Raw genomic sequence first — 71,936 nt, 5'->3', positions numbered from 1 at the left:
ATCATACTAGACTATTGACAGACATTAGAACAAGCATTGCTAACCTCGTCACGTGAGTCAACGACCTTGAGTTGCGACAGCCACCACAGGATGATGACCATTCACATGATGATGATGATGATACTAATAATGGTGACCAAGAAGATGGTGAGGTTTTTGTTGGGCAAGATGCGCGTGCTGAGCAACGCCCTCGTGCTGAACAATTACGTCGTGACCAACAACAACGTCGTCAAGGTAATGGAGGTAATAATGTTAATCGCAACGGTCGCGATGATCCTTATTCTAAGATTAAGTTTACAATGCCTCCTTTTGATGGTGCATATGATGCTGATGCTTATTTGAATTGGGAAATGACGGTTGATCAAAAGTATAGTTCTCATATGGTTCCTGAAATGCATAGAGTTAGACTAGCTATTTGTGAGTTCACGAATTATGCTATTATTTGGTGGAATGGTTTAGTTTCTAGTGGCTTAGAACCTGAATCATGGCCTAGACTAAAGCATGCCATGCGTAATAGATTTATTCCTCCTGATTATACACGTGAATTGAAAAAGAAATTACAGCGTTTAAATCAAGGTTCTAAATCTGTGCATGATTACTATCAAGAGCTTCAAATTGCTATGCTTCATTGTAGTATACAAGAGGATGATGAGGATACCATGATTCATTTTTACTCTGGGTTGAGACGTGAAATTCAGGACCTTGTTGATTATAAAGATTATAATACTACCAATAGGTTGTTCCATTTTGCTATCTTGGTAGAAAAAGAACTGCAGGGTCGACAACAGGTGCAGAAATTGCGGAACAATTTTGGGAGTACATCTACTTCACGAGTACCACCAGGACAAGCAACAACATTCCCTTCTACATCTACACGATCTGCTGCCCCCTTCTCCAACACTCGGACGCGTTCAGCAGGAGCACCACAACCATCACGTGAGGTGAGTAAATCTACTATTTCGCAGGATCCAATGCCACGCTCTTCTTCAGGTGCAACTACCACGGGTCGTACAACGGGCATTGTGTGCCGTCGCTGCCAAGGTATTGGCCACATCATGAAGGATTGCCCAAGCCAGCGAGCATACTCCGCAACAGCAGATGGTGGATATGTTAGTCATAGTGATGTCGAGGAAGAATATGCATTTGAAGCTAATCTTGCAGCCGATCATGACATGGATAGTGAGGGGGAGGAGATTAGTGGTACCGCTGCCACGGAGAGTTATGCAGCACGCACCTTCATTGTGAAGCGAGTTTTGAGTTCTCAAATGGGGCAAGCAGAGCGCTACAACGCCATAATCTATTCCAGACATTCCTCATTGTCAAAGATGCACGTGTTCATACCATAATTGATGGCGAGAGTTGCAACAACCTTTTGAGCTCCGATCTTGTGAAGAATCTTTCCTTGCCAACACATGCACATCCTCATCCATACTACATTCAGTGGTTCAGTAACAACGGTAAGGTTAAGGTAACACAATCTGCGAGAGTACATTTTTCTATTGGTTCCTACCATGATTATGCTGATTTTGATGTAGTGCCTATGCAAGCATATTCACTTTTGTTAGGCCGTCCTTGGGAATTTGATACCGATGCTACACACCATGGTAGAAGTAATAAATACTCTCTCATGCACAAGGGAAAGAAAATCTCTTTGCTTCCTTTGACACCTGCTGAAATTGTGCAATGTGATAAAGCTTTAGCTGAAAAAGAAAAGAAAGAACGTGTTTTGGAATCTGAAAATCAGCAAGTAGCTCAATCTGTTTTTCCACCTAAGAAAGAGAAGAACACACCTAGGTCCGATAGCATTAAGTTAAAGGGTGATGTTATGCTTGCTACTAAATCTGACCTTGCTGAAATTCAAGATAATGATACTTTGTGCTATGCTTTAGTATGCAAAGAGGTTTTATTTTCAATTGATGATATACCTAGCTCTTTGGCTGCTGCTGTCACTAACCTTTTGCAGGAGTATAAGGATGTCTTTCTAGCTGAGATACCCCCGGGGCTACCACCATTGAGAGGGATAGAGCACCAAATAGATTTGATCCCGGGAGCAACTTTGCTAAACCGCGCTGCATATAGGACCAATCCGGAGGAGACTAAGGAAATTCAGCGACAAGTCCAAGACCTTTTGGACCGTGGGTACGTACGAGAGAGCCTTAGTCCTTATGTTGTTCCTGTTCTTTTGGTTCCTAAGAAAGATGGTACATAGCGCATGTGTGTTGATTGTAGAGCCATTAATAATATCACAATAAGGTATCGTCACCCTATTCCTAGGCTAGATGACATGCTTGATGAGTTGAGTGGTTCTATTATTTTCACGAAGATTGACTTGCGTAGTGGTTACCACCAAATAAGAATGAAATTGGGAGATGAATGGAAAACTACGTTCAAAACTAAGTTCGGTCTATATGAGTGGTTAGTGATGCATTTTGGTTTAACTAATGCACCTAGCACTTTCATGAGATTGATGAATGAGGTTTTACGTGCTTTCATAGGAAGATTTGTGGTGGTGTACTTTGATAATATTTTGATCTATAGCAAGTCACATGAAGAACACATTGATCATCTACGTGCTATTTTTACTGCTTTGAGAGAGACACGTTTGTTTGCTAACCTTGACAAGTGCACTTTTTGCACGAATAGAGTTGCTTTTCTTGGCTATGTTGTTACTCCACAGGAAATTGAAGTGGATGAAGCTAAAATTGAAGCCATCAAGAGCTGGCCGACCCCTGTGACTATCACACAGGTTAGAAGCTTTCATGGCCTTACATGATTCTATTGGCGTTTTGTGAGAGATTTCAGCACCATTGCTGCCCCACTCAATGAGTTGACAAAGAAGGGCGTTCCGTTCCAATGGGGGCCAGTACAAGAACAAGCTTTTAATACGCTGAAAGATAAGCTTACGCATGCACCTCTACTCCAACTTCCGGACTTTGGTAAGACTTTTGAGTTAGAATGTGATGCTAGCGGCATTGGAATTAGAGGAGTGCTACTACAAGGAGGTAAACCCGTTGCTTATTTTAGTGAGAAATTGAATGGACCATCTTTTAATTATTCGACTTATGATAAGGAGTTGTATGCTTTAGTACGAGTTTTAGAAACATGGCAACATTATCTTTGGCCCAAGGAGTTTATTATTCATTCTGATCATGAAGCTTTGAAACATATTAGAAGCCAAGCCAAACTGAACAAACGTCATGCTAAATGTGTTGAATTTATAGAGTCTTTTCCTTATATCATTAAACACAAGAAAGGTAAAGACAATGTCATTGCAGATGCGTTATCTAGACGTTATACCATGTTGTCCCAACTCGATCATAAGATTTTTGGTTTAGAAATAATTAAAGGATTATATGCTACTGATTTAGACTTTAAAGATATTTTTGAACATTGTAAAGAAGGAAGAACTTGGAATAAATATGTGCTGAATGATGGATTACTATACTGTGCTAACAGACTATGCATCCCAGCTAGCTCTATTCGCCTATTGTTCTTGCAGGAAGCGCACGGAGGTGGTTTGAAGGGACATTTTGGAGTGAAGAAGACCGAGGATGTACTGGCTACTCACTTCTTTTGGCCTAAGATGAGGCGCAACGTCGAGTGCTACGTGGCACGCTGCACTACTTGCAATAAAGCTAAGTCTCGCTTGAACCCACATGGACTTTATATGCCTCTTCCTGTTCCTAGTGTGCCTTGGGATGATATTTCTATGGATTTTGTTTTAGGATTACCTAGAACCAAGAGGGGGAGGAATAGTATATTTATCGTTGTGGATCGTTTTTCAAAAATGGCACATTTTATACCTTGTCACAAGAACGATGATGCTACAAACATAGCTGATTTGTTTTTCAGGGAAATCATTCGCTTGCATGGAGTGCCTAACACCATTGTTTCGGATCGTGATGCAAAATTTTTGAGCCACTTTTGGAGGACACTTTGGAATAAACTTGGGACAAAGCTGCTATTTTTGATGACATGTTACCCTCAAACCAACGGACAAACGGAGGTTGTGAACCGCACATTATCCACCATGTTGCGGGCTGTTTTGAAGAAAAATTTGAGGATGTGGGAAGAGTGTCTACCCCATATTGAGTTCGCTTACAACAGATCAGTTCACTCCACCACCAAGGTAAGTCCGTTTCAGGTAGTGTATGGTTTTAACCCCCGTGCCTCTATTGATTTACTTCCTTTACCAACATCCGAGAAATTGAATTTTGATGCTAAGACACATGTTGAATTGATTCTGAAAATGCATGAGTTGACTAAGGAAAATATTGAAAAGATGAATGAGAAGTATAGAACTTATGGTAGCCAAGGTCGGAAACATATTACTTTTGAAATTGATGATCTTGTGTGGTTACATTTTCGCAAAGATAGGTTTCCTGATTTGAGAAAGTCTAAATTGCTGCCTGGAGTTGATGGTCCTTTTAAAATTATGAAAAAGATCAATGATAATGCATATAAGCTTGAGTTGCCTGCAGATTATGGGGTTAGTCCCACATTTAACATTTCATATTTAAAACCTTACTTGGAAGAAGAAGATGACATTGCGTCGAGGACGACTCCAATTCAAGAGGGGGAGGATGATGAGGACATCACTCTTTCGGATACACACACATCGAGTATTCCTCCAACAATAGGTCCATTGACACGAGCTCGTGCACGTCAACTAAATCATGAGGTGAGCTCGTTCCTTAGTGTTCCTTTATATTTTGATAAGGATGGGATGCTACTGAATAATTGTGATGTATTATTACTTAGGAACACGGGAGAAGAACAGCAAGGCGTCCAAGCCAAGGTGGAGGTCCAATCAAGTTCGAGTCCGTTTTGGAGTTCAGGAACAGCCCGCACTAAAATCGTCGCCCAGGACGCATACGGACTCCGTTTTCGACGTTCTACACATGGTTGGAAAGCTAAGGAGATAAGCTCTCCAACGGGACTGGTCCCATGTCCAAATTCTTTCTGAGTCAACGGAAATCGTCGAAACAAGTGGACGTCCAGAATCTGTCAGAGTGCTGCGCCACCATCTTTTGGGCCGTTGGGCCGTGTAACGTGTTGGAGTCCATTATGGACGCGTCCAGGGGTCCTTGGCCGACTCTAGTTTTTTATATACAGTAGCCTCCGCCCTAATTAGGGTTGGGTTTTGCTTAGATATTGATCTACACACAGTTGTGAGATTTTCGCTCTTGTTCCGGACCGACTAGGCTGCCGCAAGTGTTTGTGGAACCCCGACTTCGAGTGCTTGAATTCGATTCGTAATATTTCAGATTGCATCTTCTACGTTCTTGCTTGTGTTCTCGGTACACTTGCAGGGATTGTGCCTTCTTGGCGAGGTTAACCGCGCGACACGGTTGATAACCAACGGAGCTGTGGTGTAGTGATTGCAAGGGAGACGATCTGTTCGGGTCGAAGCCTTTGGATCATCAACGTCGAGTTCTTTACCCACCGACTTATCGCTACCTATCGGAAGATCAGGCCAATATTACTCATCATATAGGCCCTTACAAAAGAGTCTACATGACAGCAGCATCTAGCGGGTAAGCTCCATACCTGTAGGAAACTTTGGTGCGTACGAAGCCTTAATCTTCTATTCTTCATTTCCAACATCAGCATAGTTATTCTCTAGTTTTTCATCTGAATTTTAATAAAGCAAATACGAGTAGATAAGGTACTCAACAAGTCCTATCTAAAAGGATAAATATATACATAAGGGGTAGACAAGGATGAGGTTATAAATCTTTAATTTTTTGCGAAAAGCTAGTTTTGATGTAGGAGTTCAATTTCAAAGTGTAACTCAAGCTTTTGAGAAAAGTAGTGTTAAGTTAAGATTATGAGGTTATCAATCATAGGGTAGATTCATCTATATTGTTAGTTCCTAAGTTTTATAGTCAGTGAACACCCAACCCTCTCCAACTCAAGGCACACATCACGTACTTCCAAATCACGCGCACACAACCCACACACACATCAAGGAGGTACACACACCATCAAGCTAGTCAATATAACCGAAACATATCATGTCCTTGTTCGTGGACACACTACTCGGATAGGTTTTCACTCTGCAGATGTTACACACTTTACCCACAAGATATGCACAGACTCATCACAACTGTTGTGGTTGAAGCTAGCATAACGAGACACCACACCCTCCCAACCTCGCCATAATATCCACCCACAAGACATAACTAGGGGCTATGTAAACATGTCTCACTTAGAGTCACTCAGCTAGAACACAGGACCTCACACAAAATGTTCAGGTCTTCCTTTGGCTCCCATTGCCACTACAGCATACGAGTGCGTACTGAGCTAAGCTAAAGGGATTGGGTCAAGTCTTACCACATGCTAGACATGTGGTTGTATGAATGACACTAGTTAGGATGTCACAACGAACCGATCCTTATACTACTAAGGAAAATGTCTCCCAGTAAAAACACCATACATACGAACATTGCTCCTAAAATAGTCCCACCCCGGGGTACCTTATTCACCCCCGTCAAATCAAGCTTTAGGGTTTCATTATCATCACCATTCTTAACTACTCATACCATCAAGCATACACAACATTTCACACTTTTTACAATACATAATTAACACAAGTATTTATCATGATTCGTCATTCAAACGAGGCATTCCTAATCATGCTATAAATTAAGAAATCATCCAAATAATCAATATAGTTGATGTTGGGGACGTTTTTGGGTTTCAACAAAAAACTGATAAACAATAAAAAGGCATGGCATATACAAGTTGGGTCATAACTATCTTAGCATTTGAATTTATTATAGTTCAAACTTGGCTCTACTAGTTGTGTTTGAAAAACACAGGTGGAATATGATCAAAAGTGTAGGACTTGCCTTCGCATAAGTCTTCTTCTACTCCTTCCTCATAGTCCGGGTCTTCAGGTTCCTCTTTGAATGCTTCTTCCTCTAACATACGAAATTAACATCGAATTAAGTGTCAACTTGAAGTATGAAGACTAAATTTGGTTATCTGGCGAAAAACAGCTCAAGTTATTATTCTACACTATTATGTGAACTTGAAGTATAAATACTAGGTGTGGTTATCCCATGAAAACCAGATAAAGTTATTATTCTAAACTATTAGATAAGTTTGATAGAAAGCTTGATCAAATCATTATAACTAGATTAATGTGATTCTACATATTAACTCATTGTGGATCGCCTACTAGGGTTTCCTATGAGTACAAGTGTGTATGTGTGTCATTTTTCCTAGTTTATGGTTGTCTGACATTTTTACCTAATCACCAATCATTTAGTTATGAGCTACATTAATTATGCCACCATTTGTTACTATTGAAATTGCATTCCTTTTATTATATACACAAATTAAACTATTATAATGTGTACTATAATTTCCCATATAGCCTAAAACATGGTTATTTACAATACGTAAAAAACGAACAAAGCAAACACGAAATGAGTGATGAATCATAATATGACCCGTCATTTATGATAAAAATGACGGATCATTCTAAGTCAGTCATAGATGACGGTCGTAGTTGTGACCCGTCACCTATTACGGCTCATAAGTGACGGGTCATCCTAACTAGTCATTTGTGACAGGTCACAACTCGACCCGTCACCAATGACTAACTTATCAGTGATGAGTCATCCTAGCCAGTCATTAGTAATGGATCAAATTTTGACCCGTCACCTGTGACTTGATCAATACATAAAGCTATCATTTCATGTATTGTGTATATATATACCTCTATGTATTCATATACTTAAGTTTATGTAGATATATACACAACATTTATAGTTGTTTTTATAGATATACATGATCGATATATAGAGCTATCATTTCATATGGTGCAAAAGTGCAGGTACTCCTGATTTATGTCATGTGTGTGTATATATGTATAGTAGTACAAACATATACTCATATATATGTGTATTCTATGTTATTTTTCTTTATTCATCAGGTATGTGTGTGTATATATATGTATATATATATATATGTATATATATATATGTATATATATATATGTATATATGTATATATGTATATATAATATACAGCCTTGTGAATATATATATATGTGTGTGTATGTATGTATTTATGTATATGATGCTAAAATTTTTTATTTTTCTCTTATTTTTTCTCACCTCAGCATCACTAGAATAGGAATTATTGTTCAATTTTTCTCAAGTTTGATGTAAGGGGTGGCAGCTATAGATACAAACGTGCGTTCCGATAACGGTGCAAATACTTTCGGGGGCGAGAACTCAATTTTTTAAGCCATTTTTTATCTCAAAAAATTCTCCAAACCTAATAAAATCGGGAAGAAACATATGTAACTTTTTCTGTAAATATCCTTAGAGTCAAAAAACATCGAAATAGGAATCCGTATGCAAAAGTTATACCCTTTTTACTAAAACACTCCGAGTCAATATTTTGAGAAAAACATCATCGATGACGGGTCATAACTATAACCCCGTCACCTATGACTTGCATAAGTGACGGGTCACAGTTTATGACCAACACCTGTGACCTTAAACAACGAAGGTTAAAAGGATAACATAACCGGTTTCTATCGCAATCACGTGATAGCTAAGGTGGTAAGAGAGTCGCGCGCAGGGCTCTAGGTGCGGGTTCGAGTCACACGAAGTGCAAAAGCCAAAATATGTTTGAAAATGATTTGGATTGGGCATATGATGGGCCCTATATTAGGGTGACTCTTGGGTGAAAAAAATATTTTTTTGACTTTTTTCGTGTCTAAAAACGCGAAACATATTCATCAGTCATAAGTGATCGATTACTGTTACAACTTGTCATTTATATTCAGTTATAGGTGATGTGTCACTGTTACGATCCGTCACATATGATATTCATTGGTGATGGGTCATATTATGACCCGTCACCTATAACCACATTAGTGACGAGTCTATACCTATCACCTATAACGACTAATCAGTGACGTGTTTGGGGCGAGACCCGTTACCCATGTCCCTTTTTCACATAGTGTTATATGTATATACAATTAAAACTACTCCAAAATTAGCAAAAAGACGGTTCCTAGCCACAACAAAAATACAATCAAAGAAAATAAATTTAGAATAAAATCTAAAAAATACAAAAAATATTAAATTTTTTGGTTCGATAGATCTCGAATTTAGATAAATATTGGTGAAAGAGTTATCAAAATTAGAGTTGAAACAGAGGAGATATGAGCTTCGAAAGATTCATCAAAAAATTAATTTTAGAAAAAAATAGGAGAATATTCCTAGAATATTATTTGAAAATGGGTTTTCCAATAATTTTTTTTGGAAAAACAGAAATGACATTGTGTGTGGACTGGGTTCATAGGGCTATGAAACAGGAGCGATTTTGGTGTATGGTCCATGGATCGGGTCCATGAACTAGTGCTAACATGGCTCGGCTTGGTTGATTTGGCGGCTCGGCGAAGGCTCGATCTGGTGTAGCAGCTTGGCTTGGCTTGATGGCTTATCGGCTCGGCTCGATTTGACTAGGCTCACTTGTCAAACAACGAGAGTGAGGATATGGGAGAGGGCGATGGGATGATGCGAGAGAGGGGGGCGGTGAGAAGATGGGGGTGACAGCGAGGGGGTAGGTGATGATGGCAGGGAAGGCAGGGAGTGGCATCGGTGACGGCTTTGCGATATGGGAGAGAGAGGAGAGAGTGTTTTTTTTATGGTATAAATACGGGTGTTACGAATATACTTGTGCTCACATTATTCACGAAACAACCCAGTTTCCCTTTACATTCTTTTTTTTGGACGAAAGGTCAAGGTTTAAGCAGAAGACGACAGACGACTCTGTTCAAGCAGCGTGTGCCTCGAGGGAATCTCTCAAGCTGGCCCCCCTTTTGCTCTTTTTCCTCCCGTTTAGTGTCATCAGCTCCCACTCACGGTCTCCCCTCCCGTACGCACGCACGCGCTCGCTTTCTTTTTCTTTCGTGGGTGTGGACGGCCAAAACCGAGTGAGCGGATCGGTCGAGCCGAGCGGGCGGGAGGGCGGGCGAGCGAGCGCGTGGTGGCCACAGTGGCGCGCCGGAGTCACAGCCCGTTTTGCGCTGTTGAGTGTTGAAAGCTGCGGCGCGCGCGAGGTGGGGTTAGGCGCGCGGCACCCCGTGTTGACGACGAGGCGACCCGACCGGCCGTAGCGGGACGAGATCAGGTGTGAGCCAGCGCTCACGCGCGGTGGGCTCGCGGGGCACGATGTGGCGTCCGCCGGGAAGCCAATTATGAGCTCACACACTCCTGTCTATATGACATGTATCTTCTATCATACCTACACACATGAGCAGTTGAATTTGAAGTGTATAGTACAAATAAAGATTTTAGAGGAGTCTTTCTCCGCGCCAAGCGGGTGCAGGGGGACGATGTGGCGCGATCAAAGGATCGATCGGATTAGCGATGGTCTCGCCTTTCTGCTAACCGCGTCGCAGGTTTGTTCCGCCTTGAAGCGATCGGGATGCGCGCAACGGCGGCCAGGTGTTTAACGAGTTAGGCTAGCCCCGCGATCGCCGTCAGAGTAAGGATTATTTTAGCCGATCGACCTCTTTGGTGCGTTTTTTCAAGTCTCCGATTGAGCAGTGAAATTACCATTGAGGCCCGGATTCGCCGGTGCCTCCGCCTTAATTACCAGCTTGGAGAGGATTTGCAATGAAATAAACTCTGCATTTCGGTACTCAAATTCATTTACGGAGTGGTACTTCCTTGTTTTTATTGAAACGTAAGCTCGTGTGAATTGGCTCCTTTGGACAAGTGGTTATGAGCTGAGTAGTTCGGTAGCGATGGAGCCGTCTGATGTGAATGCACCCATTTTCCAATTCTGATGTGGAATAGCAACTAGCAAATGTGGGGGGCGTGCACATGAACAGCGACAAGACTGATGCCTACTAGACTTGAGCGACATGAGTAACGAAACCTTGACCAACACGAACGTGTATGGGCAGGCCATGCGCAAGTTGGGAGCCCAAGTCAACTGTGAGCGCATGAGGGGGATACTGTACCAACCAAAACAAGGCGCGCAGGTCAACTGTGCTGGGTCCGAGCCCAGCACAGTGAGCACCTGAGCTGGGTCCAAGGCTCCAAGCTTGTTTGGCCTTTGGCTTCATATGTGCTTTTTTATAACATGTAATTCACGTATTTCATTAAGAGAAAACGAACGATTACAACATAATCCGTTGATACTCTGCGCTAATAGAGGTTTCATGTATGATGCAGTTGTTTAGATGGATCCTTGAGGAAAAAAAGTTTCTACTTAAGCATGGTGTAGGAACTGGAAAGCGAATGCCAAACAAGGAAGAGCTACCACAACGAGCGATGGCAACTGGGCCATTTCCCGAGCGGGGAGGTATGCACTCAACCCTACCTGGAGGAAAATATTATGTTACTATCCATTCCCATAGGCTCAAATTTCCCCATTTTCGTACCCATGCGGGAATGGATACGCAATATATTCTCCATCCCATTTATAGGTAGCACAACGACAATAGTGCAATATGATTTTATCATCATGATAGAGCGTTAACATAATAAAATCGACATCGATCGTGACACATTAAAATTGGATCAAATGTGGTTCAATATATCATATAATATTTTCTTGACCACACATGAAATAGTCCATCGTCTCTTTTGTATGATATATATGTAGACCAACATATCATGATTTCACAGTCCCAGCATTTTCATCCCTATATTTTTTTGGGGGGGGGGGGTGATATCTCCCGTTTCTAGGAAGAAATAGGTAGTAACCCTATCCCGTCTTCATATTTCTAATAGAGAAATTATCTATCGGGGAATAGAGTCTATTACCATCCCTGATCATAGCCGTGTCATCTATTTGTTACGTGGTTGTGTGCCACAACATGGTGGTTTCGAAAGCAGATGAGTGGAGACTCGGATCCTCTGTAGCGGTGAAGGCTATGCTGAGGACTGTAGCAGCACGACAATGATATGTTAGGAGTGAACAATGATCCACAGTAACACTGCAGAACAGCATTGTAGGAACAATAATTCATTTACTGTGGCACCTCTTTTCTATTGTTCATAGATTACTATATCACCTTGTCTGATCCATTGGCTTTCAATCCGATGGTTGGAAATGGATCCTAATGCAAATCACTATTAATCCTCTGCGGTGATAACTTCGCATCAGATGATCTCTTTTAGATGGGTGGGGGACCATCTGGCGAGCAAATGTATATTTCAATATCTCGTCATTTTAGCTGCTCGGCAACGTTGTTGATGTGTTGGTCGTGATGGTGGCAGGCATTCGTCATGAATCATACATGTTGCATCACAAGCTATGGTATCATAATTTAAGAATCGTAGCACGTGGAACAGTAAGTGGGAATTTTGTGCAAAACATGCCCTAACACACTCAAGTCAGTTTTGGACGTGTAAGCAATCTGAAGGATTTTCTGCAAGAAATGTACAGATTCCTGTAAAGTTCCCGAGGGATTGTCTCACTGGAATGGCATCGTGTTAAACATAAATTTATGTTCTACTGTTTAACATCTCGATCACCAGTAACTGGAAACGACATACCACCCCAAAGCTCGATTGTATTTCACTTCATGCGATTAACAACTCCATCGATTGCAAGCTAGCAAGGATTGCCGGTTGCTGCACCAGACGGTAGGAGTCTAGGAGACATGGTTTGTCCTTGTCGTGGCTATTCCACGCAACGTCAGAAACGCAATTGCTAAGCTATAGGCGGCGAGGCCACGCTTTCGGCAGGAAATCCTAAGGCAAGTCGGTAATCCATCATCATATCCATCGAGAAAAAGAGAAGAAAAGACTACCAAAATTACCCGCGACACTGATCGCCGGGGGGCATTTCCGGCAACCCCCAGCTCCTCAGAACGTAGTGGCAGTGGGATGCCCCTGATAGTGGCATGGCCTGGTGACCCGGGCCATAAGAGCCCGTGCTAATATATATGCGGCAATAGCTCACTCGGTTGCTCCATCACCTCACTCACTATCTGGGGAGACAGCCCAGGAGGAATTAAAGATTATGATTAGCTCATTACATACGCCCAAGATTACAGTGAAGAGAAAGATTAACTAGTTCTCTCAAGGTAGCAAGCTAGAGAAGAAGAGATTGGAATGGAAGGGCAGTTTGGTTGGGGGAGAGAGGAGGTAGGGTGGAAGAAAGGGCCATGGACAGCGCAGGAAGACAAGCTGCTGGTCGAGTGTGTGAGCCAGCATGGGGAAGGGAGGTGGAATTCTGTTGCCAAGCTGACTGGTACTGATCAATTGCTGTTAATTCTCGTTTGTTTTGTCATTTCTATCGTTCTTTTTCCTTAATTTTCGTCAGCAACAGCTTAACCAACCTGAAGCTGCAAGTTGCATTTTGTTAAGTTGCAAGTTGATGTAGTCAAACCTGCAAGTAAATATAAGTTTAGGTTGATATACTGCACATAATTGCCACTTGCAAGTCAACTAAGCTGCATGGCAAAGCTCTCTTGTACGTCAAGTGGTTTTATCTAGTATCTTACACTGGCTGGCCTGGCTTGATGCAGGTCTGAAGAGAAGCGGCAAAAGTTGCAGGCTTCGGTGGGTGAACTACCTGAGGCCTGACCTCAAGAGAGGCAAGATCACACCACAGGAGGAGAGCGTCATACTTGAGCTGCACGCCCTCTGGGGAAACAGGTAATCTTCTGGAACTTCACGGCAGCTCACCTTTGTTTCTTTGTAGAAGGAAGTGTAGCCACTAGCCAGGAAGCGAACTGATCGATGATGGCAAAACGGATCCGTTCTGTTCTGCTATGCAGGTGGTCGACGATCGCGCGCAGCCTGCCGGGGAGGACGGACAACGAGATCAAGAACTACTGGCGGACGCACTTCAAGAAGGGCAAGCCGTCCAAGAATATCGAGCGCGCGAGGGCGCGGTTCCTCAAGCAGCGCCGCGAGATGCAGAGCCAGCTGCTGCAGGGACAGGAGCAACAGCAGAAGCAACCCGATCACGACGACGCTATCAGAGAGGCAGCGCCGGCAGCTGCACCGGCGCAGCACGAGGAATTGCAGATGATGCAGTGTTTGCAGCAGGGCGACATCGACGACCTGCTGTACCAGTTCTGCCCCATGTCCTCCTTCTCCTCCTCTTACCTCCTCCACGGCGGCAGCGCCACCACCGTCAGCGCGTCGGCCAGCGAGGGGTCTAGCGAGGATCAGCTTGACGGAGGCGCTAAGTGGGGGTGGGGCAGCCTGTGGAACCTCGACGACGTGGTGGATGACTTCGATGGCGGCGCTTGCGGCTGGGATAGCCGTATGATCGAAAATGATGACCAGAAGGAGGTGGCGCTTTAGCAACTTTTTACGAAATAAATGACTTTCTCATATTTTGAATCACTCAACTTACCTCAAACTTTAAACTTACCTCAAACTTTAAACGAAAGTAAAATACTTTGAGAGACAAGTAAGATGAAAAATTTCAAAATAATATGACTTCACGAATAAAATAAGGTGAGTTTCATTTAAAATTCGTAACTATTATATGTGTCTTTATGTTTAAAAATTCGCAACTTTGAAGATAAATGAAACAAAAACTCTATCATAGATGATGCCTTAGAGGCAAGAAAATTCAAGACCTCATTATATATGCATGTGTACGTGAATTCTATGCATCTAGCATTAAGAAAAATAACTTCCCAATTTGTTAAAATTTTAGCTAAAAAACAAAAATCAACAACAAAACACCAAGAAATTACAAACTTACAAGCAAACCAATAGAAGAGAACTAGAAGGAAGAGAATTCAAGCATATGCAAAAACTTAAACTTCATTACTCAAAGAGGTCAGCTCTATTTTATACGAATTGACAAGATTTATCTCTCAAAACTCTCGCCTACTACATAGGCTAAGCATTCATCTCTCTCTCCTCTAACACCCTAACACAAAGCTCTCATGTAGATGGCTCAAGGGGTGGGCTTACCAACCAGCCCAAACCTTCTATTTATAGCTTAGGAAACTTGACCCATAAGTTTTCTTAATTGTTCCCAAAATACTCATATCTTGTAGTACATTCCTACCTACTATCGGGGTATTTTGGTCCATATTTTTCTCCATCCATCGGACGACCGTGGCACCTTCATGACTTAGCTTCGTCTTGACGTAAGCTTCGCGATGATGTCACGTGCACTCCATCCGTCCACGGTTTTGTGGTCAAACTGAGAAACCGACTCGCACGCTTCTTAAGGCGCGACTCACGGCTGCTTGCTTTGATCTCAAGCAAGTCTTCCGATGTTGACGCATTTCCTCCATCTTGCAATCTTGACCGTCGGCAAGTCTCTTCCGCTCCCGATCCCTCGGGTCGTCTTATCACTTGTACCGGTATCCCCTTCGCTTGACTTTGTCAACACACCGCCTTCATCAATCTTCATCTCTTGCCTTGTTTGACCTCCACGTGTACCGCTAGGATCATCTTTGACTCCGCTCGGCCTCCTTGATCGTCCAGCACCATGCACCCCTCTTAGCCCCGATCACCCGCTGTCGATCGTCAAGTTACATCCATCACTTGTACACCATGAGACCGGCAAACATGCATCTCTAGAACCATATAACATCATCACATATTAGTCTAAATCGAAATCAAATTGAAAAAGATCAGACATAACAAAAATGTGAACACCGGATGGTCCGACATTCACACCAGTGCAACACCGGGCCATCTGGTGAGTACAACTTCACTGGAACCCAGTTTACATTTCTCTTTGGAAAAATTAGTCCGGTAATCAAAAAATCCCAACACCAGACAATCCGGTGAACACCTCAACATTTGCCTTAGAACTGAAAGGCTCCGGCGATACTCTCCGGTGTTCACACGTCCATCACCGGACCATCCGGTGAGTACATCATCACTGGTACTTAGTTTTTTAACCTCTCCAAAAATCTTTGTCCGATGAAGCCTCCGGTGATCACCCGTGCATACACCAGACCATCCGGTGAGGCTACCACACAAGACTTTTACATTTGCACCATTTTTTGAAAAAATTAGTCTGGTGAATGGATTTTTCTCTGCCTCTACACTGAAAAGCTCCGGTGCTCACATCTACCACACACCGGACTATCCGGTGAGACCAAAAACCCTCATACCGAACTATCCGGTAAGTGTAATCTTCGTACACCGAGACAACGATACAAAATCCAATTCTTTTCAACTTTGGTTAGACAAAATCAATATTGCAGTATATAACTATGCATATGCTAACCAACAAAAACCACACAAACATCCATCACTTATCATATAAGATAAACTAAAACGTGTCTCAACTTGGTTTCTCAATAGCAACTTCCTTCACTGCAGGATCAAGGGCTCGCTTTCTACTAGCTACCCTACAATTTTATAGTCCTACTACAACTAGATGTTCTTTTGATCTGTTTCATCTTGGTGTTTTGGAATTGTCCTTCTACATGGAGGGTACACGGCAACACGTACGTAGTAAGTATTAACCAGAGGGGTGAGAGCAAAAGGCCACTGTGTACATCTGGTGTTGGTGGATAAGATGCAACACCAAATAAAGCCCACTACGATCGAGTAGCCTGTCTCCATGACATGTTTGCTTCATTTTAGAGCGCTTTTTTATGGGAGGGGATGAGTGTTCTTTTACTCTTGAAAAAGGAGATATGAGAGGTCCAAAGAAATGAAAGTGTTAAAAGTGCATCTTATGGTATGTTTGTTTTAGCTATGGATTGCATTGATTTTGCATCTACTCAAGTTCAACATGTATTTCGATGCATGGTTCCATTATCCTGAAATTTTTAACTTACATGCTATTTTTTTTTGTTTATTCCATCAAAGCACTTTCATAAATAAAATATGAATAAATTTCACAGCAATAGAGTTATTATAGCAATCCTATTAGAAAAGTGCACCTGTTAGCACAAATTCTACTATCTCACACACTTCTTCGTTTGTATGTCATTTCATAGAAGCACACTTGCATCACACCAACTTGGCCTAACAAGTTGTGTCAACTTATCTCAAGATTGAAATTTGGTATACATGCTCGAGACATGAAGACCGGCAAGAACTACATCAGAATAAATTTTGACTACTACACTACTTGGAAAGTGCTACCTGCCTAACGCCCCCTCAGTCATCATCCTACATTGCCAGCATGTCTCCGCAACTCTTGACGTTGTTCTAGGGTCCTCTGTCATGTGCCGCGCCTTACTCCGTTGTATGCACCGTCGCCGTAACCCCTCGCAACCAAATTGTGCCACATTTATCATTGTTCCCAGGGGTCGATCCAGGGGCTGCCCCCCCCCCACCCCCATTTTTTGCCATGGATAAGGAAGAGGAAAAAGAAAAGAGTGATGAAGAAAAGGAGGAAGAGGATGAAGAGGGAGAGAGATGGATGAGCCTCTTTCTGACTCCTCTGCATCCGTCACTAATTATACCATCCACCGCACTTCTTCAAAACCATGACAGTGCTACTGTCACTACCACTGGTCGCCGCCTCCTATTCTTTCCATTATACCCTAGGGCCTAGTCAACTCTCTCTATGGGAAACCATCCGAATAGTATTCTAATTAATCATTGAGTCGATCATTTACATAATCACAACCGTAATGATTAATCAGAATACCATATCGGTAGTCCCGACATATATTTTATGTCCAAGATTGAAACACATGTCTTTCCAACATATGTCATCACAACAAAGCTTAATATGAAATTATATTACAAGTCTTTAGAGAATTATCATTTACAACAATTTACAATGCACAAACACTAGGAGGATAAAAGAATAATCTCACCTCCTAGCCACTAAGAGATACTACTCAGTGGAAAACAAAATTTATGAACAACAAAAGATGGGTGGAGTCATTTACCCTGAGGCACCACCCCAAAACCTTGTCACTCGAGTAGTTTCCACTGCTCCTGCCTATCACCTACATCGGCGGGCGTGAAGTAACCAAACACTAGTTTCTCCTCGCATGTAGCACATGTAAAAGCAGCGTGAATACGAAGGTACACGTAAGACTTAATCTATAATATGTACATATAATAATCCGACTCCAAGGATTATGTATTTGGATGAGTTAGCAAGGAATCGACCACAAGGTTAAGTAGATTCATATGCAAAAGCAATTTTTAACACAAAAGTGTGAGTATCTACACTTAACCACATATACCCTTCTATCATGAAATCCATAACACAAAAATATCTGTAACAGAACCATGTTATCTCATCAATAGCCATCACCAACTATTTCCCAACATACCGTACCATCATCCTACATCGGTACTCTACGATTACTGCAAATAGACAAAAGCATGCTCATGATCGAGAGCGAGGCAATTCAAATAGTTCTTACACCCTGCAGGGGTACATCTTTATCCACACGACTCAAGGACCATTCGGCTTGCATGACCACACAGGACCACACAAGGGGTTCTTGTGTCAATCTTTTCCAAGTAAGCCTCAATCGTTTGAATAGATGCTGCTAGATGCGAGGGGCATCTAGAACTGCTCTTAGTAGCAAACTAGATACCCCTACAAGCCTATTACGCCCATGACTCCTAAGATAGGCAAGCCAAAGGGTCACATCTACATGAGTTATTTGGCTCATCCTTCCCATAATTAGATATGTGGTTAGTACGAAAAGTGCTAGAGCCAACTGCAATAATGGTCAGTGCTTAAACGATGCAAGCGGTCTATAGCATCCAGGTTCCTCTCCCAGCCTACCCCTAGCACCACCCATATCTCGCATCATCCTCACAATTCATACTTCCCAATATCATCATTATCCTTGTGAACAATAAATAAACCCTAAGCTCACGAACAATTGTTGAATCATCACTCGACTTCTATCGAGGATGTATACATTGCTAAGTATTTTGGTCAACCTTTTCAGTTACACATCAACAATATTCTACCCAGCCTATAAGGATAAGAATCATCAATAATTCAAGGTAGAGATAATGCATCGACATAGGTACTACCCATATAATCCAATACAAATTCGCTAATATGCACAGCATACATATATCATAATTTATAATTTAGACTTGAGATGATCCAAAATATAAGGTGGAATATGCTTAGATGCTTGCCTTGCTGCTTCGACGCCTGCTTGACACTTCCTGCGCACCACTCACAAAACTCCGATGGTTTGGTGCCGCTTTCGACCGCTTGAATAGTCGGTGTGCCACTCTCTAAATAAATCGAGAATGCATCGCATAAACGATTAAACGACGGAAAAGTGTGCATATGATGCATGCTTGAATAACCATAAAGCCTCGTGTTTCGAAAACACTTGCAAAAGATTGATAAATGACTCGGGTGGGAAAAGGTTTAAACCTCGGATAAAACATCCTAAGTTCATAAGGCTTTGAGCAGCTGGCGGTTAGATCGGCGGTATGACGACGGTCAGACCGTGGACGTGTAGAGAGTTTTGTGGTCTGGCGGTCAAACCAGACCCTTGGACGGTCATACCGCGGGGTTTGGCGGTCATACCGACCCTAGCGGCGGTTTGACTTTTGACTACAGAGTTTGACTGAGGTTTTGACCTACAACCGGTGGTCAGACCGGCCTAAGAGGCGGTCAGACCACGAGTCCCTGCTATCAGCACCTTGGCTAGGTCTCCGGCAATGCCTTTGACTACGAAGGGTACCAAATCCCTCTATGAGACTAGTGGAGTGCTTCTAGGGTGGTTTGGACAACATTTACCAAACCAAACTTGGAAAGCTCCATGAATGGGATCTAGGCTAGGGTGGAGCTCGAATCCAAATGGATTGGGGACCGATTAGGGCTCTAGAACGATAGGAAAATGGTAGGAGATACATCACCTTATAGTGTGAAAGTTTTTTGTTGGAGGAGATCACTCTAGGGAAGCTTTGATTCAGAGATTGGGCTCTGGGGTGGCGTATGGGCTAGGGGTGGATGAACATTGTGAGGAACGGTGACATCCTAAGGGGGGTGAATTAGGAAATTTAGAAATTAATGGCTACAAAAACTTCACAAGATAAATCTATCTCAATTTCTATCTAAATGTGCTCTAGATTTATCTAGTATATCTACTCTACCGCTTAAGAGGATTGCAACCTACTCTAGCAAGGTAAATTGCAAGAATGTAAATACGGAAACGTAAATAAGAGAGAGAGAGAGAGAGAGAGAGAGAGAGAGAGAGAGACAAACTTGGTAAAAGAGATTTTTATCCCATGGTGTAACACCCTGACTTTCAGAATTTACAAATTTTTAAAATTTTCCAAGATTATTGAATAGCTTCTCCAGTAGAATAGGTTTAAAACCTATTTTCTTAATCAATCAATCAAAATAGGTTATTATTTTATGTGCATTATATACTGAGTTTTGTTAGGAGCTAGGTAAATGCATTAGAGTTCTTTTTATTTTCTTTCTCTTTGGTGTTTTGAGTGAAAAAGATTTTGAAAAGGATTTCACAAAACTCTGTAGTAAACTAGTTAAAGATCTTAATGGTTGGAATTCAAAATCTTTGAATTCATCATCTATTTAATCATTGATTATACCTGATCTTTCTCTAGTTCAATTCAAATCTTATCCAAATCCTTGTTTAAAGTCAATATTTTCTTTTCCTCAAATCCTATCCAAATCTAAATTTAAATTCAAAATCTATTTAAATTTCTCTGCAAAAGTTTCTTTTCTAAACCCTAGATATACCTAATATGTCTTTAGGCTCAATCTTGCTCAAGTCCAAACTCTTAGCCAAGTCTTCTAAAAGTTTCAACAAAAAGGATCCACCAAATCTACAAATTTTCGCGAAGTCCTGGTCAGCCTCATCTTCTCATAAAGTTTCAGAGTTCAAAACGGCCACAAATGCAAATCTTTACAATACCAAAGTTGTAGGTCTCATCGAGAGCTTCGAGTTGAACCTATTGAAGTCCAGTTTTGGATAACGGATCTAGGAGTTATGGCCCCCGAAATCTGTGCTGCGCAGATAAGTCTGAGTTCAAACAGTTTATCTTGTAGTGCATTTTTGAAAATCTAGAGGATATTTTTTTAGAAGTTCTAATGAATACAAAAGTTGTAGATTTGTTCGAGTACTACAATTTATAGTCTAGAAACGTCCAATTTGGAGTCCGAACGATGGAGATATCATCCTCGAAATAGAGAGCTACGAAAAAGAAAATCCTAACTGACTCAAACTCCACCTCAACCAGCCACCCCTAACCCTATAAATAGGAGTTACACGCCCTCTCCTATCCTTATTCCATGTCCCCAAGCCCTAGACGCCGCTGCTGCCCTGTCTGTGTGCCGTTGTTCGCCAGAGCCGCCGTCGTCGCCCGTGATGCGCTACATCGTCATCTCCACGAATCCTTCTTCCTCGACCATCGAAGCAAGGTGAGGACCCCCTTCTTCTCCTCCCGTAGTATTGTTTTACCATCATACTAATTCACTAGCCAAGCCTTAGCCCCGGCCAAAGCTCATTCTACGCCGCAACAGTTGTCGCCGTCGCGGACAGCCGAGCCATCACCGATTGGCATCGACGTTCCCGGCTGACCAGAGGTCAAATCGCCATGTCCTTTCACTAGTGCATGACCCATGATGTTACCCACACCCTCAGAAACTAGGTCGTCCATTAGATCAGCCAAACCGCCGGGATCAAGGTCGACATGCCTGTTGTTCAGTTTCTGGACGCGTTCTGCGCTCACACCAGATTTGCTCATGTTCCTCGTCAATCCAAAAGCCGTATCAATACACCAACCACGTCATGGCATGTTCCATCGAGTCATCTACGTGAACCTAGGAACCCATCCCCGTTTGTGCAGCAATACGACCGAAACGCGATTGTCAACCATAGTATGTCACAACCATCACGCATCTCATCTCCGCTGATCGTTCTTCCTCTCAGGGGATGATACACCAAAACCCATGCTGTAGAATTTTGTTCCCAGGAAATATGAACGTCTCTGTTCAGATGGTTTCTCAAATTTCATTGCCAATCTCCTGAAACGCGAGTATCTTCGTTGCTGCGTCTGTTCGCAGTTACCACCAAACCTAGAAGCAGCCATCGTTGTTTTGCCGCTATCTCGGATGACCCCTTCCAAAACCAACCATACCACTGAGTTAATTTTTCCGCATTCTACGCCATGCTTCCCTCGTTTCACTGAAACACCATCGAAGCTCGACATCGATGTCAGTGGCTACGTGTCTGATTGCCATCTTCGACGAAACCCGAACCACCGCAGACTTACCGGTAGTATCCTTAACCTAGAAGCATAACACCAGCCATTTTATCATGGGTGGTTGAGACTGGATCTCAGTGTACCTCTTCTTTAATCGAAGAAGGTGCTTGCATAGCATGCCAAGTCAGCTCCACATCATTCTCCTTAGCCTAGTCAACAAAGTCTGGTCTGCCCTACACTTCTTGAATCTTGTGCAATGATACTGTCAAGCCTGATGCAATGATCGTGCAATAAAGATTTTCCCATAGAAAGATAGTTCCGGTAAATCATCATTTCCTTTTCAGTCTAATCTATCTCCTGAAAGTTGTTCTCTTTTCATTTTAACTCTGAATTAGACGATTCTTGCGTCTAAATATTTCTAAAATCATACCTATCCAACCATAGTATTTTTAAATTTTTTTGATGATGTTTGGTATGTTGTTCTTAGTGTTTTCTTTTGTGTTATTTGTCGGTAGTTCTCGCGATTAGTTGATAACGTTCCGAAGCAGTTCGAGGGACTTCAAGACCAAGGTTTCGTCAACACTGAGCAGCATTGGGTAAAAAGCAAATGTTCTTGATCATCTTGAGCCTATGATTTAAACTATTTTATTTTAAATAATTGCATTCAGTGTCTGTCAATATGATAGGTAGTCACCTATGTTAGGGTTTTCCCTAGATTTTTTCTTATCATCCCTTGGAACCTAGATGGTTATGGTTAGGTATCTCTGATGGGTATATTGCTTAGCCATGTTTTTGGGATACTAGGAAGTGTCATAATCTTAACTAATGAACATATGCAACAATGGTGGTTAACTTGTTAATAGTTTAGCAACATGGAACCTTAGGTCTTGAGTATAGGGATGTTGTTGATAGTGATCATGGTTATATGGTTGGTTTAGTGTTTGCTCAAGTGACCTAATTAAGGACCGGTTCGTGGAGCGATAACTCAAGAAGTAACATACCAACCACGAGGCTGATATGGGTAAGGCATGACATACTAGTTAGAGTCTATCCAGTGTGTGTTGTGTCAGCACAAAAGTGGGCTTCTGGGTAGGAGTTATACTCGCATAAACCCTGGCGGTGAAACCTAGTGGGTAGATGCATACTGGATTAGACTTTGGTTAGTGGAAAATGTCATTAAGTGATTTCTTGGCGGCATACTATCGGTGATATGGGATCCGGGGGTTCCCGAGTCCCGAGGCCAGGACAGCGCGGTACCACATGGCGCCTTCCGTCGGGGACCACCTCCCCAAGGACCCGAGGGAAGCACAGTCCGGGAGAGGGTGCTCGGGGTCAAGAACAGTTGGTCCCTGAGCACCCAGAGAGCCCGGAGCACCCGGCAAGCCCCATGCCGATGGACCCCGCAGGGACTCCACAATGAGGTGTTGGTCGGTGGGAGGCCCGATGCCGCATTTAATGGGGAGCGTGGACGGTCACATCCAACCACTCTCCCCCACGCCTACCGTTCTGAATACATCAGTCCCTGCCGTCGCCTGGCAGAAAGCCGTGGGCACAATTAATACGGCAGGTCCCATCGTATGTCCCCTCGCGGGGCCCATGAAGAAAGACGGCTTGAAGATATCTTTGATGGGCTCGAGGCTTATCGCCCTGTTACATCAGATTACGTCAGATCTACTCTGACCAAATGGGCATGAGAGAGTGCTCAGAAGCTAGCCGGTGGGCGCCCCTGCGCCTGCTAAAGCTGGAACGCGAAGACCGATGGACCCGTCCGAGGGATGTATTTTCAATCCTCTGTAACATCAATTGTAGACCAATGATGGTCACTTTCCATTTATTGTTTACGGAAACTTATGCCCTCATTCTGGGCACTCCCTGAAGGCCCCCCACCCCGGTAGATAAAGGGGGGGAGCACTTTGTAAAAAAAAAGGAAAAAAGAGAGAGACGAAAGGAGAGGAGCATTGACAACATACTGAACACACAGGAGTAGGGTATTACGCCTCCGCGCGGCCTGAACCTGTTTAAATTTTTGGTGTATTCATTTGTACTAGCTGACGATCCATCCTGCCTAAGTTCCACTCGCATTAATCTCGCGTACGAGGTAGTTCCAGGACCAGCCCCCCGGCCAAATCTCAAAGGGGGTCCCAAAGTATCCCTGCTCGCGGTGTTCATCCACCGACCACTGGAGTGTGTTAAGTGTTTCGTGAACACGGTAACATAGAATTCACTGACTCGTGGGAAAAGCTGGACAACCTTTGCTGAGTGTAAAACTATTATAACAGTCGTGCCCACGGTTATAGGAGACTTGGATCCTCACTTGATTAGTGGGTTGTGGTTATGAGTTTGGTTGTGGCTATGGGTTTGGTTGTGGTTTTCGTTATAGTACAGGGAGTACTAGACGGTTATAGTATGCAAGGTGGGGAGCCTTGTATGCTGTGTGTTGGAGTGTGTGAGTTACATTCACTTAATAATTTTTTAACCTTTTTTTAGTCCAAATATCTTTTCATTACTCATATTTACGCAAATATACCATGTGTTAGCCTATTCTTGTTATAAGCCTACATATCATTATCTTTCCTACACTTGCTACTTTCTCTATGTCATGCGACATGTGTGGTGCTGCTCAGTGAATGAAGATGTTGAAGATTATCAAGACAAGGTTGCGACGTTCTAGGCGCGTGTCTCCCGGTCGATTGTCTGTGGTGTTGTTGGGCGCCAGTACTTCTATTCCGCTGCAGATATCTACATAGAAGACAATATATGTCAATTGTTGTAAGAGTTTAACGTTTATTCTATAAAAGTATTGCTTTTGTTACTTCACCTGTGACGTCTTTATGTGTGTTGAACATCCTGAGCAAACATAAGACGCATCTGGTTTTGTTCGTTAAAACCGGGTGTGACACATGGTATCGATGGCACACAAGCCACCCCTAGTCCACGTTGTAGCTCCACAAAGGATATGCTGCCCGTCGCTAAGACTCTTCCGGTCACGGCTCTTGAGATACCAAGTCACCAGGACAAGGCCTTAAGCACGATGAGCCATCAAGGCAAGGTCTCACCACTAACCTCTCTTGCGATCACTTGTGCGTCATCTTCACTTTTGAGCTTTAGTTACAAAGACAAGGACATATGTGTCCTCATATAATCTTCTTGTCGTCGCTCCACACCAAGTAGGAGGGTCAACAAGTTACCGGCGACTCACTAAGACTCTAAGGCGTCAGCGTACCTCTCGGTATATGGTTGGAACACTCCTTGATCCACTCTCTAGGTGGCAGCATCTAGTAACTCTTCTCTCTAGGCCTATAAGCACTAATCACTCTCTAATCTTATGCTTTAATCACCTTGGATGAACACTTTAAGAACTTTGATGGCTTGAATGTCTTCTCAAATGTGTATGAGGTTCTCTGGACTCGAACACCTTCAAATGACTGAGTGCAGGGGTATTTATAGCCTCAACCCTGCAGACTAGCAGTTACCCCAACAGCTCAAATTCACTATGAACACCGGATGGTCCGGTGTAGACAGTGGTACAAGCACCGAAACATCCAGTGTGTACAACATCATAAACTAGCTGTTAGAACCTCATTCAAACCTCTGTGAATACCGGACATTCTGATGTACCTTCATCTACAACGCTAGACCATCCAGTCTGTACACTTCTTCTGCCACCCGAGCCACTTCATCATCTCTGTACAAAATACTCTAGCGTTGCCTTGCTTCATCGCCGAACCATCCAATGTATTGTTTGATTTCTTCTTTTGTGCAAAAACACTCCGGCGTGATGATCTTCAGTACACCGGACCATTCGGTCTGTTGATCTTCATTTTTCCACAGCTGCAATCCCTCTTTGCAAGAATTGCTTTGATGTACTGTCTGGCGTGTTCATCTTAGAGCGCCGGACTATCCGGTCTATTGCAATGCAGAACATCTTCCTTTGGAAATATTCCGGTGTGCAGATGTTCATATCGCTGAACTATTCAACTTGTACAGGTGTCGTGAACTGAAATGCTCCGGCATGTACAAAGCCCTCTGTGCCGGACCATCCAGCATAATCGTGTTTCCTGGGACTTCTCCAATTCAATCAAACTTTGTTTTGGCTGCGGTGGCTTCTACATGTATTGTATTCATGAGACCTTCTAACTTATATTCTTGATAAACATGTTAATCTCAATGATTATGTTGTCATTAATCATCAAAATCACAATCATAACCTAATAGGATCATTTTTGCTATAATCTTTCTATTTTTGGTGATTGATGACAACACAATAAAAGTAAATGGCAAATAATAAATGATACAATTATGGAGAGCACAGAGCTTTACCACATTATTTGGATGCATTTTCTTACCACTTAATCCATATTTTGTTGTGAATCCCCTTTTCTCCATTATCACTATCTTGCTTGATCAACCCATGCAAAAGCTTCTCCATTGCATGCTTTTGATATCAAATATAGATGAGTTATCATTTGTCAACCTTGGTATCTTGTTTGTTCTCCACTAGGCATGCCTCTTGCTTTAGTCGTTAAATTTCTCCCCCTTTGTCAACAATCTCAAAAAAGGCTACAAACACATAACGAACTTGAGGAAGAGCGTTAGAGTATATGGTAGAGAGCTTCATAAATTATGATCCAATGAAATGATACCAATTGAAGGGATACAACTTGTAGGGATACAATTTCAAAAATATAGTACTAATTTAAATGAAAGCACACGGATCACAATTCATAAAACTCATATAATATGATTTAAACTCCTATATATGTGTGCATATATATAATAAGAGAGAGAAATATGCACAACTAGACAATAAGTAAAGGTAGAAAGTTTAAACCATATTATGCATGAAGATAGCTTAAATGAACAAATGAATTGACAATGATATCAAGAAACCTTTAAGTATTGTATACCTCCGGAGACTTGTTGATCACTCTAGGAGACTACAAAAGATATTACTTAAAACACATGTTAGTCTCAAAATAAAAAACCATAAGACATACTCTTCCTAAATGTGTGCATACAAATGTTGAATATTTGTAAAATATGTGCATTTGTTATTAATAACAATGAGAAGGATACCCTATAGATTAGTTTATAACACATAAAGGATACAAAATTTTAAACTAGTGACATGTAAGGAACCTACTACTAATAAACCGTGTAGATTGTTCATAAAAAAACCGAAACATAAGTAACCTATCATATGAAAACAACATACACTAGGCATTGCAATAAATTGAATTAAGATAATGCAATTCTAGATAAGGCAAGTGAATTCATCATTTTAGAGGATTTAATATCTAGTACTTTGATAGCTTTGATGTCTTCTTAAGTGTGTATGAGCTCTCTAGACTCCAGCACCTTCAAATGACTGAGTGAAGGGATATTTATAGTTTTAACCCCGCGGACTAGCCATTGCCCAAATGTCTCAAATTCACTGTGAACACCGGATGGTTCGGTGTAGACAGTGGTACAAACATTGGAACATCTAGTGTGTACAACCTCAAAAACTAGCCGTTAGAACCCCATTCAAACCTCTGTGAACACTGGACATTCTAGTATACCTTTATCTCCAATGCTAGACCATCCGGCGTGTACACTTCTTCTGCCACCCGAGCCACTTCATCTTCTCTGTACAAAATACTCTGGTGTTGCCTTGGTTCATCATCGGACCATCCGGTGTGTTGTTAGATTCCTTCTTCTATGCAGAAACACTCCGACGTGATGATCTTCAGTACGCTAGACCATCCGGTGTGTTGATCTTCATTTTTTCACAGCTGCGATCCCTCTCTACAAGAATTTCTCCAGTGTACTGTCTGGCGTGTTCATCCCAGAGCGTTGGACTCTCCAGTCTATTGCATTGCAGAACATCTTCCTTTGGAAATACTCTGGCGTGCACATCTTCGTATCGCCGGACTATTCGGCATGTACAAGTGCCATGAACTGAAATGCTCCGGCATGTACAAAGCCCTCTGCGTCGGACCATCCAGTATAGTCATTTTTCCTAGGACTTCTCCAATTCAATCAAACATTGTCCTGGTTACGGTGGCTTCTTCATATATTGCATCCATGAGACCTACTAACATATATTCTTGACAAATATGTTAGTCTCAATGATTATACTGTCATTAATCACTAAAATCACAAACATAGCCTAATATGGCCATTTTCGCTACAAACGCATGTAGAAACTCCTCTGGCGAAGGGGAGGAAGGGGATGAGCTCGGGGAAGTCCTCGAGGAGCTTGGGAAAGTTCTCCCTGTCGATCTCCGGTCATCGGGGCTGTCCTCTCCCTTCTCACCCTCGGTTCATGCGAAGAGAGTGATTGAGAGTGAGAAGGAAGTGAGAGAGAGACCAGTCAATGGCTTAAGTGGAAAGTCATTACATGCTGGTGGTCAGACCGCGGGCTCAGGCGGTCATACCGTCTCGGGACAAAGGCTAAAATGGCTATGCACGCCTCTGGCGGTCAGACTGGTGGCGGTGCGGTTGGACCGCCAGAGGAGGATCTTTTTCCAATTTGTTCCTAAGGGTCTAGAGTCTTCCTAACCATCTCCAAACTATTTCTACTCAAAATAAAAAGTGGAAACACGCTTAGACTCAAGACATATATTTTTAAAACGTTTTTAAATATTTAAAACATGATTTTAAGATGCCATGATGATTTTAAATATTTAATTACGTAATTAACATCTTAGTATGTGACACTCTCCCCGACCCAAAGGGACCGAGATTCTCTGCAGTGCTGAAGCAAATGCAAATCACTGTATCAGTCACTACCATGATTTGTGAGAGAGTGAGCAGTGTCTTGCATTACCACTGTAGCAAGTTCCTGATACAGAGATTTATTTTACTGTTCATCAAGTACTGTAGTATCTTATCTTAATCGTTGTCCTTTGATCAGACGGTTGGAAATAAATCCTAATATATTTTGCTGTTCCCCAGTGCATTTCCTTTTTAGCACTACAGAGGATCTCGGCCCACCAACCTAGTACATAACTTCCGAATGGTCATTGCTTTTCGTTGGAGTCTTCTCCCACAAGTCCACAGCAATCACAACATGGGAAGAAATGGCCAGGAAAGACAGTGTTGATGAGGTGGGAGCTCCATCCTTGATGGCGATGCCACAAGCACACATCAGTTTTCCTTTTCGAAAGTTCTACCTTTCAAATTTCCCCAAGGTAACTACTCCCTCCCACAACTAAGTGTAGTCAATCAATTCAATCTTTACTTATAACTTATTTTTTATGCATTGAGTTTAGATATTTAAAAATGACACGAATAGATTTATCTCAAGATATTTTTCATAATAATATACTTGTGCTATGTTTTACATTTACATTACATTACGGTAAAAAAAATAGTAGTCAAAGTTGTTGTATATATTTGTGCCTTATTTTTTTGTATTTTTTGGGTGTTAGTAGTTTGGAGTGATTGCTTGCTACCACCGGTTATATAAATTGAAGATAAAACATATGTAGTACTGGACAGATAGATTCATATATATATATGAATCAATCTTATTCCCCATAACAAGGATATATCCTGTGTTAAGTTATTTGCGTTGTTTGTCCAACAAAATATGTTTTATCTTCAATTTCTTTTGAGATAAGGATTCTTGTAATATTGAGCACAGGAATAAGACATTGCTAAGGTCGTCCTTGAGGACTGAGTTACGGTGGTGATACCTAGGGATGACAATTTAACTCGTTTACCCGTGGGTAAATATCCTAATAAGATCGGGTATGGATTGCATTTGGTACCCGTAGGTACGTTCGTGGGTGAAAAATACTACCCAATGGGTAGATAGGTACGGATAAGATATACCCGTACACGTAGAACCCGTTTACCCATATAACATCTCTGACATATGGGCCCACTTCTCTAAACTCTAATATCCGTATGGGTAAAATTGATGGAGAAGATGGCAAGGAAAAGGACTTTAATTTCCTATCATCAATTGAGGTTTCACTGAACCTACATAAAATGATCTATTTGCTACTCCATTCCTACATACAAGTCTTTCATGAAAGTACAATATCATACCTTACAGGTTACTAATGGATCAAAATAAGAACCAGTACTTAAATTTGTATCTCAGCATAGACTTGTATTTAGGAATGAAGAGTGGATTTGTCCTGCTGTTTTTACCTTCCCTTGTTTTTTTTTTCTAAAAAGGTTTACATTATTGATCTATTTGCAGACAGTGGTTGTTGATCACGCATATGTGATATCTATGTAGGTTAAATTTTGAGTCCTATGTATTTTTCTTCTTATTTGGCAATGTGATCTGGTACAAATGACTGTTTATGCATGAATGTAGAATTGGGAGCAACTGGAGGCTGTGTTTGAACAACTAAATCATTTGCCGTAAACCACCCTTTGCTACTTGTTAGTTTTTGTAATGCTATATTCAAAACCTTGTCAAATGAGTATTTATATGGCTTGCGGGTTAATAGGTATACCCACGGTTGACGGGTTTGGTGCTCGCTCTTCTCTCGCGCGTGGGAAAAAACTGACAAGTACAGTTAGTACTACCCGTATCCACCACACATAATTGTCATCCCTAGTGGTACCTATCTGTACAAAACTACAGATCATTCTTTCTTTTGGGGTGATGAATCCCTTTGCTTTTATATGATCAATACTTCACCTGATCTAGTGAGCTTAATATGAGCACTGTTTGCCAGATTAGAGTTTCCTCCTGTTATATTACTCCCGATATGATTAGAGCAACATAGATTAAACCTAATTTAGTTTTCTTTAGTTGAACACTTGTATCGTTGATGTGTACGACCGAAAAAGATGTAACCTCAGATGTCAGAACTATCGCGCGAGTGAAACATGTGGATTTTTTTTCTTTTTCATGGTTGCAATTGTAGTTTTGATTGTTTGCCCTCATCGTTTTTCTTGCACGATGAAGTAGTGAAACTGTTACTTGCGGTACAGCTCGCTTCTCTCCAGATGACAAGTACTCTCGCCAGCGGTACCTGTTGAAGAAGAGGTTTGGACTGCTGCCAATCCAAAAGCCAGCACTGAAGTACTGAAGTTTCATTTCTGTCCAACCATGATTCTTCAGGAGAATCATTTCACTGCTTGTTGGATCGAATGTAGATTAGCTATTTGAGAAAAGAAATCAACTCTGCTTGGTGCTACCATGCTATTTCCGTAGCACGGTCAAACACTGGATGTAATGCTATGCTACTGACAGATCGTGCTACTTAATATTGGGTACTCAGTATGTGACCGTCAAATCGTTTAGCCGTCCTCATCTGTTCTTGGTTGTTGACATGCTTAGCTATTATAGTACAATGTTCGTGAGTTGCAACAGTATCTAAATATTTTGAATATATCTTTCTATTAAAATAGCATATCACTCCGGAGATAACATATATCATAGCAATATTCTCAATTATTTCATCATAAAAATAATTACAAATAAAATACATCTCCATTCTCTCATAAACAACGAAGAAATCTCAAGATGATGAGACTTCTACAACGGTGACTGTATTCTTCAATCCATCTCTGCTCAACACCCGGCGAAGGAGTTGCTCAATGTTCACATCATATCTAAAGAGGGTAACCCACAAATTAAGGGAAACAATATTCATCACTGCAAAAGAATATTTACGAACGACTTATCCTCTTTGCAAGTAACAAATCATATAAAACAACTTAGGCTTATTCCAATGCTTTGCAGGTGACAATCATACAAAGCAGCGTAGACTTGTTCCAACCCATATAGAAAGGAGAGCTACATGTTCCCATTGTGTAGACTATAAGAGAACATTGTTTGTGAAATCTTCCCTTGCAGCCTTGCTTGACAATTTAAGTTGCTTTGTGTTGGAACTCAACAAAACGTGATCAATTTTTGCAACAGTGCACAATCATCATGTTCGTGGTGGGTTGTATTGCAATGTAGTATCTGCATCTCCTACAATCAAGCTGCGTCCTCATGATCCGAGCTCTCCAACAAACATAATTTTAAAATATAATGATAAGACACAAGAGTCCTGAATGAAATAACAATGCACATGAATTGATTGCAGAGCACTAATGATTGATGAATCGAATGTGCCGATAGCAGACCATTGCTGATTACTATCACTGTTTGGAATGTAACACCCATGAGACAATAGTACATTTCAGAGCTAGCTAAATGAGAATGCCACAATACTGACCGAAACCACGGTGAATAAGCTTACACAACATACCCAACACACATACCATTTGGACTCGACTGACAGGATGAATTCTTGCAGCTGCCTGGATGCAGGTGTGCATCACAATGTTGAACAAAAATGACAAGTGCAATGATAAAGCAGCAAAGAAGAACGATGAAATCTTGCAGATCGCAACCCATTTCACACCCCCATCCGCCTTCACCACCGGATTAGCCTTGGCAATGGCATTCCTAGCTGCAGCCTGGTAGTCGAACTGGCAATCATGCTTGTCGGAATAGCAGTGCACTGCACAGTACATGTTGTTTGTTTTGACATTCTGACAACAACTGGCAATCATCAAACAACAACTGGTAACCATTTTCACTTAGACAGAAGGGAGGATGGGACTGGCTTTGTTTTGAAAAGGATCATAGTCTATGTGGTTGGCAAGATATTTGCGAGAAAAAAATTAGTCCCCTTGTCAGCTCTATATTTACTATGCTTCTCTTTCTGTAATGTCCTACTGCAAAGTAGTGCATTTGAACACAACGCAGTTGAGGTATACTGTGATTTCTACCCTTGCTGTAGATTTCCATAGTAGTACCATCTATGCTTTGCGTTGTGTTCTTAATGAATTAACATGGAATTTCAGGGATCAGATGGTAGATGATGCTGCTACCTTTGGAATGCGTTTTTGGAAGGGGCTGTCTTCAAGATTATTATGACCGACCTACACTGCCATGCATAGCTTCAAAGGACATTGAGAAAGGCTCAGATAGACAACATGCAGGAACATAGGTTTAAGGAGTAGATAAACGCATGTCCCAAACAGGTATGCTATGTGGACATTTTTTTTATATGTTGCGTGTTACATTGTTCAACAATAATAAGTAGATATCTGCATACAGAATGGAATGGAAAATTATAATTCAATTCATAATGGTTACTTGAGGGAGACAGCTGGTACCATATGAATTAGCCTTATTTGCCTATGTTTTTTAAATTATTTGAGCTGATGGTGAGCGATGCTCACTTGATAGGATGCCAATGTGCTTGTCTGGCTTGGCAGGTTGGGTTCTTGGTTGTGTGCTTGTCTTTTTTTTATTTGTTTCTTAGAGTTCTTATGTGCTTCCTGTGTTCTTTTTGGAGTTATTGCCCTCTGGTTTCTTGATCTTGCTCGTTTCCTCCACCTTTTCTTACCACCTTGTGATTTGTGGTTTACTTTTGCAGCTTGTATGGGCGAATCCTCATGTAATAAGTTACATGGGATGCATCAGCAAGACAAGCTTTGTGAGGAGATTAAGAAGAATGCGCAAGCTGCAAAAGTCACTGTTAGTTCTCAGCAAGCTCTTTTTCTACCTGTAATTTGATGCCGTAATTTTCTATTTTGTTGGTTAACTAGCTCATATGGCCTCATGTACCTTATGACAAGAATTGGTGTTGGTTGTTGTGCTCCTGCAGCCTATTCCTCTCCTGAATAAACTGCGATATCAGAGCAGAAAAAACATTATCTGTGATCTATGTTGAAGTCCTGAATCGCGAGTTCATTGGGTCCGAACATATACGTGTCCAATTTATGTTAGTTACTTCCCTTGCCTTATGAATTTAGCTCATACAGTAGGAGCTCTGCCCCATGAGTGCAGCCTTCAAGATTGCATTCCTATGCTATTGTATACCAATTTAATTTAGTTAAGAATCCTCTCATGCCCAAGGTTCCAACAAAAGGTTAAATCTGAGTGTATTTGGCTTCACATATCGCTCCATGGCCGATGCTTCAGGTTTGGAGAGCATGTGTGGTTTTGAAGATTGAAATTTGACGCCCGCCGATTCGTTTAGACTGTTGGGCAAATGAACGTACTGAGTGAATTGGTAGCCGCGCACATGATACCATTTTTGATGTAGTGACTACTGTGTTGTGCTTCCGAAGAATTAGGATCTTTTTCCATGAACTGTGAGCTCTCTGCAATCAATGATGGTGTCTTAGTGAGACAATTCGTATTGCCATTTGATATGGAACCTAAAACTAGCAACGAACCAATTGATGCACTTTCTATCTTCCAAATGTTACTATGGTTTATCTATATTGACATTTAGATTTTTTTTGTTTGCGCAGCTTATAGTCGTGATGGAACACAAGGAGGCAGGCTGCCAGCAGCCGGAGTGCCCAATCCTATGCGTCAATAACTGCGGCTTCTTTGGCAGTGCGGCCAACATGAACATGTGCTCCAAGTGCCACAAGGAGATGGTCATGAAGCAGGAGCAGGCCCAGCTGGTCACCTACTCCTTTGTTACCATCGTCAATGGTGGTGACGGTGGGGAAGGACCTGTCATCACTGGAAGTGAAGAGGTGCTGGTTGCTCAAGTCCTTCTGTGCAACATTCCGACAAACATTCCGACAGTAGTTTCAGTATGTTGTTCGATGATTGTATGTAGCGCTTAATGGTTATAGTTGTTTGTCAATGCATACTTTTGTGATCTATGTTCAAGAAAGTATTAATGCTTCCTTTGTACGACCTAACTTGTATTACTGTGCTGGTAAAGTCTTACTGAATGATTCCCATCTACACTTCAGATTTATGCCTACCACATGACTAGGTAATTCCTTTGTTATATTTTCACTAGCATCCATCATTTAGGTTGACGCAATTTGCGATTTGACCAGATGCCAAGTCTCTAGGCATAAATATACAAATACTACAAATTTTCTCTTAGTTTTGCAGCTCCTCTAGACTTGAGGCAACATTTTTTTTAGACTTTCAGTGATTCCAGAAACATCTATATCTTAATTAGCTGCAAATGACTTCTACTAATTACTTGATTGTATGGCAAGAATAGATTTTTTTTGAATTAGCGAAACTTTGTGTCCATTTAAGCTGATTTACCGAACTAGGTGTTCCTCTTACATGCCATCACATTGCACAGTTTCAGGATACAGGTTTGCAGAAAATGTGAGTACATTACTACTTTGCAAAATGTTATTGAATATCAGCCTTGGGTAAAAAAAAGTTTGACAAAGTTGTTTTACTATTAGAGTTTTACTTTCAGTATGGTTGGTTCAGTGTTTTACTTTAAGTTGAACAAATTTGTACCTCTACTCCCATATTACCCAAAGAAAAGCACTGAAACTACTGTATGCAAAAGCTCTAGTACATTTCTATGAACCAGTGATCATTCCTAACTAATTATGAACAACATATTTATTATGTAAACCAGGAATATCACTCTAGTATTCAATATTAAGTATAAGGCAGAGTTCTGGAAACATGAACACTCATATAAAGCTAGCGGCACCAACACTGCAACAGGACATTGGGAGCATGTCTGGAAGCAGGCTGCAATAGGTTACTCTTATAAGATGCGGTAATATAAAACTCAGGAGTTCTGCAGGGGGAAAAAGCAGAAAGCATCCTAAAACGAATGGAGATCAGAGTTCAGTTTCATCTCATACCTGAGGTGTGCCACTGCACTTCCATTCAACCGCATTAAGTTCTATGGTATATTCAGCTCCATGTTGAGGGCGCACATACTAAACAAGAACAATAGCACAATCATCAGGAAAGAAAGTTTCGGTCTGTTAGATTAATGAAATATGCCAAAAAAAGGAAAGCAGTTGAATATGCAGTAACAAAATGTGTCACAATTAGCATTGGATCATGCCAAATCTGCAGGCCTTTACAAAATTCCGGTGTGGCCTACTTGTAAATTAGCATTGGAATCAATTGAATATGAAGCCACAGCTCACTCAGGTAATTCCTTGATACCAAACAATCATAGGTGTAAATAGCAAATTTCATTAAGGCATACAATCAACTATTTGGAATCATCGTATTCTTAATAACAACATCAGTTAACACAGCAAAGAGAAATTAGAAAAATGTTATGGCATACAGCTTACCAAAGGCCCAACAACCTCCTCCATCTTCTCTTTGCTGTACAGCTGCTCCACCAAAGCAAGAGCAAACTCAATTGCTGTTCCTGAGCCCTGGCTGGTGACTGCATTTCTATTGATTACCACCCTCGAGTTCACAGGGATCACTTCTGCAGTGAACTTCTCCATGAATGACGGATAACAGGTCACCTGAAATTACAAAGCCACCAATTTCTCAGTATGCTACACATTTCCAAGATAACCACCCCACAGAATTTTCATCAATGTTGCACCTTTAAGCCTTTGAGCATGCCCCAATGAGCCAGTGTCACCGCCAGCGCAGCACAGATGGCACCATAGAGCCCCCCATTGTCTGCATGTTTCTTGACCATCTTCTCGAGTACTTTGCAATCTCTAAGGTTAACTGATCCCGGCATTCCTCCCTACACCGAATGACCAATCAACCATCAACACCATACGATCAGGCCATGTATCACCCTCCTATTTGAATGCATCAGCACGAATGCACAATTAATAACAATATACAAGACAGCTTGAACCAATGACACATAAGGCAGACTTAGCAGTTGTTATTTCAAGAAAGACCGCTAATTTGGGAGCAAGTGGAGAGTGGAGACCCCGTTCGGAATGAGGAGGACGACGTGAACGCACCGGCAGGGCGATGAGGTCGAAGGCTTCGCCCTCCAAGTCGGCGACGCGGCCGTCGGCTACGAGCTTGACCCCGTAGGCGGCCTCCACGACGAGGCCGTCGTCCCCCGCTGGGTCGACCGTGGCGACGGTGACCCGCGCGCCGGCGCGGTTGAGACCTGAGAACGGCGCATAGGCGAGGCATGAGAAGGCCGTGGAGGCCGCTGCCTGCCAAGTTCACCACCGGCAACGGCCAACGGGTGCAGCAGGTGGTGGCGAAGGGTTTGGGGATCGAGAGGCGGCGGGGTGTGGGGGTGAGATGGGCGGAGGGCGGCCGGGGCAGGTGGTTGGGGGGAAGGAGGACGGTTCAGTTTTCCTTCATTTCTTTTTTAGTTTTGCAGGATTTGTTTTCGATTTTTTCCTTTTTTTATTAGATGGGATGATATAGTAGAGATAATAAAATTTAGGTATAATTTTTCATACGTCACTAATTAAAATTTAAATCCTTGATATACTATTAGATGTCACACGTAAGTAACTAAGGTGAAATTATATGTTATAGACATATTATAGCATATCAGGGATTATGAGTTTTACTGATGCCCTATAAAGAATTAACTTGTCATTCCTGTGCCACCCTTCATGATTAGTTGGGTAGCAACGGAACAGGAATCGTCATTTAAATACGATGAGCATTGCCCGCTTATACTAGGTTGGTAGTGGTGATGCGGCACTGCAATCACTGGTAGGCCTACTTACCTTCTGCTCTTCAAAAGCTACGGGTGTGGAAGCTGGGAACTTTGAGATCAACATTTGAAATGGACTCGATTTTGAGCAATGATTTGTAACCGGTCACCTTAACGAACAATTTTGTTTACCCACCAAAGTATTGGAAATACCGTCATGTCCTCCAAACTTAGACTGGATCTTACGAGGAATCCTCAACTGACAGTCTGACACTATTAAGAAACACCATTGGTTCATATGCACGAACCTTGCTGAACTCTCGGTTGATGCCTACGAACTATTGAGTACTTTACATTTCAATCTTCTGAGACTCTTGTTTAGATTGCGACCTAAGGTTATTACACCTAAGCTTAGTCAGTCATAGTTTTACTAGTTTGTTTGTTTTTTATTGCTGCCACAACTCTAGCTTGCTGCTTGCCTAACATTCCTCCTGGCTGTCATAGAAACAATTTTTTCCCTAAAGTTAGCCGAATGTTAGTTGTCAATTTTCTTCCCACAAGACTATGGTTGGGCAAAGTTTTGTAGCGAAGCTAGTTACCAACCAAATGGTACACGGACGTCCATTAATTGATTTGTTTCCTTCATTCTTCAAGAAATGGGTCCTCGCTTCATATATTTGCAGACACCAGCTTGTGGGAGGAACCGAGAGGAAGGCAATGGGAAGTATAACAGCTCAACTTGAAAACATAAGTACAATTTCTATTGTTCGATCTCATCCAAGATGACAAGTTAAGCAGACCCCAGACAGAGAGAGAGATTAGTCTGCAGCAAGAAGACACTGATCTAAATCGGCATGTGCATCACTGACTAGCACGAAATATGATTTCTCTCAGATGTCCACAGTAATAATGGTGGATACGCCACAACTTCTTTGGGGGCAAAAGGATGTATTGTGTGTGAACAAAATAGTGTATTGCCTATTTGCCAGCAGAAGAATGTATTGCCTAGGTCTGCCGAGTAACAAAGTGAGCAGAAATAATCTGTGCTCTATATCACATAGAAGACCTTTCCCGCTACTCTGGAGAAGAAACCATCTCTACCTCCCGGGATGATGGATCATCTTCGTCTTCAGAGATATCATCTCCAGTGCTCATAATATCCGCATTGCTTGTCTGCCTAACAAACTGCCCTCGTACCCTTGGTCTTGTTTCAGCAAGTTTCTTCCGATTCACATACCTCACTTTCTTGTCAAAACAGCGCTCTTTCCTTTTCTGCCTGAATTTGGCCAGAGCTGCAGCCCTCCTTTCAGAGCGACTGCATGTTTCCTCAGGTATAGGTGTGCTTGATACCAATGGCCACAAATTTTGCGTTGGTAAATGACTTGACTGCATGCTCATACCAGCAGGATTAAACTGAAATGATGGCATCATAGGTACACCATGGCATTGGGGATAAACATTGTATCGAGGGAGCAATGTTGGTGGTGTATGCGGTTGAGCATGGTTTATGTTTCCTTGAAAATTTTGCACTGTAGGAAGTGTCATGTTGTGTTCTACCATCCCTGGATAGTAAAATGGAAAATGGTATACAGGAGGAGTTCCTGAAGTATCATTTTGGCCTTCATTGCTTCGCTCCATATGCAAGTAAGAGGAAGAATAGCATACCATAGGGTACTGTACAGGCATCTCAAAAGCTTCTTTATCCCGAATATTTACATCAATACCAGTGTCACTTCTGTCGGTTGCACCAGAGCAGTTACCCTGGTAATCCAAAGAATCTAACCGACTGCCACCTCTTTGTAGTTCACTATCAAATGAGCTGGTGGTTGGGGTGCTTGACTTAACATATGCTAGAAATGCAGATGACTCAGCAACCCTAAGATTAGTCTTTATAGGGCGTGAAAACATTATTCCTGTAGATGCTGGTAATTAAAAATAATAATCAGAAAACAGCTGCAGAACTATAGGTGATTAACAGTAAAGTTAGGGAGAAAGGAAAAACAGTTGCAGCAAAAAGAAAGGTTAGACTAAAAAATCTTACATGCTTGATCAGTGTCTACAACAGAGCCTGGTACACCTTCCATTTTTCCTTTTTGTTCGGGATCAGCAACAGAAGGATTGGACTGGAAACATTCCAAGAAACGGAACGGCATTTAAACAAGTATCACGAAGCATACAGGTTAACATAGAAGGTAAAAGGGCATATATTAGTGGCAAGAGCAAAGTGCAAAACTGGAAAGCTACTGAAACAGCAAAAAGAATGCAACAAACTTCCTAAACAGTAATAAGTTCATTACCTCATATTCACGTTGATTGGAGGTGCCTGTTTCTTGATTCATGTTTTCTTTTGGCCTATCATCTGTCTCATCTGAGAGGAGAGTGGTGCTATTGGTATTGGCATCACTAGGCTCCGAGAGCACCAACTCGAAGTTGTCATTGAAGAAGTTTTTCTCGGGCAGACCAAGCTATAAACACCAATAGTCAATTTAAAGAACAATTCATGCAGGTACAGCAACAGCTACAGGCATATCAGCTTAGAGCATGCTTTTTAACACAGAGGTGAAGGTGAATCAGCATAGTGCCATTTACCATGCGCCTTCGCCGCCACACATGGGTCCAGAGGTTCAGTAGCTCATTCGTGCGCAACGGCTTCACCAGGTACTCGGCCGCCCCAAGCCGCAAGCACTTGACAACAACAGACACCTCATCTCTGTTGGACATCACTGCATAATTCCATAAGCAGGAGGATGATCACTACAAGCACGTCACAGTAATCAGCAAAACTGCAGAACAGGAAGGCAGCTTACTGATGATGGGGATGTGGCGCAGGTCCTTGTTCCTGGCAATGTACTTCAGCATCTTGAAACACTTGGAGACCGGCAGATCGACCTCGGCCAGGATGATGTCGATCTCGGAGGCCTCGAAGTTGAGAATATTGATCACCTGCCGTGGAGACTTGGCGCAAGTAACTGAAACAGAAAGGGCACCAAACACTATCACAACCGTACGAACACACATACACATCATTAGACTGCTAATGATTAAGCCCACAGGGAGAAGCGAACGTGATCCTAATCCGGTAATCCCAACTATTAAAGCAACCAGATACGGGGTGCAAAGCTTGATTGACCTTGGTATGAGCAGTTGCAGAGCAGCCGGAGCACCTCTCGTGAGCTGGTGGGGTCGCCGTCGCAGAGCAGAATCCTCACCTTGCTCCGGTCCACGAACTGCTGCCCTCCCCCCATTCCGCCGCCGCCGCCGACGCGATCCCCTTCGCCGACCCCCATCATACCCAAACCCCACCCACCGGACTCCAACCCAAGCGTCCGAATCAGCAGCGGCCGGAGCCAGGGACGTAGGCGCAGGAGGAGGACGCGGTTGTTGGATCTGCAGACGCCTCCTCCTCCATCCCCGCGGCCGCTAGTAGTATCGCCCAATCAATTCAGTTCCTCACGAGCCCCCACGCCTGCTCAAAGCTCAGATGTACGGCTGCTGCTAGCTGCGGCTGCTGGGGCCACCGGCGGCGCCCTCCTCCGCCCGTCGCGGCCGGGGCCTCTCCATTATCCGCGCCTAATCTATTCAGGGCGGCGGTGGCGGTGGCGTCCGCTCCGCTCTGCTGCGCTGCGCTGGAGCACGATATTTTCCTCACCCTTTCCGCTTTCCTCCTCGGTGTGGGTGGGGTGGGCACGCTCGGCGGGGCAGGCAGGAGAGGAGAGGAGAGGGGGAGGGGAGGGAAGCCACCCGACGCCGCGGCCGCGGAGTAAAAGAAAAGCAATGGACGGCTCGGCGCGCTCGGGCGAGCAGACCGCGCGATCTCGACCGCCTGCGGTCACGCCACGTGCGCGCGAGCCGGTGCCGTCCCGTGCAAGCACCAACCGAGAGAGGTCAGTCAGGTGGGGCCCAGCCGGGTAGTGGCTGACCGGGTGAAAATATCTAGCCCAGTTCGTGTTAAACGCTGCGCTTCGGCCTACGTGTCCTTGCCGTGATCGTCGCAGGAATATCTTAATCCGCGACCGCCCTCGGTGGATTGCTGGACCTCGGGGTGGTGCGGGGCGCGCCACGTCCTCGAGCTCACCTCCTGTTTATATATATATATTTTTTTAAACAAAATTCAAAAATTGCAAATATGTATAGGTTTATTTTGAAATTTTGCAAATATATACTCTCGTCACTCGTTGGATGGGGAATAAGAATATGTCGTAGGCAACTAAATTTATTTGATTTTTAAATAAAATTAGGAATGGTTATGAAATAGAAATTTTTGAGTTTTTTTAAATTATATTGTGAATCCATTCCAGAGAAATTTTTAAAAGTGGATTAATCGGACGAGGAGAGTAGGACCCGTCAATTTGATTTAAAAAGGTAAATGTTTACGATTAATACAAAGTTTGTAATACATGGTTGTAATATTATAATGTCGGGGATGGAATATGGATTCTGTCACATGCCACTTCGCGATCCTCTTTTTACTGGTGACGTAAGAGAGCTTGGCACCTCTAAATTAGTTCCTCACGCTTTGAAGTTCGGTATCATGCCTCCTTAAAATGTCCTCACAGAGGCAACGTTCCTTCTCTAGCCTTTGAAGGTCCTCAAGCTATCACTTGCGTTCCAATTCTCGCCGTTGTTGTTTTTGTTGCTGCACACGACGTATCTTCTGTCTCTGTCGTGTTTTCTCTATCATGATCTCATACTCTTGTTTGGCTTCGACATCTTTGATCCATCTCCTATTGAATGGCGGTCTCACCACGTTGATCCATTCCTTAAAGCAGCAATGTTGTTTAACAATTAAAGATGGTGTCATGAGTGTAGTTCGTAATAAAAAAAAATTGGCAAATGCGGAAGAGTGGAAAAGATGAACACACCATAAAATTAGGGTGTCTCCACATCGAATGATGTCAACATTCGAGCACAGTTACTATAGGAGCACAACGGACGCTCATACTAGTGTGGTATTCTGAAAGGGTGGTTCCTTCAGAAATCTATGGCACCCTGGTAAGTAGGGATAAAAACAGACGGAACGGTCGGAAAAACTAAAAGGATCGAGATGTTGCTTAGAGGGGGATGAATAAGCGTTCACTTGCAATTCAAACAAACTTGCAGTGAATTAGTTAAAAGTGGAGTCTCGGCAAATTTTACGGACTCTCCACACTTTTGTGGAGCCTCTGCACTTCTGCAGATCTTTCGCAAAAACAGAGGCATCTCGAATGTAAACTACATCTAATGAGTTCTAGCTTGAACCAAATAAGAAGATATGCGTCTAGAGATGTCCACTAGCAGATCCACAAATCACCTGCACTCACAAGTACGCACAACCAAGTAGATCTAGTGGAAAGCACATATCAAAGCAAAAACTTAAAAGTAAACAAACCGAAGTGGAGACATAAAGGTTTGTTTCCTGAAATTCGAATTCACCACCGTAAATCCTACGTCTCTGTTGAGGAGGCTCCAATAAGTCAGATCTCTTTCAACCTCTTTTTTTTATCCACTAACTTGATCTCTTCCCTTGCGAGGGTGAAATAGACATTCATAAACTTTCCCACAGCTCACCACAAGCACATGAGCTCGACGGGCGACGCCTAACCGTTTAGGAGGCTTCACCTCTAAGAGTAACAAATGCTTCACAAATTACTTGACGAAGCCTACAAGTGCTCAAGGATAGATTGTTCTCTCTTGTGCTTTCAAACACCAATCTTTCAACCCAACTCTTAGAATTTCTCAAAAATCACGCACACATCTCACAAAGAGGGGTTGAGAAGAGATCTACAAGCCTTTGTCTTAGTTGTGGACATGAGGAACACTAGCACCCCCTCCAAATAAAGGGGAGAGGTATAAATACCCCACACACAAAAATTAGCTGTTACAGTCAGAAAGTTGTGGAGTCTCCGAAAAAATTTGCGGACCCTCCGGACTTTAACACAACTAGTCGTTGTTTAAAAAAAACTAGTCATTAGACCTGGAATTTGTGGATCCTCCGCAAAAATGTGACTATCCGCAAAAAAAGTGTGAACACTCCGTAGTTTAACAAAACAGACCAGGTCACTTTAGTGAAAACGCCATAACTTTGCTCGTCATTTCTTTCCTTTTGCATATTTCATATGACATGAGTTTGACTTTGACATTTGCAAGTAAAAACCTATTCAAGCTCAAAAAAACTTATTAGTCATTTAATTGTTTTATCATTCAGTCACCAAAACCTACTACGGGGTCTAAATGCACTTTCAATCTCCCTTTTTTTGGTGATTGATGACAACACAATTAAAGTTTACAAATGATTGATAAAAATAAAATTTTGAATCCTATGATATAGAGAGTTCCGTCTAAATATGTGCATTGGATGAATTTCAAGTTTTGGCCTTAAATGTCAAATGCACATATTTAAGGTAAAGTATGATAACTCCCTCATGTATCTTAGCATCTCTAGGGTGCACAAGATGTGTGTGAATAAAAATATTCGTGATGCATATGACAAGATATATATAACAACAGAAAGCTAAGTCTCTATCAAACTATGGACAATCCACAATCAGATGCGGAGCCACATCTCCAAAAGTGTGTAACCTCCGTACAAATTTGAAGACTCTCCTTAAATTTCGCAGAAACTAAAAAAGGTATCACAACACAAAACATATGACCACATACTAATATGATGAGTGTCTTAGTTCATAAACAAGTCATAACGAGTTTAGCACACACCATACAAATTTAAAAATAAAACTTATATACCTCCCCCTTACCCCTTTAAATCTATGAATCAATGTTTCCCCCTTACACTCTCTCCCAAAATCTCTCCCCCTTTAACATCAATCTTCAAAAAGATCTTTCCACCAAAAGGAAGAAATTAAGGTAAAGAAGTAAAGGAAAAAGTGGGGTAATGGTTTAGCATATAGGATTTCTCCCATATTTGTTCTACCAAACAAAGTATGCAACACATTAAGACAAGATTTTGATAAATTAGCAAATTTAGCTCATATCTCACTTAGATAACATTTTGAACATGAGACAAACTCATATCATCATCATAACAAGAGGTATCAACTAAATATCTAAATAATTCTCTAATCATCACCAAAAGACAAACTCATGGTGTGACTTAAAATTTTGCATATGCATGCACACACTAGCATGTTAGAGCCTAGATGCATAAAGGTAATACAAGAGTTCATGAAGTGATGTATCTTTGTTCTAAGCCTCACAATCTTCATTTAGGTGAAGACAACTCAATAGCTTATATATGATCAATTTTGAAACCCATATGCTATCTCCTTTTGATATCACCTTGATTTACTCAAGGAGACAAGAGATGGCATCAAATTACACAAGCTAGAGTTTCACATTTAGTGACCCTTTGGATGTGGAAGATAAGTGGATCATTAAATGGTGAAACCTCATAACGTAGACTAAATTCTCTTTTTTTGATAATGCATACATATATATGGAAGACACGTACATATGCGCTTTTGATCAATTAAGTCTAAACAAGGGAATTTAAGCTATATTATAGAGAGTAGTTATACAAGAGACAAAAATGCAATCCAACTAAAATTGAGAGATACTTCCTAAGAAATAAATCATAATCAATTGAAGAGTTAGGCTTACGGATATTACTAACAGGACAATTCTTACCAATGTCCATTGGCCCGACAAGTATAGCAAATACGGTGCATGTCCTTGCAAGATGCCTTCTTATCTTACTTCTTGCTTGTTTTCTTGCCGGTGAGCCTCTTCTTTGATGATATAAGGCCTTCATTCTTCATGCAGGGGCATGATGTAACTTCATGTCTCTTCTCATTACATCCATAGCACTTCCTCTTGCTTCTTCTTGTTTTATTCTTTGGAAGTGTGGTCTTGTCATCAACATTGTTGGAACACGTACACATAGTGTCTTATGCTTGAATACTTGAAGCACTTGACATGAGCCATCTTCTTATCTTGGCTCTTGCTCATTTCCTTCTCTTCCTTCTTCAAGGAGCAATCTCTCACATGGTGACTCTCCTTCTTGTACTTAAAGCAAGTGATGAGAGTCTTGCTCTTCTTTTGTTCTTGCCCTTTGATCTTGATATTGTTAGACTTGTTCTTCTTGTTGGATTTTGCTTGAAATCCATGATCTCTGTGCTTCTCATTTTTTATCCAAGTCATATGTAGTGCTCGGGAAAATGTTTGATTAAGAGCAACAAGGGTTAGCACAAGGCAATTCAATATGAACTAGTGAGCATGTGCTCTTGTACATGTAAGGTTGATAGGATTTTATCGTTTTTACCATAACCTCATGTGCTATTTCTAGCATGGCATGTGAGTCCGCAAGATTTTTTTATGAGAGCACACAATCTCATTATGATTTTCTTGCAAAGACACATGCTTGCTAGTAAGCTCTTCAAGATGAGCCTTTAGCTCACAATTTGCTTTCTCTAATTGAGCTATATAAGAAGTAGAGTTAATAGCACAAGTATGCTCAATTGATAATTTTTCATACCTATTGAACAAGGATGTATGAGAGCACTTAAGATTTTCATACTCTTTGGTCAAAGTCTTCAACTCTTTAATCTTTTTAATGAGGCGTTTTTTTCTTCTAATGGTCTTTCTCTTGTCTCTCGATGTCTTCAAGAGCTTCATCACTTTTAGCTTGTCCTTCTTGCTTAAGTGATCAAACTCAAGGTCTTCATCTTCAATCTTATCATTACTATCATCCTCACTCTCATCTTCACTCTCACTTTCCAGCCTGTTGACTAGCCTCTTCTTGTTTCTTGCCATATAGCACATGTAGGCTTTGGCAAATAAAAGTGAGCATCTAGGTGAAGTTGATTCTTCAGCTGGTCGATGGTGGCCACAACCTTCTTCTTCCTTCAAAAAGTTAGTTTCACAAGAACTAAAGGAAGCAGAACTACCATAAGGTCATTGTTCCTACTCACCATTTCATTACCTTGGTAATAATCATATGTTGGTAAGGAGTTGAATGTGACAAAGTAATCTTCACCATCGTAGAGCACTTCATCATCACTTTTGGATTTGTCATGTCTTTCTTTAAGAGTTGTCCAAATGAGATTAGCATCCTCAAGCATATTACCATCTTCGAGCAGTATGGAGTCAAACACATCTTCACTCAAAGCATGAATTAAAATATTAGTAGCTTGAGCATTGAGATGTAGGTATTTCTCTTCCTCTTTGGATAAGTTGAACCAATCAATACTAGGAGGAGAAATGCTCACATCTACAATCCACTCGAATTGAGGACACATGGCCTGAAAATACTAAACAGACGAGCGGACTACAAAGAGTAATTTAAATCATCTAACAAAAGAGGTTCTAAAGATATATCACTGATAGTCAACATCTTCTCTCAAAGCGGTGAAGCTCGAAATTGAGAACCTCGGCTATGATACCATTGAAAGGATTGAGATGTTGCCTAGAGAAGGGGTGAATAGGCGTTTCCTTGCAATTCAAACAAACTTGCAGCAGATTAGTTAAATACGGAGTCTGCAAATTTTGTGGATTTTCCACACTTTTACGGATCTTTCGCAAAAATAGAGACATCTCGAATGTAAACTACGTTTAATGAGTCCTAGCTCAAACCAAATAAGGAGATATGTGCCTAGAGGTGTCCACTAGCATATCCATAAAGCACCTGCACTCACAAGTATGTACAACCAAGTAGATCTAGTGAAAAGCACAAATCAAAGTAAGACACAAAGATTTAGTTTCTGAAGTTCGAATTCACCATCGTAAATCCTACGTCTTCGTTGAGGAGGCTCCAATGAGTCAGATCTCTTTCAGCCGCTTTGCTCGATCAACTAGCTTAATCTCTTCCCTTGCAGAACAAACTTTCCTGCGGCTCACCACAAGCACGGGAGCTCGCCGGGTGACGCCTAGCTATCTAGAAGGCTTTACCTCCAAGAGTAACAAATACTTCACGAATTGCTTGACACAGCCCACAAGTGCTAAGGATGGATTGCTCTCTCTTATGCTCTCAAACACCAATCTTTCAACTGAACTCTTAGAATTTCTCACAAATCACGCACAAACCTCACAAAGAGGGGTTGGAAAGAGCTCTACAAGCCTTTTCCTTAGTTGTGGACGTAAGGAACACCAGCACTCCCTCCAAATGAAGGAGGGGGGGGGTATAAATACCCCACACACAAGAACTAGCCGTTATAGTTAGAAAGGTACGGAGTCTTCGCAAAAATTTACAGACCCTACAGACTTTAACACAACTAGTCGTTGTTTAAAAAAACTAGCCGTTAGACATGAAATTTATAGACTCTCCGCAAAAATACAAACTATCCAAAAAAAGTGTGGACACTCTACAGTTTAACAAAATAACCCAGATCATCGTAGTGAAAATACCATAACTTTTTACTACGAACTCCAATTTTGATGATCTTAGACTCTACGAAAAGCTTCAGAGAGCTATCCATCCCAACCAAAAACAAGCTTCAAGACCACCAGGTGAAAGTGTTGTGACATGTGTTTCTCTCAAATTAGTACTTAGGTTTGGTTAGTTTGAGCACCGAGACTTGTAAAATCATTTTATGTCACATCCCTCTTGATAGAGCGGCATACCTATACCCAAGGTCAAATATGAAATATATTTCAATATCTTGAGCTTGGTCAACTTCAACTTGCCATTTCTTTTTAATTTCACTTCATGAGGACCTTCTATTGTCTCTTCTTCTTTAGCACATCCTCCTTGAATTTGTGACTTGGGATTCTTAAATATATGATCAAGAATCAACTTGACATCTTCAAGCCACCTTTAACCTTATAATTGAACAATGATTTGATGCTTGACAACATATGACTACTTATGGCCTTGATTGGTCCCTTGGTGTTAGGCCAATACTTGTTCCTTCTCCATCGCATGGGTCCCTCGGCACTAAGTCCTTGCTTTCCCTTCTCCACTCGCATGGTCCTTCGTAGCCAAGCCATTTGCCACCTCTTCACCATCTTACCATCTTGAGTCACACATAATCTCACATCAACAATATGCATTCTTTAAATTCCATTTCTTCAATAACATGATCCTTGCTTGAATATTTGCTTTTATATTAATCTTGTGATCAAACAAGCTTTCATTTTAACTTTTCCTGAATTGCTAAGCTCTTGATCTTCTTCTTGATAAAGAATATCATCCATGTGACCAAACAATCTATCATTGCAATTCACTTTGATTTACCATTGCTCTTGATCATATATCTCTTCATCATCAATATACACTCATGTATTCTATTTCTTTAACTTAATCTTTGTTTTAATATCTTTCTTCATATTGATGTTGTGACCAAGCAGATTTCTATATAAACTCTTCTTGATCAACTAAGCCTTTGATCGTTTGTCTTCTTTCTTGATCAAGATACTAATTTTGTGATCAAGCAAGCTCTCAACTAAATCTTCCTTGATTAGCAAAGCTCTTGATCACCTTTCTTCTTAGTGTTGCAATCTTGATCAATCTTTATGCACTTTTAATTATCCTTTGATTATGCAAGGAAGCAACCAATGGGACCATACAATTGCATTTGCATCTTTGTCTCTTTTGCCCTTTTTAATCTTTGCTCATCATTTCTTTGCTTTTGCATACTTCATATGATATGAGCTTGACTTTGTCATTTGCAAGTAAAAACATATTCAAGCTCAACAAACTTACTAGTCTTTTAATTATTTTGCCATTCAGCCACCAAAACCCACTAGAAGGTCTAGATGCACTTTCAAAAAGCACCTTACAATTTTCATTTTCACATTTTCTCACGAAAACATAATCGAAAATAGGAAAGCTGTAAAAAGGTACGAAGTCGGAAATGTCAGGATATCAAAAATGAACCAATCCGAACAGAAATACATCGGTATCGATCGGGAATCGATAATTCAAACCTAGAACACCGACCTACAGTGACTTCAAGCATCGACGCGACACATAATTAATTCACACCAATAAAAGTATTTCGTACCATACACAAATAGCTTACGTAATGACATAAGTCTCAACTGAAAAATAACCACCATGTCGTAACTTGAGTAATCGACACATCATACAATCACACAAAGACTAGGGTTGGAGGCGACACAGGTGCAAGAGCTTGAATGACATCAGTAGGTCGGCATCTGACTGAGATTGGGTCATTATGGTCTGGGCGAAGTTTCGGATAATTGTGATGTTTGGGCTGGCCAGTTGGGCTACATTAAGATTTGTGAAGTTTGGTCTCAATTGAAAAAACGGGAAATTCCTGATTGAAATTGGGATACCGAAAATACGGTCAGGAAAACAACAAAATTGTTTTCATCTCATTTCCGCGTAAGTCCCAAAAATCCGAAAATGGTCGGGAAAATATAGAAAATGGATTGGAATGGGACGAGATTTATCCCGTCCACTTTCATCCCTACTGGTAAGATGTAACATCATAATTTTAACATTAATAAATAATTAAATGGAACATAAACTTACAATAAGTCAATATCTAGTTGATATCATAACAAGAACTTACAATAATACAATATTGCATTACCAACATGCTCTTATGTTCGCTTTATGGTCAACTCATCTAGTATTTTTCATAGGGCGTCGAACTTTCGCTATTGATTCTGACTACACAATGTCTTAAAAAGGTTCATTAGGTTATTGTTCTTGAACTATCTGTAGAAGTTAGCACCCAAATTTCTCATGTACAATCGGCTCTTCAAATCTTGCTAGATGGGTCCGACTTGGTGTTCACCTGAACCATTTTGCAGGTCGAGAATTGCCTTTAAAATCCCTGCATGTCGGTCATATATAAGGCAAATATCCGGTTGATCCCCCACAACAAAAATCTTTATGCGCTCCAAGAACCAATAACAGTTATTTGAGTTCTCACTCTCGATATAGGCGAAGATCACTAGTAATACTTGATTGTTTTCATCAACTCCAATTACAATGAGTATCCGACCCTTATACATGTTGGTGAGGAAGGTCTTGTAGATGCAAAGGATAAAAGCGACAATGCTAGAAAGCTCGAATACATGCTCTGCACGCAAAAAAGTGTGTGTTGAAGAATACCATTTTCATTCACCGACGGGTAGTGTGCGGTGTCAAAGTATGTTCTAGGGTTCCTCTGAGTAATGGTGCGAAGCAGCCGTAGGAGTTTATCATACAGTGCTTCGTACGTCTTGAACCTCATCTCAATTGTCTTTCTCTTCACCCTCCAAGCATTGTCGTAGCTAATGCTACATCAATACTCCTCTTAAATTGCCATGATTATGGATTTGGGTTAAAAGTTCAAGTTGTTTACAATCTGAGCATGCATGACATTGGCAACAAAACTTGATAAAAGGTTCTTGTGGAGCTTCTCCAAGTCGTCCAGCTAACAAGTGTGGTCCACCACTACTGACACTTCCCAATATTTAACCCACTTTCCTTTCAAGGCATGCACGCGTCACGAGCAATCTCATTGACACACTTCATGTCATACTCCTTCCTGTTAGACTTCACAATAGTGTACTACTTCCGAAGATATATCGCCCATTGAATAACATCATCCTTGATAGCTTGGATGCTAAGGTACCTAGTTCCCCAGCACACCTCATTCTGATTGTACTCCCACATCACATGACAACATTTACTCACTACTAGGTTCGTAAAATCAGGATTGTTCTAGCTCGTAGGGACAGAAATATCATCCTCATCGTCCGAGATGTCATCCTCAAGAGCTTCCTCATCCTCCAAATCCTCTCGCTCCATCTATTCAATTAAACCAAGGATGTGTTCCCCCTCGCACAATATCTATTTCTTTCACCTCATGTACCACCATTTTGACATTCTCCTTCACATTACATGCAACATGCACCTCCCCAACTCCCTCCATGTACCTCCATTGCATAAGCAACATAGGTAGCTAACCTCTCTCAGTTGCTCGCTCCAGGTACCTCCTCCAAACCGATATATCAATAATCTTGAAGGCATCCTAGTAAATTTTTTCGCTAACGGTCGGCTCTTGTTGCATAGGATATATTCTAAAACCCCACATTAACTAAGTGTAAAATACCACAAAAGTTTTTTCCATTGGTCTATATATACCCTTGTCTACTGAGTCAAACCCCGATAGATCTATCACTTCCAGACCATAAACAATGTTCCATTCTCCATAAGAAACCTTGAAATGCCACTTATCCTACATATCTTCCCATAATTGCTAAAAAACTACACTATTATTTTAGCTTACAATAACTTTATGTGCTAGATTTTTAACAACACAACATAATAAAACAAACAGCTAATGTTCCTCTACAATCTTAAATTTGATGCGTAACCTATATCCAAAATTAGATCTAATGGCTAACATAAATGGTTTGTAAAAAAATACTAGAATTAGAATATTTACTTTCACCACAGATAGATTCTGACAAGACTTTACCTCTTCCCCTCCCTCCCCTCTCCTCTCCTCTTCATTCTCACTCTTATTCTCGGTCGGTTTACTGGAGGCACAAATGAGTACTATGCTCAGTGGGAGGACTAATGCACCCTTTAAATAGGAAAAGTTGTTGTCCTTCGGATATGTGAAAAGTGGGTGGAATCCGATGTGGATACCACCGTGGCCTCATCATCTAGGCCGAGTCTGCAAAGACCTCATGTCATATGTTGGAAGGGCAACAAGCATCCAATGGGTGATAAGAGTATATATTTGTAAAATTTCAAAGCGGATACATATATTTGCAATTTTTTATTTAAAAATATAAAAAATCCTCATATCCTCCAGGCATGTCCACGCATCGTCGACGCCATGGTGGTAGTCTCCCTGTCCCTAGGAGCGGAGCTCCCACTGAACCAATCGTGGTCATAACCCTTGTTCTACCCTTAATTATCATGTAGCTCTCATAGGCCACCGAACTTTGATAGGCCTATGCCTAGCCTAGCTCCACCCCTGCTCATCCCCCTATTTCGAATTGGAACTTTCAGATTATGGAGCGGTCGACATGCACAGCCGGGTTTGTTCACCAGCCCGACCAAATAGAGCAGATCCGACGTGAATGTGCGTTTGGCCAGTACGCGCCTCTGCGGATATAGCATGGCGATACGTGATGAGTAAAAGATTTCATCGATCGATGGTGAGGCTTTGGGACGAGTGGCCCGTATGGGATGGCACCGTTGGGTGGTGTATCTCTTTCTTTGTGCTGATCACGGAGCAGGATGGGCCCACTCAAGATCATGGGTGTATATATGTACACATAAATTTTTGTGCGAATTTTTTAATATATATATTGTATGTATCATGTATTAGGTAATAGCAAACAAGCTAAGCCCACACGGTCAGATGTGGCCCAGCTGCCCACATGCAATACAACACCCACTCGACCATCCATTAGCCCATGATCTGATCTGACAGGCCAAGCTCATGCCAGCTCCCATTCCCATGCCCAGACATGCACACATGCAAACCTAAAAGTGGCTAGACATCCATACGGAGGGTGGGACTATCGGGCACGACGGCGGTGGCACGGGAGGAGGTTGTGCGAGCGTCAATACGGGAGGCAGCGATGTGGGTGTCGGTGAGGGCGTCAGCGGGGAGGCAGCTGCACGGGTGGCAACGGCTTGTGTGTGCATCGGCACGAGCGGCGACGGCTTTCACACGTGTTGGCGTAGGTGGCGGCTGAGCTAGCGACGGCACGAGCAGCAGTGGCGCTGGAGGAGAGGAGTATATTCGTTCTGTTATTGTTAAAATGTTAATGTGATAAGACAAAGGTGAATGTAGTATATTCGTTCATAAGCTATTGCATTTTAGGATTACTGAGACATTAGCTTTCTTTGTCTCGAATTTTGGAGGTGAAATATCTGCCATGTTAACAGATCAGGAAATATGTTCAGAGTATGGTAAGTCCTAACACGCTGTCTCTTATTTGTAGGTGTCGCGGCCTCCTATGATTACATCTAATGTTAAGCAGAACTTGAGGATTCTAAAATTTTGGAAGGTAATATTTTCCTGCATTCAGTTTTAAAACCAGCTATCCTCGTTCCTTAAAAAAATAGCTAATCAGCATTACCATTTCCTATCTGTCTCTAGGGGTTAAATTCTTGTTTTGCACTTTTGCTGCGCCTAGTATAAATTCATCAGAAGAACATATGATAAATGCATCGAGCAACACGATGCTACACCCAAAGCATGCAAGATTGAATTTCTCATTTACAGATCTACATGGGATCAGATTATCAGATACATTTAGTGCTTTTATAGTCAGATATGTTTTAAACTCACTAGTCCTATTATGTAGTGATGTGCATCATTTTCAGACTAAAGCACACCACTTGTTCTAACTCTTTGGCGCCAGTTTTATTTGAGATGGGCATGCCCCTCGTTAGAATTATGCAAAAGTCTCGAGGGCAAAGGCAGCGCGAGCTCGAGCTAAGCAGGGCGCGGCGACGACGCAGGCATGAGCAAGATGGGGCTTGTGGCTACGTGCGTGGGCATCAGCACGACAGGTATGTACACTTAAGTGGAAAATGCTAGGCCTGTCGCTGTTGCAGAGAGTGACTGGTGGTGGTGGCGCAGCGGGGGCCGTCCGACTCTTTTCGCTCGCTTATCGCCTTTCGTCGTGTGCTTTCAGCCTCTTTTTCCTCGTCTGACGATTCAAAAGTGGCTCTGGAGAGGGGAGATGCAGCCCCGGCAGCATTCAGCAATGGGCCAGAAGCAGAAACCATGTTGTGATTGGGTCAGCCCTCCTGTTCGATCAAAGCTATTCCTTCGACTATGGCTCCTCCCGAATAGCACTACTGCTGTTAATCCAGAAATGTGACCAGCGCTGAGATTCAACAGAGTAAAACTGCTTACGTCTAGGCTCTCTTGGTCAATCAAAACACGGCCCTCAGCAACATCCAAACTGAGAATCTGTATAGGGCGATTGTCAGCGTGGTTTTCACTCCCTACATTGCATGGCATTAGCGATCTCTGGAACTTATCATTCTGAAACTGCAACCGTACGATATGTTGTAGGCTTGCATTGCCTAGAGAGTGGTACCAATTCAAGTCTCACGCCACCGTAAATTTCAACGACACAAATCACACAACACGCATTACTGATGGGTAAAGAATCATATACATTGAGGTAGCAGTACAGATGATTTAGCAATGTCTAAAGACTTGCAGAGAGGCTTGACAACTGCCCTCAAGCTACAAATACAGTCAGCACCAAGGGGTTCTTCAGACGGTAAAACCCTTTATTCATCTTAATTTCACGACAGAGCACATTACAATACTTGCACAAAGTCACCAACCGAGCAGAGCCACACTAAACATATCTACAGAGAAGGATTTGCACTGGCGATTGCTCCAGCCTCCGTCAGCAGTGGCACCAACTTCCCACCGCTGTGCATTGCCATGGTATCTGCTCAAAATGCATCAATACGAACCGAAATTCAGATGCAAATGAGCAAGAGTTCATTCAAGCTAAAATGCGGTGCGCGAAAAGAAAATACATTGAGTTTGTGACTGATCTATAAGACAGCTACGAAGTGAATGCAACTTTGGTTTTCTTGGAGATTAGTACGAGAATAGCAGAACTACAGGACACAACGACTCACCGTCACAGCCGCCAATACGTTCCCCTTTAATGAAGACATTGGGGACACTTCTCTGCCCAGTCCACTCGGCAAGAGCTGACTGCAACTCTGATCCATCACCTTCATAAAAATGATCAAAGTGAGCTAGTTCAGTAAAGGACCATTATGCAATGCATACAATATGTGATGAATGGAGTAGTTGGGACACGTTAAAATTGCGCGTGCAGTGTTCGCAGTGAGGAGTCACATTCACAGATTCACACTATTGTTCCATTTACGTTTCAACATTTAGATCGTTAGTGATAAGGATTCAGTGAACCATGCAATGAGCAAATATTTTTCAGTGTGTTATCAATCCTTTAGATTGAAATAAGAATTCAATCCAAAACCAGTACTGCAGTAATAAGATTCTTCAAAACAAGGTTTGCAGGACTGCACTACACCTCTAATTTGATTGAATAAAAAATGTACTCTCTATTTTATTGCAGATATCAATTTCCAGCCACTTTCAGCATCCCATTTGATTAGAAGCATTTTTGTAGCCAATGCAATAAACTCATCAAGATTTAGTCTGCAATATTCAAAACTCTTTGCAGCTCACTTTACACAAAATACCTTTCGGTTGATAGATTATCTAATCAGTTTACCATTGGTTTCTAGAACCATCGTTATTCGACGTCACGAGAACTTACATTTCCTTGGCTCCTTCATGCGACCATTTAGAATGAAACAATAGTCATTTGGATAGACGAAACAACATATTGCAATGACAAACTTTTCATATCTAACGGAGATAACGGCTCAAAACACTATTATAAAAATATTTTTTATTATCGACTCTAAAAACATCTTCACTGTCGGTTTTGAAGCCGGCAGTGATAGTCGGTTTTTGGCAAAAAATAATAATTTTTTTTGCCCGACCAGCACCACGCGTAAGTTACAAGTCATACGATTTTTCGCGCTTAATATACGCGTGTTCATGACACTCGAACCGAGACCTCTTAGCTCAAGTGATACATCTTTACCATCTCATCATATAAGTATTAGTGATGACAATAGCATATGCAATCTTTTTATCTCTTATGTCTCAAACTTCAAATAATTATTTGGACATCTAAATATCTTCAAATGAAAAAGTTTAACTAAAAAGTTGTAGATCTTATCGAGAACTATAATTTTTATATAAAGTTTATCCTCATCCAACTTCTTATAAAAAAATTATGATTTTTTTAAGATAAATTAACATCCATTATCATTGTGGTTTGTAATACGAATCAACATTGATACTTGACAAACTATCGTTATCGGCTCTAACCATAAATAGTGATAATGAAGCTGGACATCACTGCCGGCTCAAGCCATCGATCGACAATGATAACTTTTATCACAGCTGTTTTATAAGTCATATCGGCTGATTTTTCTTGCACGGCTTACGTCATCGGCCGTTAGTAACTACCCTTTTCCTGCCGGTTCATAATATTGGCTGATTTTTATCGTGCGGCTTACGAACTTGTATTGAATTCTCATCACTACTAGTTTCTAATGGATCAATATATAAGACTGATTTTGCAATAGTGAAATTACCAAACATTTGTATACTTTTTATGAAATACCTAAAGTGAATAACATAAGAAAAACGATATTAGAGAAATTTCCACTCACTTTCCACATCCAATTCAACAACCTTGTAACTTGCCCCCAGTTGTGCCAACAATTTCTTCACTCGGGCGCAGAAAGGACAATAAGTCTTGCTGTGGCCATTCCGATAAAAAAAAAAAACACGGGCTAATTACCATCAACTTTCACATTTGTAACAATACAAGTAGCAAACTAAATTATTCAATCTTTGTTTTCCACACTAAATGCTAAAAATATGGATGGAAAATAATTAGAACGAAGCCTAGCACATCTTATTTTGTTACTTGTTATTGGCAATAAAGAGAAGATCAGAAGCATGAGCAGAAAGCACCGTCAGCATACTGTCAAATAATTAGTAATTTCAACGTGTGCCCTCACCAATTGAACATGTCCAACAGTATACTGGGAATTCATTGTCATATAATCCAGTCTACAAAACTTGGTGACGATGACGAGTTCTGTGTTACTACTTAGATAACGCTTACCATAGTTGCATCGGTCTTTGAGACTTTGACACGCGGTAATATGGTAGAGACAAAGAAGAAAAGAAATTAAAAAATTGACCGAGAAAAGATTTTTTTTAAAAAAAAAAACTTGTTCTAGGCAGAGCCAATGCAAGGGAAATGAAATTTTGTAAGACCTCGCGCGAAAGACCCTGCGAGAACTTGATCCACATTTGTCGTGTGTGCACGAGAGAGTAGGAGACATGTAAGAATAGCGAATCGGATTTTATAAAATTTCATTCCCATCACCAAGGCCCAACTCAAAGCTTTTTACTCGTTGTCAGAGAAACAAAGAGAGTAGGGAGGCCAGACCTGAAGACGACGACCGGGGAGGAGGCGGCGATCTCCTTGGCCTTCTCGAGCGCCATGCTGCTGGGTTCTGTCTCGGAGCTGGACCGCGAGGAAGAAGACGGTCGTGTGATTTTCAGAAATCTAGACGACTGGGTGATGCCCATGCCTAGCCCCGCCCGCCGGGTTTATATACGACCGGGTGGCGCAGATTTCCCGTGGGAACCGGACGAAAACGAGAGATTTTCTTTCTTGCGCTCCTCTGCCGCGTTGGCTCGTCGTCCACGCTAAGCCACGAACCCCATGACCTCACGGTGCACCAGTCAGATGCGCGCAGGCCACCGTGTACTTCCTCACTTTTTTTTATAGGGAAAACTGCAAACCCCCCCCCCCCCCAAAAGTCACTTGGATTTTGACTTTCCCCCCCAAAAGTTATTTTGTTGCAAAAAACCCCATAAAAGTTTGACTTTGTTGCAAAAAACCCCCTAAAAATTTAAAAAACTAAAAAAATCATTCAAAAATTCTAAAAAAACTAAAGACAATTCTAAGACCTTATGTGAAATTTGTTTTCAAAAATAATATCTTTTGCATCATATTTCATGGAGAGGAAGTTTGGAAAAAAAAAGATAAATGTGCAACTCATTTATTAACTCATGTTATTTTAACTTTTTCATGTCTACCATTATTTTTCCTACACAAATAATTGTTTAAGTAAACTAATAAAAGTGGTTTCACTAATTTTGGGGTGTTATGGATTAGTTATGAAATCTATCTGTAACACATTTACTCAATTCTGCACGTTACAATAACTAATTCAAGATTTCATGTATTTTTACAAGATAGAGGATCATGTAAGAAGACTAGAAAATTTTGTTTCATGATTTTTGGATTAGTAAATAATTAACTATGCATTTAACTCGAATTAATAAATGAGTTGCAAGTTTTTCTTTTTTTTCAAACTTACTCTCCATGAAATATGATGCAAAGGATATTATTTTTTAAAACAAATTTCACAAAAGTTCTTATAATTGTCTCTAGTTTTTTTTAGAATTTTTTGTGATTTTTAAAAAAAAAATTTGAATTTTTGGGGGTGTTTTTGCAACAAAATCAAACATTTGGGGGGTTTTTTTGCAACAAAACAACTTTTGGGGGGGAAAGTCAAAATCCAAGTGACTTTTAGGGGGGGTTTTGCATTTATCCCTTTTTTATATGACGTACTAAGATTTGAAAAAATCTTCAAAAGTATGTTTCATCATTAATTTATCTTACAATGTATCATCAAATATTACAAAATCAATATGTATTAAAAGATCTATGAAATACCATTCTATTGATACAACGTCTTGTATACTATAATTTGACAAATTAAAGTTTGACTACGCATCCTATAAAAATAAAAAAAGGAATGGTTTCTTGGGGTCGCAAACTTGGCATGGTCAATGCTATTGCCGTGGTGGACGGGCACGATCAAACTTGGCATGGTCAACGCTCTGTGCCCGCGGGGGATGGGCACGACTGCCCCTTGTGGCTCGCATCTCTTGCAGGTCGCAGCTGCGATTTTGTCATGGGTGACGCCACTTGTGGCACATGCCCAGTTGTGAAATTCCTAATGCGTAATGTGCCTTTGAATGTTGTTCAGCGTTTGGGCCATGCCATACAGGCCTTGCAAGGAGTGCAAGGCAGCAGCCCAGCATCGATTTCACAATAAAGCCCACGCAAAACATGGGTGGAATGTTTCCGAATGCAGGGTTCGCTCCATCGAGTGTCTGCACTCGGCAGGACAATACTGTCGGCAGAGCCTCGTTCTTTTGTCCGATTCGTTTCTGTTATAATTTTAAACGTGCTACCTGTCTGTTTCATCTGTTCTAATTTCTTTGTCGACCAGGCCAGTAAGGGGTGCTTGTTGCTTACTGTCCTCTGTTACTTGCAATACAATGCTTCCACGATTTTCGGCCGTCTATCACTCTCACCAGATGCTCATCCATCAGTTGATTCCACAGAAGGCAAATGAACGGTTCTCGCAAATGATAAGGCATGCGTCCAACATACTCTAGTGGAAATTTCGTGTTCCACGATTTGCTCTGTAATGTTGTTCAACCAGAAGGGACGAGGGAAAATAGCGACAATTTCTACCGACAAAACTGCGTCGACCAATTCAGGTTAAAACGAGTGTAGTTCCTCGACGTCCAATCGCATCGCAAGAATTTCCGCGCTGGATAGCGAGAGGAACAAATCTTTTTTGCTTCCGTTCTTGCAGTAGCCCACGACCTATAGAGGCTCGCAGGCACAATTCAATCAAGAGAAGCCAAACAAACCAAACGCGATCTGGAACGGAACACCAACACATAGCAAACAGAAAATAAAAATAAAAACTAGCAATGGATGATTGTTGCGAAGACAACTCAGCCCCTTAGATGTTCTTTGACCATGCGATCATTTCCGCAGGAGTCATTACAGGTCTGTAGTATACTCATCACCGTTATCAGCAATAACCAACCGAACAAAAATAACAAAAATCGCACGGAAGGAGATGAAGAACATCGGATTGATGATGTGACGAGGAGATTCATGTATGTAAGAGTCGCCGCGTGCCCTGCGGCGCCGGAGAAGTCCGAGGGCACATGAACAACGCGAGCTCAGGATACAACAGGGCGATGTTGCTTCAAGGGAACGAGTCGACTGGGAACCGATCGATCGGAGACCGACCCTCCCAGCGACCAGATGACGAAGCACACAAGAATCGCAAGCTCAGAGGGAAAACGAAGCTAATCAAATCAAACGGAGAAAAGGGAGCAATAAAACCAGATCTAACCTAGCCAGCGATACAGCGAGGAGGCGGAGGCGGCGGCGGCTGTGTTAGCCTGACGCCGGGGCTGAAGGTGTTTTTATAGCCGCCGTGGTGTTTGCTCGGGTGCTTGGATTCGCGTCTCAAACCCTAGCGGGCCGAAGGGAGGTAACTGGGCTCTGATAATGGGCATGCGGGCCTGCTAAGCATTCCTACGTTCAGGATTTTGTTCTTTCAAAATTATGGTCTGTATGTTTTTTTATTATGATTTTAGAATTCTAATTTTAAAATTAAATAAAAAATAAACAGATCGATTATATAATTCAGATTCTACAATATAAAGGCAAATTATGTTATAATCCATAGTTTAGAAAAAGGCTGCTTCTCGATTATAAATTATGTGTGACACATATTTACCCATTTTTGCTATTATAAACCTAATGTTTCGCTTTTTTCTCCTTTTGCTCTCTCCCTGCTTCTCTGCGTGTACGACCCAGCCCGATGCGGTAGCGGCATAAGCATCTCCGTCGATGCTGATGCGCGCCATTGGATCTTGCCGCTGGCACTACGCAGACCGACACGTAGGGGTGGTGGTGCACGTGGTCTCGCAGTGGGCTCTGGCCGACCGACACCAGAGGCCACGATGTTGGAGGTAAGACAGGAGCCGTTGGTGGCCACTGCTCCGTTTCTCCTCCTCTTTCTTGCTTTGCTCCGTTCTTGGAATCATCTCATCTCTCAAGGGAGGAGGAAGAGAAGATCGAGAAAGCCATGATACAACAGCAGGAGCAGGTTCGATCTGATTTTGGATTTGTTATGCGGCGGTGCAACTGGTGGACAACGATATGGAGAAGGCGATGTTCTAGGCGGCCATTAACGTCAACGACCGCGATCAAGTTGAACCGTGTCGAGGACATGGCCACTGTAATGAAGCAGCAGAACTGTGCTGAGAAGACCTGCTGCGTAGGAGTCGATGGTGAAAGCAGAGAGAGACTCTGAGAAGGGAGGGAGAGTCCGTAGAGGAGTGAGAGAGTAGAGAGATTATAATAATCTGGTGTTGTTTGTTTTAGATTGTATAATTCAAATTTTAGATTATGAGAATTAAAATCTAAATTATTGAAATCACAATAAAAACAAACAGACCCTAATACTAAGTATTTCTTCTGTAAGTTTTCTTCATCTAGGGAAAAAAAACTTCTGTAAGTTTTCTGGGACGAGAAAACTAGAAAGTGCACGTCGCAATGTGTACTTCCATTTCTAGGCTACGTTGATAAACAACTTCCCAGGGGCTTTTAAATGAACAGCGTTGCAGTGGATCATGTACACATAGCGACTACTAGTTTCCTTGGTAGTGTCTGGGTCCTGTTGGGCTCATTCTCCCCCAGAATTTTTTCAGATTGTGTAGTACAGTTCCCGTTCAAATCCGATGCCTCGGTTCCTTGCATTCCAAAAAAAAAAAAAACATGCTACCACCCAACGATGATGTTGGCATGCTTAATTTAGAAATGAAAATCAGAATTACACATTGAAAGAGTAAACGCTGTGCATGTGGTACATCAAAAGATCGGAAAACTTCGACATGATTTATGCTGCGATATGAAGTTTACATTACAAGAAAGCTATCTGAGCAGTCCATATGTAGCTAGGCTGCTGATGCTACATGCGCGTAAGTCTCAACATGGGCGCTCTCGAGGAGGGAAACGTAATGGGCAAAGCTGGATCGCGTTCTTGTAGAACGTGAGCAATGACTAAAGCAATCGTATAAAGATCAGCTCTTGTTTTCAGTAGATTCAGCTGAAGTCGTGGATGTCGTGGATGTCGTGAGGTCCCTGGCGCATTGTGACACATATGGCTTCAACTGCAGTATTGACATGAGAAATTTGTTAGTCATAAGTGATTGGAACATGCATTATCCATTCCCTAAGTTAAACGATACTAGATGTACCACATCGTATATTCTCCGCTTTCAGTTCCTCTGCCTTAAACAATGGTACTAAAATTTCAGAACACTCGGCTCACTGCACTTCAATGTATTAAGACATGGAAGTAGTTTCCATCATACTTAACTAATTAACATAAAACATCCAAGAATATTGGAGATCACTATTTTGTGTCTGCGGTGAGAGTTTTTGTGTGCTATTTTGTCTCTTCATTATTTTTAAGGAATAAGTCCATATTACCCCCGTCAACTCTTACCAGAGTCTAAAAATCAACCCTCAACTACAAAACCGTCTAACATACAACCTCAAAGATTTCAAAGCAGTCACAACTCGACCCCTGCGCCCAATTCAGGTTGGTTTTCGTTCACATCAGCGTGTCAGCCCAACCCAACCTATCCATGTCAGCAACCAAGAGATTAAAGGGGGTGGGGAATCATTTTCTCTCTCCGTCGGTGGCTAAAGAGTGAGAAATCGAACCTCATCTAAACCCTAACCCTAGGCAAGGTCTGACGGAGGGCGATGGCAAGCTCAAGCCTCGGAAGCTCCTCCTGGTCGTCTCCAGCTTTAGGCTGCCATGTCGACAAGAGGGCTTGGTCCCCTGTTCCCTACAAGGAGGGGCCTCTGCAGTATGAGCCGCCCACCTTCTGCAAGTGTGACCAGAAAGCAGCAAGATGGATTTTCATGGAGTGACCAGAACCCTGGGAGGAGGTACTTGAAGTGCTTCGAATCTCGGGTAAGTATTTCTTTTCCTGCAATTTGTTTGATTTCTATGTCTCGCTCACGCTGTTAATTTGGTTGGGATTGTGTAGGCTGGCTGATGCGATTTTTGGGTTTGGTATGAGCGTAGCACCACCCCTTTTATGAGGCAAATGTTGGTCGATTTGAGGGACAAGGTTTTGGGTCTGACAAAGGAGAACGCGGAATTGAGAGCTTCAGTTTCTAATGCAAGGGTGCAGTTGGAGAAGACAATTATTCAAGGGTCAGATTCAACTTATTAGAGTAGAACCGTGACAGAAAAGGATGCCCAAATTGTTGCACTTAGTGATAGATTGAAGAACCTTGAGAAGGAAACAGTGGCACTATGATTAGTAGCAATTGTGTGTGTTTGTGTTGTTGTTGGTATGCTGACTACTGTTAGGGAGTAGTTCAATGGCAAAATTGTTATATATCCAGCAATGTAAGCATTTCTGATGATGAATGAAAATTGTGCCGAGTTTGCAGCTTCTATATTGCAAGTGTAATTCTTCTTGGTAGTCATACACTCTGCTGGGTCAAGCTTTACCAGAATTGTGCTGCCTGGGTTGCTCCTCAATAGTTCTTCTTTGTAGTCATACACTCTTCTATACTCACCCTTTGTTCCATCCAGTCATCTAACCATTACTAAAGCCTTTTCTCTTTTACACTTAGACAAGTTGACATCTGCAAACATATGTTGTTTAAATATTTCTTTCAGATGCTGCAAGCTCCATGCTGGGTTTGCTTTAATCAAACTTTCGTAGTTATCTGCAATTCTTTTAGATGTAACTATTTTGTTATCGCTTCTAGGTGGGCATGTGTGCTCAGCATTTAAGCTGGTCACTAACCAACTATCTGACAAACTTGTCCTCTTAAGAAGACAAACTCATGGATAGAAAGGCCAGTCACATATAGCCCTAACCCCATCCCTTTCATCCTTGATAAATTTCACAACCTTTCTTTCAGCAAAACCATACTTAATTATTGCATCCTTGAACTCCTTCTTACCACTGAACTTCATTCCCAAAACAAAGTTAGGAACTTGAGCCTTCCTCTTAAACCTTGGAAAATTGTCTACTTTCTTGATGATCTCTCCACCAGGGCCTTCTTCAAATGATTCATCTTCATCACTAGAGTCAGCATATGGTGTGTCATTGCCATCTCCAATTTGGTATTCAGCACATTCAACATTTTGCCCATTTGGAAGACCATCATATATAACATCATCCAAGCTTTTTAGTTCACCAAACTTGAGCTTCTTCTTGAATTCCTTGAACGTTTTGTTAATTTCTACTGCTTCCTCGTCCTCTTCTGAAGAACAACAATCACCACAAAGGTAATCACAATCAGATGAATTGCTATCTACTTCTTGTACCTCTCCCACATTGCAGATCTTTTTACCCTTGTTGCACTCTTGCAATTGCTGGGTTCGATTCTCTATTTTGACAGGGACAATATTGGAGGAAACCTTCTTCTCCCCTATGAATTGAACTTCATCAAGGCCGTCCTCAACATTAACAAGTGCTTGTGCACCCGTCTCATCTTCGTCACCTACACTTCTCTCATCACCACCTGGTGCTTCCATTTGCATCTGAAGTGACTCCGCAAACAAATCTGCAACCCCACTCGTTGTGATACAATCTGACATGGCCTATCATACTCTGTCATCGTTCAACACCCTAAGCCCATTGTCAAGATCTTTACCAGGTAATAACCAATGCAGCAAAATACCTTCCCCATCCACACTATGAAACTTCAGATGGCCAACAATCTCGGGTAACGTAGTCAAATCTCGCTCTATGTAAGACATTCCATCAGCTCCACTGAGATAGTGCAACCTCTTCCCATCAAAGAAAAACTCCCCTCCATAACAAAATCTAACAACAAGCTTGTCTGCAGCATCCATCTACAAACACAAGATCTAGATCTCAAACTCCCAAAGACTAAACCCTAACCGAAACAACACTACGATGCAGACAACCAAATATTAGAAACATGAGGTAAGACTAACCTTTCACCACATGATTCTTCTTCCTTTCTACTGCATTTGATCTAGTAATGCAGAATTTGGAGTCACTTGATTTTAGAGGGGTGAAGGGAAAAGTGAGCGTTGCATCCCGCACTGGCCCCCTTTAATCTCTCGATTGCTGACATGGACGGGCTGGGCTGGGCTGATGCACTGACATGGACAAAAATCAGCCTGAATTGGGTGCGGGGGTCGAGTTGTGACTGGTTTGAAATCTTCGGAGTTGTATGTTAAACGGTTTTGTAGTTGAGGATTGATTTTTAGACTCTGGTAAGACTTGAGGGGGGTAATATGGACTTATTCCGAACTACTTTCTTATTTTCCATATGTTCAACTTTAGCATTTCACTTACAATGGACCACCTCCATATTGCTAGTGCTAGAGATAACATGTTCTAAAATTTCGCCAATAAAGCCTTGAGTGAAGAGGATTTTGATACTTGATAATTGATATTTGGCTTGAACATGTAAGTTTAGTCGGTGAAGTGTGAACAAAACAACTTTTGTGCCTATTACCTTGAAATCAATCAAATCAGGGACCACAAATCTTGGTAACTTCTCATCAACAATCACATATCCACCTGTAAAAGCACATGAACTTTTTAAAGTAATGTCCAAAAAGAAACACAAGTAAAATTCTTCATTCTGATGAAAGATATAGGATGGAGAGGAACTAAAAATTCTGTAATTGAAGTCTTATATAGATATATGAACTACAATTCTGCAAAATCAAGAATGAAGTCAAAAAAGTGACTGCCGACATCAACAGGAGCCCTACATGTAACACAAAATTAAACTACACTACCACATTTAATAATTTATACATGATTCAAGCCTCAAACAAACATTGGGCCCGTTAACCGCTATCCCAAATAGGCAGAATGAACAATTAACCCATACAAGTGGATGAACAATAGACTCAGAAAACATAATATTGATATAAAAAATGATGACAAACTTTGCTCCCTCCCCCTTTTTATAAGGTAAATCTACCTCTAATTCGTTTAATTAAAACAAAGTTCAGCTGACATCAATATGTCGTCTCAAGTCCTAAGCCTTAAAATCTAGTTGAGTGGTACACCAACTAATATCCACTGGTTCAGGAATCCTTCCATTGCAACATTTTTAATCCACCTTATATGCTTGAATTGTATTTATATGCATATACAGTTCTCTTCTAAGGATGGTATGACTGTCCCAATATTCTCGCTATTGAATTTGACACCACATTACTCGCTATTCCTTGTATCGTCTTTGTAGCAGTATGCATGTATGCTACTAAAGATTTTCTGCACTATGTGGCATGTTTATACACAATATCTATTGAATGCACGCAACATTATATGATGAGTTGTGATCTCCTGAACTCATCAGATGGCTGGAGAGTGCTTAGATCCAACCTTGTGTTTCAAAATGGAACGAACAAACTTTGCTTCTCACCAAAACCCATAGTCTCCTAAGTTTGTAGCCTTTGGGGTTACCAGAATCATTGTATATTATATAAGTGTGAATAATTTGTGACAGTATCAATGTCGAACATATGATAGTGAAACATGCACTCGCTTCATTTGCAGTTGCATGCAGTTAGCTCAAAAACAATCTTCTCCCTATTTGATTTACTGCAATGAGTGCACCTTCCAACAGGGCAAATAGTGTGGAATCAATCATCATTTTAAGTTTTTTTTATCTAATGTCAGTCTCAATGTCAGCCAGCTTCGTCATCTAGTTCCTAATCCAATAAATTTCTCGTTCCAATAACCCGCTGATTACCAGCTTGTAAGGAACAGAGATAATTTGGTTGATTGCGGTACCACATAGCGTCTACGACAAGCAAGGGCGACCCAAACTAGAACAACTAGATTCCAATCGATCGATGGTGCTGTTACCTTTGCGGGTGTGGAACCTCGTGGGCTTGCAATTCTTGCCCTTGTAGTAATCCCGAGGCGCCAGCTTAGAGGAGAGGATGTCCAATGAGGAAGCCTGTTTCCACCGCATCGCCCGAAATGATGTCTTTCTGGAGAAAGAGTTTCTCTCAAGGAAAGTTAGTGGGAGCACAGTGCAACTCGAGGAGATTCAAGAACCATCAGAAATCGTTTAGGCTCCTACTGAACCACAACTAGATATGCAAAATGTTGCAGAACCTATTATGGAGACACCAGCACCATGTCGGTCAGAAAGGGTAAGTCGTGCACCTAAGAGGTTTATGTTCCTAACCATGGAGCGGCGCAACATATTATTGTTGGACAATGATGAACCTAATACCTACTTGAAAGCAATGATGGGACCAGATTTTGAGAGCTGGCTTGGATCCCTGAGATCTGAATTAGAATCCATGCGACAAAACCAAGTTTTGGAACTTGGTCATTCCACCCATTGGTGTAAAAACGATTGAGTGTGAATGGGTTTTAAGGAAAATAGGTAGACGTTGATGGAAATGTTCACGTCTGTATAGCACAATTGGTAGTGAGAAGTTTCATGGTAATTAAAAGTGTCGATTATGATGAAATATATTGTCTATCGTAATGCTAAAGTCTACCGGAATCATCCTAACGATTGCTGCATATTATGATGTCAAAACGGCTTTTCTTAATGGAATCCTAAGTTGTGGATTGTATGTGACATAGCCTAAAGGTTTTGATGATGCTAAATATGTTGGGAAGCTATGCAATCTTCAAAAGTCCATCTACGGATTAAGGTGAGCATCTCAGAGTTAGAATTTTTACTTTGATGAGTCGGCCAAAAGAGTTTGACTTCATCGAGAGTGAGCAAGGACCTTGTGTTTACATCAAGGCTAGTGGGAGCATATTTATGTTTCTGATCTCATAAATATGTAGGATATATTATTGATCAGGATGACAACCCAATGAATTAAGGTTCTCAAAACTTCATTGAGAAATGGTTTTAAGATGAAATTGTGGGAAATGCAACATGAATAGGGCATAAAGATCTATAAAGATAGATAAATGGAGACCAAAATACACATATTGGCTAGGCATTGAAGTGCTTCATTATGCATGATTCTGAGAAATATTTCATGTCAACGTCATATTGTGTTGGCTCAAATGAGAATTAGTGTGTGGTGACACCCAATAAGCACGATATCCTGAATATAATGCCAAAAAAAAGGCTAATGCGATTAGGCCAAAAAATGCACATTGGCAATGAAACACCCTGGGTCACCCCTGATGCTTAAAACCTTTATTATACTAGTCCCTGGATCAGTCCTTGTAAACTAAGAATCTTACAACAGGTGCAACCATAGTCATACAACAAAAGAAGTAGTGAAATAACTCCACCAGACAAATAAAATATACAACACCAGGCAACAGTGTACGAACAACAAAGTTCATAACATCAGAGTGCACAGGAGAGACATCATGATGTACATGCCACTCCACATGCAACTTGGGTGCGAACGTGACCAAGCCTACTCGTCGACCTCACCGTCTACACCGGTGAAGTCTGGGTCGTCCTCTAAAAGTACAAGCAAAGGTGAGTACAAACATACTCAACACATCCCAACCCTTACCTCACAACAAGGGGTAAAAATATATGCTTATGATATTGACAAGGATAAGGATATAAACTTACTTGGCGTAAATGCCAAGTTTACTCATGCAAGGTTTATTTTCATAAGGCGATTTTGTGAAAATATCATATCAACATTAATAATTGAAGGGGGGTTTCAGCTGTGGTGGAAAAGTACCTGGGCCCAAGTTTTAATGTTGCTAGACACTCCGTCTGTAGCAATCCACGGCACACTGCCAGACCTATTTCCCAAAAACGGGCACACCTCACCCACTCACACTCCAAGAAGACGCACACAACCTATGCTAGTTGTTGTGGCCGAACCATAGTTCGTCCATGATCATGGACACGGCTATTCGAAAAGTTTTACCTCTATAGAATGGTACATTTTACCCATAAACTGAGTTTGGTAAATAACCATCGTCTTGATAATGCGGCCCAACAACGTAATTACCCACCGCATCATCATCTCACTAGCCACCTACGGGAGCTAACCAAGGGTTCCTGACCTTTAACTAGGCCTCTAATTGAGTCACCAAGCCTGTACCTGCTTGGACCTGCTCCATAGCCTCCCGTTGCACACCTACCTCCGGACATCTAGCAGACTAGCTGGTGAAGTTTAGTCTAAGCCCTACCTCATACAGGGTCAAGTGGTTGTACTGTGAAGACTAGGTAGGATGTGACATCAATTCGATCCTTAATCGAGCCAAGGCAAACGTCTCCACACTGAGCTTGCCACACAGACAGCGCTCAAACTCCCAAGGTATTCCCCACAGGAACCATGATTTGCCCCAGATCAAGAGGTTCTCAGTTGTTATCATTATCTGATAAGTCTTACCATCCCACGACCCACGAAATACTAAGGCACTAAGTTTCACCCATTTCACAAAACTAAATATGATTAAGCCTGAAGTAACAATAAGAGTAAGTACCTAATCATACTAGCAACAAGGTGATCGTCTTAGCATAAATAAAAAAAGCTGAGATGAAAGTCCTAAGGTTACCAAGATTATACTCATGTTGATCACAAATAGGTTGACTAATCTACAATAGGACATAACTAGCTCAAAAATTTAAATTATGCCAGTAAGTAATACTTCATGCAATCATTTGGTAGAAAACAACTGCTACATGTTGTGGTGGTAAAACTGGGTTCAACATGATCAACGAGGAAACTAGATCGAGACTTGCCTCCGTCGAAGTCCTCGAGGGGGTCCTGCTCGAAGTCCTATGTTCCCGACTCCTCCTCCTCCTCGAATTCTTTGATTTCTAGAATGCGGGCAGACAAACAACGCAAATATACACAAATAAATTTGAAATAAATATGAAATTGGTATGAGTAGATAGGATTTGGATTTAGATGAATATATGTGGAAGAATTGTCGAAATCGGAATTGAAAGGAAGGAGATATGGGCTTCGAAAATTGGCTGGAAGATTAATTCGAAAAAAGAAAGGGGGAGAATATTCCCTGGAATATTCTTTGAAAAATCGGATTTTCAGGAAAAAGAGAAAAGCTACTATGTTGAACTGTTCACTTGGGCTGGCTTAAGAGGGGTGGGCTGCGAATGGGCTGCTGTTGGGCTGAGGTGGCCCGAGGGAGGGTGACGGCGGACAGAACGGCATCAAGGTCGGGCCCACACATCAGATCAACATCGAGAGAGAGTGTGACAACTACGTCAATGGCATTACAGTCGCGTGGCACGAGAACAGTGGCACCGAGGGATCCGTGGCGGTGGCTCACCAGAGTGTTTGCCGGTGGTGGCTCCCGACCTCGGGTTGCGTCGAGAAACGGTCTAGGATGATTAGCATGGCATGACAGAGGTGATGAGGGGGCATGTCATCAGTGGCGGTGGCCAAAATGACGCTAATGTCTTGCTGGAGTTGGGAGTGGCGGCAGTGGAGACGGGAAATAGTGGGGATGTGGTCTGGGGTCAGGTTTTTGAGTGTTGGGAGCATCAGTGGGGTGCGGGAAGGTGTTTCCAATCTTGGCTTTGCCAATGATACATCAATGGCGGCTGGCGATGGAGATGAAGGCCAGTGGACATGGTGGCACGATGGTGGCTCAAGAGAGGGAGGGAGAAGCTGGTTAGAGGGACTAGGGAGGTTAAGTGCAGTCTGGTAAAGCTCGCTGTGAGGTCAATTTCACTGCAGTAGCCTCTAGAGAGGAGATCAACTAAGAGCCCATCGGCGGAGAGGAAAACATAGTGACTGTGAGAGAGAGAACATAGTGACTGTGAGAGAGAGAACATAGGAGCGCAACGACAGGCGTCTGGACCGAGGTGCACCATCCTTTTTGCCTTCAGTCGATGCCTCGATGGAGGTGATGTCCACACGTCGTGCTCCGGTGACGGTGGGAAGAGCAGGTGGCCACGTGGTGCTTTCGTTCGTTCGACATGCCTTGAGCATCCCCATCCGTCGATCGTCGCGTACAGGGTCTAGATCGTGAAAGAAATAGAAAACTGGAGAAGGTGGGCAAAAAACCAAAATTAGACAACATACGTGACCGTATTTGCCGAAATAGACAACATATCATTGTATTTACAATTTTAGCATCCGTATTCGGCACCTCATTTCCCAAAAACTGACTTTTGGTACATCGTACACTGAAAAAAATGCAGGCCCAGCTATATTCGGCACACGAGGGACCGAATATGGCATGTAACGGCTGTGGGCACTTTGATGTTGTCATTTTATGCCGAGAAGTGATGCGTCATGTAACATTTTGTGTTTGTTATTTTATACCGGGACCGGCTGCGTCACGTAATGTCCGCCGACAGAGATAGAAAGAGGCATGTTGCCATTTCATATTTGAAGCTCTGTTATGTAGTTACTTCATGTCTAAAGATAGAGTCAGGATAGATGTGTTGTCATTTTATGCTTAAAGCCCTGGTCACTTCTTGTCTAAAGGCTGAATCAAAACACTAATGACAACAATTGCCAAGTATCGATAAAATTAGAAATTATTTGCTAATTTAAATGTACATTTCAAAATTCTTAATTCACCATGTAGTCTCAAAGCCTGTGAGCAGCCTTAACACTTAGCTATGTTTGAGGATGCACAATTTAAAATATAGTAGTGGCAATATTCCCCCTTGTATCATTGATCTCGAGATGCATAGTGCAGAGCTGTTGATTACCTAGATCATCTCAAGATGGCGGTGAAAAGTGGTGACGTAAACTAGTGAAAGAATGCCAATTGTGCCAGTCCATGCTATCAGGGTAAGATGGTTGTCGTCGCTGAGGTGGTGATTGGAAGTAGTGAGGATGGGTAAAAGCAAATCCACCATAATCTGCAGGGTCCTCAGTGTCCTCCGGAGATGGAGGCCTCAGAGGGAGGGGTCGTTGTGGCATGAAATTGTTGTCATCATCGTCATCTTGAGTTATCATGGTAGGAGCACATCCTATTTCCTTGTTGGTCGTACGCCATGTCGATGTGGTGCGTAAACGTCTTCTTGCAGTGTTCCTTGAACCTTCTTCTGTATTGCTGCTAGAACGTCGAGGCATTGGTGGTATAAA

General features: G+C 41.7%; 5 protein-coding genes and 2 non-coding genes across 7 annotated transcripts; 1 reads left to right on the top strand and 6 right to left on the bottom strand.

Moving 5' to 3' along the window:
- Positions 1–12,972: 12,972 nt before the first annotated feature.
- Positions 12,973–14,366, top strand: LOC133917602 (transcription factor MYB21-like). The gene is made up of 3 exons (XM_062361481.1): positions 12,973–13,242; positions 13,520–13,649; positions 13,772–14,366. The coding sequence occupies exons 1-3, from the start codon at positions 13,104–13,106 to the stop codon at positions 14,304–14,306; spliced, it is 804 nt and encodes a 267-aa protein (XP_062217465.1). The 5' UTR covers positions 12,973–13,103; the 3' UTR covers positions 14,307–14,366.
- A 21,345-nt stretch (positions 14,367–35,711) lies between these two features.
- Positions 35,712–37,022, bottom strand: LOC133919332 (protein DJ-1 homolog B-like; the record flags this gene model as incomplete). Its single annotated transcript, XM_062363694.1, has 4 exons — positions 35,712–35,795; positions 36,165–36,347; positions 36,431–36,580; positions 36,810–37,022. Coding segments are annotated over 4 exons (630 nt in total), but the record flags the coding sequence as incomplete, so codon positions are not given.
- A 1,294-nt stretch (positions 37,023–38,316) lies between these two features.
- Positions 38,317–41,211, bottom strand: LOC133919331 (two-component response regulator-like PRR1). Its single transcript, XM_062363693.1, has 6 exons — positions 40,602–41,211; positions 40,279–40,440; positions 40,061–40,194; positions 39,769–39,936; positions 39,513–39,594; positions 38,317–39,393 (listed from the first exon to the last, which is right to left on the bottom strand). The coding sequence occupies exons 1-6, from the start codon at positions 40,759–40,761 to the stop codon at positions 38,546–38,548; spliced, it is 1,554 nt and encodes a 517-aa protein (XP_062219677.1). The 5' UTR covers positions 40,762–41,211; the 3' UTR covers positions 38,317–38,545.
- A 13,270-nt stretch (positions 41,212–54,481) lies between these two features.
- LOC133919330 (glutaredoxin-like) lies at positions 54,482–57,629 on the bottom strand. Its single transcript, XM_062363692.1, has 4 exons — positions 57,434–57,629; positions 56,643–56,731; positions 55,002–55,100; positions 54,482–54,805 (listed from the first exon to the last, which is right to left on the bottom strand). The coding sequence occupies exons 1-4, from the start codon at positions 57,574–57,576 to the stop codon at positions 54,720–54,722; spliced, it is 417 nt and encodes a 138-aa protein (XP_062219676.1). The 5' UTR covers positions 57,577–57,629; the 3' UTR covers positions 54,482–54,719.
- A 1,947-nt stretch (positions 57,630–59,576) lies between these two features.
- On the bottom strand, positions 59,577–59,718 carry LOC133920224 (small nucleolar RNA snoR136). Its single transcript, XR_009910041.1, has one exon. It is a non-coding gene; the product is annotated as a small nucleolar RNA snoR136 (small nucleolar RNA).
- An 87-nt stretch (positions 59,719–59,805) lies between these two features.
- LOC133920212 (small nucleolar RNA SNORD25) lies at positions 59,806–59,893 on the bottom strand. Its single transcript, XR_009910029.1, has one exon. It is a non-coding gene; the product is annotated as a small nucleolar RNA SNORD25 (small nucleolar RNA).
- Positions 59,894–61,959: 2,066 nt separating this feature from the next.
- Positions 61,960–67,225, bottom strand: LOC133918001 (large ribosomal subunit protein mL41-like). Its single transcript, XM_062361793.1, has 4 exons — positions 67,158–67,225; positions 66,778–66,905; positions 65,408–65,472; positions 61,960–62,049 (listed from the first exon to the last, which is right to left on the bottom strand). The coding sequence occupies exons 1-4, from the start codon at positions 67,223–67,225 to the stop codon at positions 61,960–61,962; spliced, it is 351 nt and encodes a 116-aa protein (XP_062217777.1).
- Positions 67,226–71,936: the final 4,711 nt, after the last annotated feature.

Source organism: Phragmites australis, chromosome 5, assembly GCF_958298935.1.
Source record: "Phragmites australis chromosome 5, lpPhrAust1.1, whole genome shotgun sequence".
Taxonomy (NCBI): domain Eukaryota; kingdom Viridiplantae; phylum Streptophyta; class Magnoliopsida; order Poales; family Poaceae; genus Phragmites; species Phragmites australis.
This window is presented reverse-complemented; position numbering and strand designations above follow the sequence as displayed.

Bases quoted from the DNA above. Each gene is read 5' to 3' on its own strand.
- LOC133917602 (XM_062361481.1), top strand. From the start codon at position 13,104: ATGGAAGGGCAGTTTGGTTGGGGGAGAGAGGAGGTAGGGTGGAAGAAA. The intron at 13,243-13,519 runs GTACTGATCAAT...GGCTTGATGCAG, and splicing joins TTCTGTTGCCAAGCTGACTG to GTCTGAAGAGAAGCGGCAAA. The intron at 13,650-13,771 runs GTAATCTTCTGG...TCTGCTATGCAG, and splicing joins CACGCCCTCTGGGGAAACAG to GTGGTCGACGATCGCGCGCA.
- LOC133919331 (XM_062363693.1), bottom strand. From the start codon at position 40,761: ATGATGGGGGTCGGCGAAGGGGATCGCGTCGGCGGCGGCGGCGGAATG. The intron at 40,441-40,601 runs GTCAATCAAGCT...TTTCTGTTTCAG, and splicing joins CTGCAACTGCTCATACCAAG to TTACTTGCGCCAAGTCTCCA. The intron at 39,937-40,060 runs GTAAATGGCACT...TGGTGTTTATAG, and splicing joins TGTGGCGGCGAAGGCGCATG to CTTGGTCTGCCCGAGAAAAA.
- LOC133918001 (XM_062361793.1), bottom strand. From the start codon at position 67,225: ATGGATTCTAATTCAGATCTCAGGGATCCAAGCCAGCTCTCAAAATCT. The intron at 65,473-66,777 runs GTAACAGCACCA...GTGCTTTTACAG, and splicing joins GAGGTTCCACACCCGCAAAG to GTGGATATGTGATTGTTGAT. The intron at 62,050-65,407 runs GTAATAGGCACA...TCAATACTGCAG, and splicing joins CTGATTTGATTGATTTCAAG to TTGAAGCCATATGTGTCACA.
- LOC133919330 (XM_062363692.1), bottom strand. From the start codon at position 57,576: ATGGGCATCACCCAGTCGTCTAGATTTCTGAAAATCACACGACCGTCT. The intron at 56,732-57,433 runs GTCTGGCCTCCC...GAATGGCCACAG, and splicing joins TCCCCGGTCGTCGTCTTCAG to CAAGACTTATTGTCCTTTCT. The intron at 55,101-56,642 runs GTGAGTGGAAAT...ATTTTTATGAAG, and splicing joins TGTTGAATTGGATGTGGAAA to GTGATGGATCAGAGTTGCAG.